The following is a 72,089-nucleotide window of genomic DNA, read 5'->3' on the forward strand; positions in this document are numbered from 1 at the left end:
TTAAAAGTTTGGGGTCTACATAATCATTTTCTCAAACTTTAAGAGTGTAGGTGTCCTTTTCCAAATTTGTAATATTATAATCCATTGTATGTTATTTTTTTCTTGTAATAAAAAATTTCATTAAAGGGTAAAATTGATATTTTGTTATTAGGGATGGCAATGGGGAGGGGAGAGGAGGAGACCGACCTCCCTGTACCCATCCCTGATATTCTACATATGTCTTCATCTACTCCCCGTTTTCGACAAAATTGCTTGAGGGAATCCCTATCCCTTCCCCCAATAATAATAGGGGATCCTCGAGGGTCCCCGATCCCCGAATAGCTAATATGTTTTTAGTTTTTGATTTAATTTAATTATATTAAAATAAAAATAAAGTTTGACGATATATCTTACATTAACATTAATCCATTACAAAAGTCACATTACAAAATACAAATCACCATGACAATTATTTTTGTCAATCTTCATAATCCTACAATAAAAAAAGAAAGAAATTACTTTTATATCAACATTGAGATAAATGAAAAGGATATATAGATACTTAATCAACATTTCTAATAAAAGTATTTACCTCTTGTGCCTCCTACTTCTCTTGTTCTTCCTCGAATAATGTGTCAAATTGAGAGATAGCCTCATGTTTTAAATCTAAAATAATAAAAATAGTATAAGTAACGTAACTTCTAAGTGAAAATATTAATAATTATATAATATAATTATAATGTAAAATAAACTCATACTACCATTGTAAGCTCATATTTAACTTTGACAACACATTAAAGCCTCCAATATGTTTGGATGAAGCCTGTTATGGTACTTTACTATTGGTACTAAAAGCTAATTCGGAAACAATATTTGTAATTGGAATTGTCAAAATATTTTTAGCAATTCACGCCAATATAGGATACCTATGAGCATTTGTTTTCCACGAACTCAAAATATTAAAATATTTCATATGTGGCATAAGTTTCTTATCCAAATATTAATCTAGTCAATTAGGCACAAAAGTTTAATAATAATTATTTTGATATTTGTTATTTATACTAATATTTAATATTTTATAATTTACCTTTTATTATTTATTTACTAATAATATTTTTAAAAATTAAATTAAATTAAATTAAAATGGGGAAATAAAGAGGGGATGGGGATTCCGCCTCATCTCCGTCCCTTCCCCAAATAAGAAACTGGGTAAAATATTGTCCTCTTCCCTTACCCGAATAAGAAATTGGGTAAAAAAATTGTCCCATTTCCTTCCCCAAATAAGAAACTGAGTAAAAAATTATCCATGTACCCTCCTTGAATGGGGAAAATCCCCGAGGGTCTCCATCCCCATGGGGATTTGTGCCATCCCTATTTATTATCAACTAACTGATCGACTAACATTATTAATGACAATATAGTAAACTGTCAGGTTTTATAAAAATATATAGTAAAAGATAGATCACATTAATATTTCTAGCAGTTATTCGATAGTTTACAATTCTTAATACAATGAAACAATATAGCAAAAAACAAATGAAAATGAATAGATTTTGACTTTGAAAAAAGAGATTTTCATTTTCATAAGGATATATTTTTCCTTTCGTACTTGTTTGATGTCGTTACTAGTATTTAAATTTTATCCTATCAATTATGTAGTTAACCAACAAGTGCTTCTGGTTTAGGATCCTAAACTTTTTTTAAAGTTCGGGATCCAAGTCATGGAGCAGGCCATTTTGTTTATATTTTTTTAATTATTTACTACAAATGGTGGCTTTTGGTGCATTTGGTACGCCGCAATAGATTGGATTAGATTTTGTTGGATTGTGATGTATTATATTAAGTTGTATTAATTTAATATAGCACAATGTTCATTGTAGTATGGACTATATTGCATTTTATAATATTTTTATATAAATATTTATATTAAATCGATATTATATTTTTTATATTATTATTTATATTCAAATTATTTGATTTATATAAAAATATCAAAAGCCATCATTGGCCGCCACCAAAAATTAGCAATTTTTATCCGTTCACATCATATTTGTTATCATTGAATTTTTGTCATGAGCTCTACGTAACAGTATAAATATCAATGGAAACTAAGCTTCTTTTTGTCGTAAACTTACAGTCAAGGTTTTAAATTTAAAACTTTGTTTGTAAATATACGATAAACGTTAGCTTGGTTTCCAGTTGTACTTGTACCATTACATAGAGCTGATAACAATTCCAATAGTATCAATATGATGTAAATGGCCACCGAAAAACAGTGAAGGTGGCGGCAAACAGTGGCCAAACATGGTAGCCAGCGGTGGTGAAAGGTGGTTGGTGATATTTTAATATTAATTCAAATAAATTTAAATGTTAAGTTTAATTAATAAATCACTTTTTTTTTTTTTTAAATAAAAGTGAGCAGACCAGCCCAGACCTGAGAGGAGGGCGGGTCTGATTTGGGTGTACTAGGCTGAACAATTGACCAGCCTAATACACCCAAATGATGGTGCCAAACGCTGGTATGACAGTGTAGAATACAGTACAAATTAGCTAATCTATAGTCATGTTATGTTACATTATATGTTACATACAGTAATATTGATCTCTTGTTAAGACATTAATTTCTTTCTTGCTATCTGAGTTTTAGCAATTTCATCTATTTGTAGTTCCTTCACAAAACTATCATATTGTTCTTCAAATTCAGAAGAGGTTTCAGTTAACAGAAGTTCAATTTTTTAAAAATAATTTCTTGATCAAATTTTAATTGGTTTATCTTCTTTTTATTGGACAATGTTTTGCTAGTGTCTAAGTTTTCTGCATTTAAAACAAGTATAATTTTTTGTTGCATTTTTCATAGTATTTTCTTTGGACTTTTTATCTCTTTTGATATATTTGGTTTTCTTGGGTCTGCGGTGAAAATTTGTTTTTTGTAAAATTTTCGTCTTCTAGGATATGATTTCCTAGCACAATTTCCATCACATCTGTGATAATTTTTCTTTTTCTTTCTTGTTAATATAAGTTTACAATACTGAGAATGTAATTGTTCCCTTTTGATTTGTTTTTGTAATTTCATAGCTTTATGAATTTTCATTCCTTCCTTTTGAAAAAATCTATTTAATTCTCCATAAGTAAGTTTTTTGTATGAAATTTCTCTTCCATATATTTTTTTAATTTGTCTCTAACTTTATCAGCTTGAAGTCCAGGTAGTCTAACTATAAATTTTTGTTTCCAAATTGGATGATTATTGTTGGATGATTATTGTTAGATCTTGAAATTGCTCCTACAAGTAATGTGTCTTTATACCACCTAAAATCTTGAAGGGTTTTACATCTTAAATTTGTTAATTGTTCAGCATTTTTGTCTTTAGTTGTAGACGGGATTTCTAAAATTAAATATGATTACTGAGAAAATTAAAGAATTAAGAGCATCTTGAATTTCTTTATTATAGTCACCTTTTGTTGTTGTATCAGTTGAATCTTTCTTAATTGAGTATAAAATTTTATGTTTATCATTTTGAGTTAAGGTATAATCCTACCAACCTTTTAATTAGCCACTAAACCCAACTACTAATAACTGAGTAATGGCATGATTAGATGAACCAAGTTTTGTTTTGAAAACATTGCTAACCATTGTCATTTATTGTAACACATTGAGAATATTCTACATTTCCACTAATAAATTGAATTTGTACCATATTTATTTTAGAAAACTTGAGGCTCTGCTTATATTGTTATATCTAGAGCTGAAGCTCTTGGAAATAAAGTTTTTGCTTCTATTGTTATATCTAGAGCTAAAGCTCTTGGAAATAAAGTTTTTGTGTGGCTTCCAATTTGATGTAGATTGATGGCGTGGAATGAGCAGGGTACTTTCGAGGGATCATAACTTGGACTACAAATGTTCGTTTTAGGTATATAATATATTATTTTGAAGATTGTGACGTAATGAACCAAACCAAGACGCTTGTATTATTTTGTCCCATGATCAAGGTAGAAATTCTATTTCTTTCTTGATCATTTTTCAGTTTTAAGATATTTCTCTAATTTTCCTGTTCCTTTTAGGTGTTTATCTTTTTTTTTTTAAGATATCGAATTTGGGCTCCATTTGTTTTGCTTTTCTTATTTAGATTAGGATAATTTTATTATAAAATAATATTTCATATTTGCCTATTTTGGTAAATTCACTATAATTAGGGTTATTATATAAAGGGGCCAAAACCATAGTTTTGTTAATTCAGACATATTCAAAAAAACTTTATTATTCAGAAACTTGTGTTTCTTCTATCATTCAACTTTAAATGTTTTAGTTTTGGCAGTTGGTATCAGAGCAAGTTCACTTATCATCGTTATACGATCACATAAACAAAGGAGCAAAGCCTAAGCTGAATAAGTGTTTGAAGTGTGGGGAGCCTTGCTATCGATCAATTGATTATTGTCCTAAAAATTTGAATTTAGTAGAGGCTAAAGTTAGTGACACAGAGGTTAATGGTGTTAAGGATGAAGAAGCTTTAGAGTTAGAGGCAGATGAAGGAGAGATGTCAAATTGCATTGTGCAGAAAATTTTATTAGCCTTAAAGAGGATAATCAGAGCAAAAAGATTTTTAGAACACGTGGCACCATCAACAATAAAGTGTATAATATGATAATTGATAGTGGTAGTAGCGAGAATATAATTTTGAAGGCGCTAGTTGGCATGATGGGACTTTCAACAAAAAAACATTTAGCATCTTACAGGATAAGGTAGATAAAGTAAAGGACATAAATATAACAGAAGTATGTTGTGTTCCTTTCTCTATTGGGAAGATTTATGAAAGCGATGTGGTGTGTAGCGTGGTGGATATGGATGCGTGCCATTTGTTGTTGGGCAGACCTTAGCAGTTTGATGTTGATTAGTTCATAGAGGAAAAGACAATGTGTATGAGTTTTGATGGAATAGAAAAAAGGTTCATTTGGTGTCTGTAACAAACAAAAACCAGAATTCTAAGACTAAAGGAAAGAACTTTCTGACTATTGTCAAGGGTCACTTAGAAGATGATTGTGATGGTTGCAAGAAGCTGAATAAGGAAGAAGAATTTGAGGTGAAGACTGTTACTAAAGAAGTGAAGTCATTATTAGCTGAGTTCGCTGATGTTATACCATCAGAGATGCCAAATGGGCTTCCGTCTTTACAAGATATACAACATCATATAGACGTAGTTCTTAGTTTGAGTTTGCCTAACTTGCCCCACTATTATATGAGTCCTCATGAGCATGCGATCGTACAAAGGGCAGGTTAATGAGTTATTGCAGAAAGGTTTCATTCGGAAGAGCATGAGTCCATGTACTATACCAGCTTCGTTGGTGCCAAAAAAGGATAAGAGTTTGCATATATGTGTAGACAGCAAGCGAATTAAATATATTACAGTGAAGTATTGATTTCCCATTCTAACCTTTCAAGATTTGTTAGATCAATTGGATGGTGCTTGGGTTTTCTTGAAGATAGATTTATGCAGTGGCTACCATCAAACTAGAATTAGGCCTGTAGATAAGTGGAAAAAAGTGTTTAACATAAAAGAAAGGTTCCATTAGTAGTTTGTGATGCCATTCGTGTTGTCAAATGCTTTAGTATTTTTATGTACTTAATGGACTAGGTTCTTAAACCATTTTACTACAAATTTATTGTGGTGTATTTTGACAATATCCTGGTTTATTCTATTAATGTGGTGGCCCATTAAAGATTTTGAGAATGGTTATATATAGAGGTGTTGCAGCGAAATAAGCTTAACATTAATGTGAGGAAGTTTAGTTTTCTATATAATAATGTGGAGTTTTGGGATTTACAATTAGTGCAGATGAGATTCAAGCTATTGAGTCAAAGATATAAGCCATTGAAAGAATGGCCTATGCCCAAGGAAGTGGGTAAAGTTAGAAGCTTTCATGGGCTGGCAATATTTTATAGGAGATTCATTTGTGGTTTTAACACTAAGCTGCACCTATTATAGAATGCTTTAAGAAAAGAAAGTTCGAGTAATAAGAAGAGTAAGAAGCGAGTTTTGCTTTACTAAAGTAAAAGTTGTGTACTGCTCTTATATTGGTCTTACCAAACTTCAACAAGTTATTTGAGGTCAAGTATAATGTTTTAGCAAAGGAATTGGGGCTATTTTTTTTCTCAAGAAGGACAATCAACTGAATATATAAGTGAGAAGTTAACTGAAGCATAATAGAAGTGATCTACTTACGACTAATAGTTTTATGCTATTCTTAGGACTTTGAAGTCATAGGAGCATTGCTTGATTATGAAAGAGTTCATGTTTTACATTGACTATCAAGCCTTGAAGTACTTTAACAGATAGCATAATATGAGCAAGATGTATGCTAGATGGGTGAGTTATAAGTAGAAGTTCACTTTCGCTGTGAAACAAAAATCTGGGCATCAGAATAAAGTAGCAGATGCACTTAGCAGACGAGCAACTTTTCTTGTAACTCTAGTTAATGAAGTTACTAGTTTTGAATGCTTGAAAGAGTTGTACACTAAGGATGAAGACTTTGAGAATATTTAGAATTGATGCGTTAATCATTAAAACGCAAAAGATTTTCTCGTTCAAGATGGATATATATATTCTAGGCTAATCAAATATTTTTGCCTTAAAATTACTTAGGAGCAAATTATCTGCGAGTTGTATAAGGAGAATTGGGCGGCTATATTGGTCGAGATAAAACCACGGCGCTTGTGGATGAGCGATATCTATTGGTTGATTTATATAATCAATTATTAGCAATGCCAATGTGCAAGTATACACAACAAGTAATAAAGTGATGAGTGTTCAAGAACGTTTTCATAGGGATTGATGTTTACTCAAAAATGCTAAAACAATCACAATAATGCACGTCAACTAAAGACTGAAACAAACAATTGCCAAATAATTCTATCGTAACTAATAATTGCGAGAGATGGAAATAAAACAATATCGTACTAAAATAAACTTAATTAAATGTGTCTAAGGTTCAATTGAGAATATAGTAGTTGAATGATCAAACTCTCCTAATGGGGTGACTGTTGATTACCGAATTAGCACCAATTGTTATAATAAGTGCTGCAGCACTGGGTAGAACAAATCTGCATCTGCAGCTATCGCATGTTGGAAATCTCATACCTTTAAATCTACTAACAATGACCAGTTGCTCATAAATTTAATGTATGCCTTTATGATCTTTAATCTCTCTACCCTACAAGATGAATGCATATGTCTAGGATATCACAAATCTTAATTTCAAGTATTGCCCTTATGGGATTTAAGATAACCTAATCCAGAAAACTCAACTTAAGAATAAGTAATACTCCAATAATGTCCGCTAAGACATGCCCTTTTGTTGCTCTATCTTAACTGAAACTATTAAATAGATGGTCAACCGAAATAACAATTATGTTCATAAAAACTATTAGAGTATAATGCTATAGCATTATCATAACAACATATAAGAACAATCAAGAACCTATTGGATTATTTATCACTCAACTACAAGTAAATTCAGTTCATATTCTGAATGAGAAAAATAAACATAAATATACTGGTCACAGAATACATCCAAACAATTTCAAGGAAGAAAGATAATATGAGTTGAGCACGATGAAAGACTAGCGAATCTCTCGGTTCTTTTTCTTCTTACCTTTTTAATTCCTTGGATGGTAATCTCTCTGCCGCCCTTTATGTGGTGCATGCCTCCTTTATATATTACAATTTAGGTTAAAACCAACACCCATGAGCGTGCATGTGTTTAAATTAGGAATCATGGAGATCGTAATTTTATTGTTGACCTGCGCCTAAGTTTTCTCCCGCATTGCTTCCAAATTGCTGCAACACTGCTTGCTCTAACATCCGAAACAGCACTTGTATTATTTCCAATTGTGCTTTTCTTCTTTTGTGACCATCTTCTTTCCTCATTTTTTTCATCTAATGTCTCCGCATCCTTTCATGAATTTAAAACCTACAAATTAACACCTGTTTTTAACACAAATTACTATGATTCAAGCAAAATTTGTCAAGACTCAACTAAAATGAATGTTTATGCAAAAGGTCACCAAAATGTAATCAAAACACATTATTTGCTTTCTAAATGGCATTTATTCAAGTCTAGAATAGATGTAATAACTCTCATTTCCTAGAGTTATCAATATCATTGGCCAAAATTAAATAGAATGTCCACAATATTGTGCAGATATGTCGAATTTGCCAAAAAGGCAAAGGACATGCGTAGAACATGGGGTTATACATGGATTTCGTGTTGGGCTTGCCTCATATAAAGACTGTTTAAGATTCTATACTAGTTGTGATCAATATATTTTCGGAGATGGCTCATTTTATTGCTTGTGAAAAGACTGAAGATGCCACCCTAGTCACATTTGTTCTTTTGGGAGGTAGTATATTTGCATGGTGTTCTAAAAACTATAACTTCTGTCAAGGATGTGAAGCTCATTAACAAGATTTGGCATCATCTCTAGGATAAGTTTGGCAGACAGTTGAAGTTTAGTAGTGTTTTTTTTTATCCATAGATAGATGGACAAATAGAGGTGATTAATCACATTTTGGACAACATGTTGCACTATATTTATGGTGACACGCAATGGAACTGGGAAGCTTATACAAAGACTAAAGATGCTGCCTTAGTTGCATTTGTTCTTTTGGGAGGTAGTATGTTTGCATGGTGTTTTAAAAACTATAACTTCTGACAGGGATTTGAAGCTCGTTACCAAGTTTTGGCAGCATCTCTAGGATAAGTTTAGCATACAATTGTAGTTTAGTAGTGTTTTTTTATCCATAGACAAATGGACAAATAGATATGATTAATGGCACTTTAGGCAACATGTTGCACTGTGTTTGTGGTGACAAGCAATGAAACTGGGAAGCTACAATGCCTCAGGTTGAATTTGCTTACAACAGTATGGTGAATCGATCCATTGCAAGACCCTTTTGAGATTGTCTACACTTGCCCTCCACGCCATGTTTGTGATTTAGTATTTATCCCACCAATAGTTGGGGAAGGAAGTAAAGCAATAGATAATGTGGCAAAAAAGGAGTTGTAGATTCATGCTAAGGAGTGAGCTCACTTGGGGGCTATCAATGCTAGGTATAAAGTTGATGCAAACAAGCACCAATAGAAGAAAGTATTTCAGGAAGGTCATTTGGTGATGGCTCAACAGTGGTGAAGTCATCTTTTTGGTATTTGAGGAAAGGTAGAGAAGCAAAAATATGGCCCTTTTTTTATTGTCAAGGAAGATTAATGATAATGTTTACGTACTTCAGCTGCCAGAAAACTAGAACATCTCTCACACTTTCAGTGTAGCTAGTCTATTTGAATATTATCCAGATGATGAGGAGTTGTATGAACCAAACTCGAGGAGAAGTCTTTCTCCAAGTGAGGGAGATTGATGTAGGTTGGATGCGTGGAACGGTGGGTTTACTTCCAAAGGTCATAACTTGGGCTACAAGTGTCCGTTTTGGGCATTATATTGTTTCAAAACTTGTGACGAGAGAAACCAGACCCATAATTGTTTATGCTTTTCTGCCCATGGTCAAGTTGGAAATTTCACTTCTTTCCTAGTCGTTTTTTAATTTTAAGATATTTTCTTATTTTTCCTGTTTCTTTTAAGATTTTTTTAGATATTGAATTTGAATGCAGTTTGTTTTGCTTTTCTTATTTAGATGAGGAAAATTTTATTATAAAATAATATTCCACATTTGTCTATTTTGATAAATTTGTAATATTTAGAGTTACTATATAAAAGGGACAAAACTCTAATTTAGTTAATCCAAACTTATTCAACAAACTTCATTATTTAAAAACCTATGTTTCTTCTATCATTCAACTTTAAACCTTTCCATTTCATCACAACTGATCTTATTAAGTATAAATTTTAAAATTTCAGAATCATTGTCACTATAACTTTTAGATTGGCTATCACTTGAATGGTTTAAAGCATTGACTTCTTTTGATGTAGAAAGTCTTTTTGATGTAGAAGTAATATTGGTGTATCAGGTTTGAGTTGTGATTTTAGAATGCAAGTGTTTTATCGATTTCTTCTATAAATTCTTTTTTAGCTAATTCGTTTTTTAATACTTCTTGGAATTTCATGGGGTTTGAATAAGGATTTCACATATGCTCTTTCCAAGTTTTTATTTAAAATTTGTGGAGTGAGTTTTTATGGTTTCCAAATATTGACTATATATTTGTTTTTGGTCAAGAATTTTTTTTATATCTTTATCGTTCTTTTTTGTCGTTTTTTATTTGAAAGGTGAGGCTACAATTTAAGTGTCTTTATACTAAATTTTAAGGTCTCTAAGTGGTGGATGTGTTGATTCAGTAGTATCCCCAGTAGAAGTTTGCCAAATTTTTACCTCCTTGCCATATTTATTGTTCGGGAAATAGATAATTATTATTGTAAATATTTGCATAATATCCAAAGCATTGGAAAAATATTACTTGAGCTTTATTCTTGTTCATGAATTCATAATATTGTTTTTGAATTTCTAGCTTTTCTTTTCCTTGTCAAGAAACAAATTTTATCTTTTTTCATTTGTTTTTGATTAAAAATCTTTTCTCAAAAATTCTTTATTGATTTCATTTTTTTTTTCTAAAGCATCTAATTCATTATGATCGGTTATGGATGAATATGTAGTGACATTCCTGGGGACTCAGTTTCTGTACTTTTATTTTGGACAGGTTCAGGTTCGTTGATAGAATAATATGGTTTTGATCTGTTTGAAGAATTATCTACTCATCGGAGATTGTTTAAAATGAAGTAAAGCTTTGTTTGGTTACTAAGAAAATGAACCAGAAAATGAGGGAAGAGATAGAAAATCAAATCAGCTCTTATTCATTAACTGAAAACTTACAAAAATGATTCTAACCACTGATATTTATATACACGATAACATACATGAATCTGTTACTAAATCCATCTAGAAACTTCACTCACACACACGCACTTTACACATCTATTTGTAACTAGCTTGCCAAGTCAGCATAACGCATTTACTAAGCTGCTGACTGAACCACCGACCTTATCATGCTCTACATCATCATCATCATCATCACTAGATATTAAGCTACACTAAGCTGATGACTGAACCACCGAGCTTATCATGCTCTGCATCATCATCATCACTAGATATTTTAACAGAGATCTGATCTTTTTGGAGGTCTAGAAATTGAAGAAAAATAGGCTCTAGCTGGCTCTCTTGAGGATGATCCAATTTGAGATCAGAGGATCCTAAGCTCAAGTTTTCAAATTGTAATGCTCTTTGCCTAGCAAATGATATTAATACACTTCTATCAACATTTGTTTCTATTTCTTTTAGTTTTGTGTTTTGTACTTTTTAAAATTGTGTAACTTTTCCATTGTCCATTCTCACAAATTGTAATTTGATCCCATTTAATAAAGTTTCTCCTTTTTGTTGTGTTTTGAAGCTTTTGTGCTAAAAGCAGAGAACATTGGTTTCTAAAGAATTTTATGCATTAAAGCTACAGGAAGTGTTCCCGGTTTGATCTTGTAATTGTATGTTTTTATTATTCAAAGTTAAGACATCCAATATTTTTGTCATTTTAATAAAACTGTAATGTAAAAGTTGGATAACAACCAAAATAAATTGGTCCGTTGCAAAGAGTTGTTTCAATTGTTCCTAAGAGTGAATCTGTAAAATCTAGAAACCTACAATCTCTTAGACATGCAAATAAAGGAGTATCTAAGCCTTCACAACTCAATGGTTTAAATCCAACTTGGACCAATTCAATATGAAGGTAATTAATCTTTTTTGTATTTTTTAATTGTTTCAAAATAAAGAATTTTTCCTGTTTGAAATTCACTTTTTTATTCCAACAGTTCTTTCTTTAGTTTTGATAATATTATCAGGTTTTAAGAAATTTAATCTACAATCTTTGTCAATTTTGTTTGTTGAAATTTTTAGAATTCACCATGTACCCCAATTGCTTAAAGCCAAAGTACTGTCACAATTTTTGTCATTTTCTACTTAGAAGTTAATTTCTCCTTCGTTCTTGATTCCATCTCTAGTACAAGAATTGAAGGTAGACACTGATATAAATAAAGAGTTCATTATTAGAATACCTTTTTTTAAAAAAAAAAAATTTCCTTCTTACTCGGTTACTGACCAACGGTCTCACCCGCCATAATCGGTTTAATATGCCGGGATCATAACCGGAATGACGCGTAGATAAAATTAAATATTTTTCAAATAAACTCAGATAATTTGACCTGCCTCCCCCCCTTTTTCTGATACCAAAGAGACATGGATGCAAAAGAAAGAGATGTCATGGTTAATAACTGATGGAAAAATAAGGCTTTAAGAGAGACGAAGGATATATTTAGTTGTAATAACAATGAACAGAAAAGGATAATGCTATAAGTTTTAAAATAATTACTGCAAGTTATGCTGTATAAATAAACAACTATGAAAAAAATTAGTTAAATGTTTGGTAAAATTTATTTTTAAAAGAAAACAAATCCGGTGCTCAGCAATGGTCAGCAATTGCTCTATGTAAGCTCTAAGAGATTGTTGACCGTTGATCCAATACTCAACACAAGCTCAGCCGAGCACCGGATCCTGGTCCTTTTTGAAAATGCTACGAGTTCTAAAAGCAATCATTTATATTTAATAATTTTTATTACTAAATTATTATAACAATATAAATAACTAAATTAGAAATAATGTTGAGTAAATTTTTTTTACACATTTATAAACACGTATATAAAATATTTTTAGTTGTGTATATATAATAATTGATAACTAGAATAAATATATTATATTATTAATTTTATTTTGTTTGATGATAATAATCTCTTAAAGTAAATGATTTTATTTCCTAAATAATAAAGATAATTTTATATTTTTAGTATATATATGAGGATATACATGAAATCATACTAAGTGTAAAAGTGATCTTAAAATTAAATTTTAAAAAGTAAAGTTACTTCTTCCTTATTTTTCAAAATCTACTGTAAGATGCAATAATTTTAACAAATGTGATTTTTAAAAAACTTAATCAAATACTAAAATTAATTTTTAAATTTTTAAAATTACTTTTAAAACTCTCAAAATTCAAAAGCAATCCAAGTGCGCTTGTGCATTGATTTTCATTTGTTCTAAGTATCTCATAGATGTGGAAGTGTAGAATAGAGAGTTTCAAGCTTGGGTAGCTATGACCAAAATATAAATAAATTAATAAATTAAAGATTGAGTTGGTATTTGGTAAGAAATAAATTTCTTGTTAGTTCATCAGCCTCTCACTGTGTTAATTCCAAGTACATCATAACGATTATTGTTATGTATAATCAAATATATTATAAGCACTTGTATTGTAATGAATTTATCGAGGAACGATGGATTTTCTTTTCATATAAATAAAGATTAAGGCATATGGCTAAACATGCACCTAGACAAAGGTCTCCAAATGATTTTATTCAGTATTTTTCTAATGTCTAAAAAATTTAATATAAACAACTTTCTGTTCATATATGTCACTTGAGATCTAGTTGACTTAAAGTTTCACTAATTTTTTATAATTTTTTTTATATTTTTAAAACATAGGGGAAGAGATTAAAGCTTTAAAATACTTTTTAACCCCTTATCCCACCTAAGATTCAAACTCAAGTGGCCAGCTAAATAAAATTGCTTGAATCCATTTGATTAGCCCTTGGTTTGCTAAATTTTATAGTTAAAATATTGTAATAATGATTACTACTTAAATCAGCATAATGATGAAGGAGCATTGGTTCTAAATATACATTAAATTTTGTTAATTATTACTCCTTTATTTTATGATTCAATCTTCTATGAACATCTTCTCTTTCTAGAGAAACTTGTAATTTAGTGATTATCATTGATTTTTATTTCCTGATGAACGTCAATATATGCACGTGTCTTCTCATCGGAGCAAAGTAAGGATTTTGATACAGGTTAAGAATTTCATTTCTAATATTCGCTTTCTTTGACTCAATTTGGAGACGATTTCCTCAAAAAATTGCAAAATGTTTATTTATGGATGAGGAGAAAAAAAAATCACAAAGTGATGAGCTAAAACATGATATGGGTACCGTCGCCTGATATTAAAACAAAAAAAAAAATTGTTTAAAAAAAATTCCTATTTCCTAGGGGGCTCAACGATGCCGTCGCTCCAAATTTTGGCACGGAAATACCCACCAAAAAAAATTCACTCCACCTAGGGATTTTTGTTATTTTTTCCAAGGAAAATGCTACTGTAGGTAATCACATGTGCATTTTTCTCTAATTACCGACGGAACCTTAAAATCCCTCGGAAACAGGCTATTCACCTATGGATTTTGAGGTCCCTCGGAAATAAATGGTCGGCAATATACATTTTTTTTTTATTATTTATCATCATCATCATCATCATTTTAAAATTTAAAAAGGTGACAGGATAATATATCAATGTTTCTGCGCTGCTGATGTTTGTTTACGGCTTTCAATCTTCAATATGGTGGAACGTTGAACATGCAAAGATATGAAATGTATCTTTTATTTTGCTATATATTTTCAACTGACATCAAAATGAAGATTAAATGTAATGTACGTACGTGATGAAGCATATATATATATAAAATCAAAAGCCTCAAATCAAATTAATAATTAAACATAAAATATAGTATATATCAATCCATATATGAATACAACAGTAGTACAGTACTCCTACGGAGCCCAGCTCATCACGAGTCGTATCCCAGACTTAAAAGTAATAATGAAAAATCCTCAAATTAAAAGGAAACCAGACAAATAGGAAGGTCTCAAAAGAAGAACCCACAAATATAAGTTATTAATATACTTCTACAGAGAGCCAGATGAAGCTCATGAAAGCATTTGAAGACGTGAAATTTATGGATTGGAGGTTGAGTGAGTTGGGATCTCCTTGGGAAGACTCGGGATGGCGGGAGATGTGGGCTTAGGAAGCTCAGGTAGATGAGGGAAAGAAGGCAATTCAGGCACTTCAAGTCCTTTTGGCACCTCAAGTTTCGGAATCTCCGGCAATTCAGGATTTTTTGGTAGCTCGGGCATTAAAATCTCAGGTACTTTAGGTTTTTTTGGTAGCTCAGGCAATTCAGGCTTTGGAATTTGTGGTAGTTCAAGTTTTGGTAACGGTGGTAGTTCAAACTTAGGCAATCCAGGCTTGGGTATTTCTGGAACTGCTGCCTCCAAAAGATGGCGAGCATCGACCAAATCGATGTTATAGCTCATTGACGATAAAGTGATTAGCAAAAGTGGTAGCATAACGGATGGGAGAGAGAAAGACGCCATGGTTGAACTATTGGCGAATAAGGCTTTAAGAGATGAAAGATATATTGTGTTGTAATAATAAGAATCAAAAGAAAAGGGATCAAGTGTGTTTGTGCATTGATTTTCATGTGTTACGAGGCTTTTATAGGTGTGGGGAAGTGTTGAATAAAGGGTTTAAATATTGGGTAGGTATGACTAAAATAGTATAACATAAATAAATTATGCTTGGGTTAGTACTCGGTAAGAAATTTATGTCTTCTTAGTTCATCAACCTCTCACTTCTGCTAACTCCACATACATCATCATGTACGATTATATATCATTGTATAATATGTTATGTAAGCAATTATATTGTAGTGAAATCGTTATATGGAGGAATGATTCTTTATCTTTTTATGTATTCAAAAAAAGGGCAAATGGCTAAAACAATAATCTCTAAATAATTTTTTTGTTCAATACTTTTCCCAAAAAAAAAATATTACTATTAATAAAGTTCATGTGGTAAGGAGTAGTCTTTCTAAAGCTTAAATCTTGGGTTCAAACTTTCAAGTGTGCGTGAATCTATAACAAGAAAAGAAAAAAAATTAATATTAATAAATAACTTTCTGGCCATATGTCAAAAGATATCTAATTGACATAAGTTTCACTAAATTAGATCTTGTTAATTAATATAGGGAAATATATATCTCTATTTTAATTTAACAGTCAATCTTTTAGCATTTGTAGCTTCCCTTTCCAAAAACAGACTTATACGTAATTGACTTCCATTTCTTTGTGGATGTTAGTGCTTGTTTGGTATGATTTATTTAAGAGCTATAAGTGCTTATTTAATCGTATAAGCACTTTTTAAAATTTTTTATGGTGTTTGGTTATTTTTTTAGTAGAGTTTTTTTAACTTAAATAAGCTAATTTACCTCTACTAGTAAAAGCCCAAAATTTGAGCTTTTGGGAGTAGAGGTTAGAAAACTTTTCTAAAAATATATAATATAAAAATTATCACAGTTTAATGGTTCAAAAGTGTTTTTTTTATTGACAACCAAACACCTAATGACTTTTTGTCCAAAAGCTCTATTGGTATAAACTCTACTGCTATAAGCTCTACTGTTATAAGCTCTATTTAATAAGCTGTACCAAACGGAGCCAAATGTCATCTCTCTTACTCCCATCTTTTCCTGTCCAATTAATTTATCAGATTGTCTTCTCATTGTATTTGAATTCTACAGGAAAGAAGATTGCACGCTTCATGATAAAGATTTTGTGCCTGATTAATTAGCTTTTGTGGTTGGATGCAGAACTTGTATATTCCATTCATACAGACAATCTATTGTTGTATGCGAACGGTAACTACCTTTTTAATTTTTTTTTTCAATTATCATTATTTCTCCCGGATATAAAGATAATAAAAGTCTGATTTTCTTAGTAAAATCAAATGATTAGTCAGATTAATACTCGGTCTCCACGCTTTTTGATGGTTTTGTCAAAGAAAGCTCAAGAATATCCATGCGGAACAAGGATGTATGTTTGGGAAGGAGAAAACAGAGATAATCATCTCATTAATTAAGCATCCAAAGTACCATGCTAATTGATCATTTTTCTAAACATAATTATTTGAAAGCCATTTTCTTGAAATTGGTCATTTTACTAAAGGGAGTACGAACTTTGATCTGGGTCAGAAAATCAACCAGACCCACCTTTATGGGCCAAACATTTCTCTGCTTTTTCCGCGCTGGGCTTGGGTTGAGTGACCTCGTGGCATTGCTGTTTGGTGTTTGCAAAAGTTTAGCTGAACGGAACGTGAATATGTGATGAACGAGGAAGTATATATAGCAACAAATATTTTTGTACAAACAGCATATATTTATATGTGTGTGTGTGTATGTTTCAAGGGTTTGCAAGAAAATAATAAATCTGACACATTAAACATAAATCAATGCTCGTTAATTTTTTTTTTAATTTAGGTAACAATAGGCTCAAAGTGCATTCACGACCAATTGAGTTATGCTCTAGAATTTTTGTTGTACAAATTTAAGTGAAATATTATAATTATTTGAATTTAAAAATATAATATGGTCTACAAAATTATTTGCACAAGTGTTTATGGATCTACAATTATTATTAAGTAATATCGTATACACTTAATATACTAATTGAACTGCAGAAGGTATAGTTTAGCGATGAAAGTGTGATTCATTGATTCAATTAATGGTTAAGAGATTCTTAAGTTGAATAATGAGGGGAAATAAAAAAAACTTTATTTCTTGTCATTATGAATTATAATTAATATGATGATATTATGGAGAAAATTGTGGGCATAAAACGCGAACCAACCCCTTCATTAACAAGGACGCGAGACATGTTTCCATCATTAGTCAATCTTCTACACCAACTACTTAATGTTGTGCATGGAATGCAGAATTAAGCGCACCAAATAATTACAAAAAAATAAAGGACATAAGAATTACGTGGTTCAACAATATGCCTACGTCCACGGGAGCAAGAGAAAAATAATTGTATTATTAACAATTATTTGAGTAAAGAAACATCACTTTGCCAGAACCCAAATACACCCAGTACTCTCACACACACTTTCCAATTGCTCACACTCTTCCAAACTCGCAAAAGTTTAGAAACTTATAAGCTTAACAAATTTAGGGATGATTTCGATTGAACAAATGACTTCAATTTATAGGCTTCAAGCTTGCACTATTCCACTTAATCCCTCTGCAATTTGTCAATCTTCATCTCTGTCAATTTGACAAGTTTTGCTAACTTTTTCATTTTTCTTCATTTGGTGCAGGATTGTCAAATGCCAAATATTCTGTTGAGTAATGAAAAGTACCAGTTCAGTCATGCCCTCATCTCTCACCCTGAGGCGAATCTCCTCAGCTGAATGGCACGAGAAGAATCCTGGTAAAACATCTTATACAGGCATGTGCCAACTAGAGACGAGCACCGACCAGAGATATATACCGACCAGAGATATATACCGGCCAGATACTCATCACCCAAAGAAAGAGCACACGATCTCACGAAATCGCGACAGTTTCGCTATATCTCAAACCGTTGTGAAGAACATGGCATCCCACATTTACCCACGATTCAGTGGTTGGAGACCCATGAGGGTCTGCCATCACCCGAAAATGGGGGGCATGAAGAATACGCAGAAAACATGGGACAATGGCTATAAGAAGCCAGGAGACCGATGGAGAAAGGGACAGAAAAATTGAGAGTAAAGGGGAAACTTTGCCAAATTATTATCAGAGATTCTTATATTCAAATTTGTGAGATATTTCGTATTAAAAATATTGCAACTAGTCTATACAACACAAATCATACAAGTTTTCCTGTAAACACCTTGTGCTAACTTAAGCATCGGAGAATTTACGCCGACAAAACTACCGGCATCTCTGATCGGTTTCTGTGAACGCAGGATTAGAGAGAAGAAAAATGGTGATTCCAACCCCAAGAGCTTGAACAATTGCTAAAGAAGGCAAAGGGCAGCATCCTCTCCATAGCTTATACAAGTGTTAGTGGAACGATCTGGTCGGGCAAAGGGCGATCAGATTTCAGCATCAACATTTTGGCGCCGTCTGTGGGGAGCTGGATAAAAAGCTACCACCAAGTTAGTAGTCAGCAGAGGAGCAGCGAACGATTGGTTATGGATGTGACAAGGAAGGATGCCCTAGGGGGCGACAACTCTCCGAGAGATTGCAAATGAGGCTAGAGAGAGGATGATGCAAGATCGAATGGAACGGATGGAGAAGCAAATGGCGACTCTCACATCTATATTACATGAGCTGAGGGATGAGCGGAGAAGGGATTGTGAGACCACCGCGGTGAGAGACGAAGCCGTTGCAGAACCCAGCCTATGGAGGCGTAGAAACGAGGAGATCCCTCCGCTGGTGGACCAACCCTATGGGGTGCATCCCCATAGAAGTGCAGGTCAGATCCCAGGAGAGCGTGTGGATGAAGGGAGAGACCAATCTCGCTCTGGACGAGTTCTGGAAATTGATGGCCGAGCAGCGAATATTGATGAAGGTGAGCTCAGACAGCGGCTACATAATGCCGAGCAGGAGCGAGATCAAGTAGCTGCGCACGATCCTGACCGTGCTTTAGAATTGGAGGGTGAGGTACGCAGGTTGGCGTAGGTGATGGATGAGATCTAGGGCAAGAGAAAGCCTCCGAACTGGAGGATAATACTGGATGAAGAATCTCCGCTGTCAGCCGAGATTATGGGCACTGCAATCCCAAGAGATTTTCGCTTTCCCGACCTCAAATACTCCGGGAGAAGCGACCCGCTGTTGCATATTGAGCGTTTCAATGACATGACAGGTGTACAGGGGCTAACACCAGCTTAGAGGTGCAGGGCGTTCCCATTGACACTAGAGGGACGAGCCCGAAAGTGGTACCGTAAGCTGCCACGTGGAAGTATAAGGAGATATGAGTAGATGTGCCAAGAGTTGGCTGAGCAGTTCCGCGGAGCGGCAGCCCCAGAGGACGATATGATGGAATTAATGAGGATGAAGCAGGAGGAACATGAATCCCTTCGCGAATTTGTGAAGAGATACCATCGAGTCGTACTGGATCTGGGGGCTTTCAATCACCCGCACGTGTTGAAAGGATTAAAAGAAGGTGTGAGGATAGGCCGATTGTGGTACAACCTGAGAAATCCTATCATTCAAAGCTACTCAGCGGGGTATGAACAGGCGAGGAGGGACATAGAAATTGAAGAAGAAAAAACGGCGAGGATAAAGAGCGAGCAGTTAGAGGAGCTGAGGTGAAAGGAAAAAAGAACACTAAGTGGGAGCGGGTCGGGAAAGCAAACTGGGGAATCGTCTGTAATGGGGGGAATATCAACTCGGTCTCGCCCTTATCCCATAACTTAAAGACCACAACAGTTCCAACACAGCCGACCTCAGCCTCAACGCCCCCCATTCCTAGAGCAGCAATGAGAATTCCGGCAGATAGATGCCCATCCTTATCATAACGCTCCCAGGGCACTGAATAACTCCAAGGCTGGTAGACCAAACCAGCTGCCTATAATACCAGCCCGAGACGATATCCATGATAGCCAAGCAGTCCAACTGATTGATCAGAGCTTGGCGTATAAACAATATACCCCATTGAAAGTCTCTATGGAGGAGTTGTATGAGAGGATCGAGGGACGAGGCCTGCTGTACCCTCCTGCCCCTACAACCAAACCCACTCACAAATGGGATAAAAGCAGATTCTGCAAATTCCACGACACTCATGGTCACACTATCAACCAGTGTCGTGACTTGAAGACTCAGGTGGAGGATTTGGTGAAAAATCGATACTTGGATGAGTATGTAGATGGAGCATTCCCTATCATTGAATCACCATATACGCTGGGGGATGGAGTCGAGAAGAGTCTGGAGCGTGAGCAGCCAATTATCCGGGTGATAGTAGGAGGGCCAACATTGGCTGGAGATTCGAACAGGGCGCGAAAGAATTATGGGAGATATGCTCTGACTAGCAAAGAGGTGCTCTTCAATTTGCCAACAGCCAAGAGGGCGAAAGTAAGACAAGTTCCCATTATGTGGACAGATGATGATGAAGAGGGTGTTTTATACCCTCATGAGGATGCACTGGTGATTAAGACGATGGTGGCGGGCAAGGAATTCCAGCGAATACTGGTGGATACGGGCAGCTCAGTCGACATACTATTTAAGTCGGCTCTAGACGATATGGGAATTGCGGACCTGAAATTGGAGCGGACGAACACATCCTTGAAAGGATTTTGAGGAGGACGATTGACCCCCATAGGGATCGTCGAGCTGTCAATTACCGTAGGAGCGAAACCATTTGAAAAGACAGTGATGCTGGACTTTGTAGTGGTGGAAGAGAAAAGCCCCTACCAGATGATACTGAGGCGACCTTTCATGAAGGTAAGCTAATGCGTGATATCCACACATTATCTGGCGTTGACATACAGAGTGAACGGGGTTGTGGGCGTAGTAAAAGGTGACCAGAGAATGATGAGGAGTTGTTACGCTACAGCCGCAAAGGAAACATTACAAGTTACCACTCTGGATAACCGAGGAGACTCTAAAAAGGGTTGCCAGGAGCTAGCTGAGAAATTGGAAGAGGTTTTGGTGAGCAGGAATGACTCGAGCAGAGTGGTAAGGATCGGGTCGGGAATGGACGAGGTAATAAAAGGCGAGCTGGTAAAGTGCCTACAATCCCATGCAGATATATTTGCCTGGTCGCATGAGGACATGCCAGGAATTGATCCCGAGGTAGCTTGCCACAAGTTGGCGATTCGGAAAGGCACAAAACCGGTGAGGCAGAAAAGGAGGTGCTTTAACCAGGAAAGGTACGAGGCCATAAACGCTGAAGTGGAGAAGCTGTTGCGAGCAGGATTCATAAAGGAGGCTAAATACCCGGACTGAATTTCTAATGTAGTATTGGTAAAGAAAGCCAATGGGAAATGGAGAATGTGTGTGGATTTCACAGACCTTAACAAGGCATACCTGAAGGATGGCTTTCCCCTACCTAAGATAGATCAATTGGTTGACTCAACGGCGGGTCACAGTCTGCTTAGCTTCATGGATGCCTTTTCGGGATACAACCAAATACCCATGGACGAGCAGGATGAGGAGAGTACCACATTTATAACTAACATGGATTTTTTTTGTTACAGGGTGATGCCATTCGGCCTGAAAAATGCAGGGGCTACCTATCAAAGGTTGATGAATAAAATTTTTAAGCCATTGATTGGTCACACTATGGAAGTATACGTGGACGATATGATCACGAAGTCTAGAGAGCTAATAGACCACGTGAAGCTCTTGGAAGAGACCTTTGAACTGCTGAGGAAGTACCGAATGAAGTTGAATCCAGAGAAGTGTGCATTTGGAGTTAGCTCAGGCAAATTTTTAGGGTTCCTGGTAAGCCACCGAGGGATAGAGGCCAACCCAGAAATAATACAGTCAGTAATAGAAATGAAGTCCCCCCCGAACAGTTAAGGAGGTACAGAGCTTTACAGGGAAGTTGGTAGCATTGAACCGGTTCATCTCACGGGCCACGGATAAATGTCACCCTTTCTTCCAAACCATAAAGAAATGAAGGAAAATGGAGTGGACAGCAGAATGTGAGGAGACATTTGGGTAGCTGAAGGAATATCTTACCAGTGCCCCATTACTATCGACTCCGAGAGAGGGTGACAAATTGTATTTGTACTTAGCTGTCTCCAAATGGGCTACCAGCTCGGTATTAGTCAGAGAAAATGAGGGAAAGCAACACCCCATGCACTACACTAGCAAAGCCCTGGTGGACGCAGAAACTAGATATCCACAAATGGAGAAATGGGCGCTGGCTTTAATAACGGCAGCACGCAAGCTCAGACCATATTTTCAGGCCCGTCGGATAATAATGATGACCAATCAACCTCTTAGGCAAACGCTCCCAAAACCATATGCATCTGGTCAGTTAGTAAAATGGTCTGTAGAGCTGAGTGAATTCGACTTATCTTACAGATCTCGAGGAGCAATTAAGGCCCAAGCCTTGGTCGATTTTATGGTTGATTGTACGGAACTAGGGGAAGGAGTTCATGAGGAACAATCGGTCGAACCAGAGAAACCAGAAGGGATGTGGCTGGTAATGGCTAATGGGTCACGTAGTGAACAAGGGTCCGGAGCAGGAGTAGTAATATGGAGCGCAGAAGGGGCTGAGATGTCCTATGCAGTGAAGTTCGAATTCCAGCTCACGAATAATCAAGCAGAATATGAAGTCTTCATCACCGAGCTCAGGCTAGCACACACATTACGAGCAGAAAGGGTAGAAATCCGAGCAGACTCCCAGTTAGTCTGTAATCAGCTCAACGAACAATTCCAAGCGAGGGAAGAGAAGATGGAGCTTTATTTGAAGGAGGCAAAGCAGATGATTAGGCTCTTCCAAGAGGTAGAAATAAAGCAGATATCCCGGACAGAGAATTACCGAGCAGATATGTTGGCCAAAATGGCCGCAATTGTGGATCCAAAGTTATCTAAGTCGGTTCCATTGGAAGTAAGGACCTCGCCAAGTATAGGGGAGGAGGTAGAAGTAATGCAGGTGAACACTGAAAAATCCTGGATGGACCTGATTCTCTCATACATCCGCGACGATATTTTACCAGAGGATAGGAAGCAAGCAAGAAAGTTGAAATGTCGGGAGGCAAGATATACGCTACTCGATGGAGTACTTTACCACTGATGATTCACTTTACCCCTCTTGAGATGTTTGGATGACGAGGAAGCAAACTATGTGCTGAGGGAGATGCATGAAGGAATATGCGGCAACCACTCGAGGGCAAGGACTTTGGCTTTCAAGGCACTTCGGCAAGGATACTTTTGGCCGACTATGCACTAGGATGCGAAGGGAATGGCAAAACACTGTAAAATCTGCCAAAGCTTCTCGGAGGTTTCTGCTCAACCCCCAGAAAGGCTAACCACTATGTCATCCCCATGGCCTTTTGCCCAGTGGGGAATTGACCTGATTGGCCCATTACCCAAGGGCCGAGAAGCCGCAACACATGCAATTGTGGCTATAGATTACTTCACTAAATGGGTAGAAGTGGGAGTCCTCAGATACAAGATCCCTTATGCCATCATAACAGACAATGGGAAGTAGTTTGACAACCACAATTTCAGAGAATTTTGCCAAAACTTGGGTGTAGATTTGAAGTTTTGTACCCCGACACACCCCCAGGCAAACGGGCAGGTAGAAGCAACCAACAAAGTAATAAAGAAACTCCTGAAAACCAAGCTGGGAGAAAAGAATGGAGCTTGGATCGACGAGCTACCAGGAGTGTTATGGGCCTACCGGACAACCCATAAAATTGCCGCGAGAGAAACCCTGTTTGCCTTGGCTTTCGGTCATGAGGCAGTAATCCCAGCAGAAATTGGGGTGGGAACACATCGAACAGAGTATTTCAACAAGGAATAAAATGACGGGCAGATCTGCATGAGCCTGGACCTGTTGGAGGAGAAAAGAGAATGGGCCTTGCAGAAAGTGGCCCAATGCCAACAAAGAATCATGCGCTACTACAACAAGAATGTACGCATGAGGCAGTTCCGAGCAGGAGATTGGATACTTAGAAAAGTGACCTAAAACACAAGAGATCCTAACCATGGCGTTCTTGGCCCGAAATGGGAGGGCCCGTACAGGGTAGTATGAATAACTGGCTCAGGAGCTTACAAGCTGGCTTACCCAGACGAACGAGAGGTAAAGAGGTTGTGGAACGCTGAGCACTTGAAGAAATACCTCCAGTAAGCAAAACGCCTTACCAAGTTTTTATTCCAATAAGTTATTTCTGCTAAATGTATGATGAATTATGGCACATGCATGTATTTCGCCTTTTGTAATCCATGCAAAGTTCAATAAAGATGAATTCAACATAAAACTCCCTTGTTAGACAAAATTTTACTAAGATAAACAAGTGCCTATTTCTGCCCGGTCGCCTAAAGGACCAGCAGAAAAATTCTATAAAATTTTACTAAGGCAAATGAGTGTTTATTCCTACTCGGTCACCTAAAAGACCAGCAGGCAAATCCTACAAAATTTTACTAAGGTAAACAAGTGCCTATTCCTGCTCGATCACCTAAAGTACTAGCAGGCAAATTCTATAAAATTTACTAAGGTAAAAGAGTGCCTATTCCTGCTCGGTCGCCTAAAGGACTAGTAGGCAAATTCTATAAATTTAGTCCTGCTCGGTCGCCTAAAGGACCAACATGAAAATTCCTTAAAATTATTCATGCTCGGTCGCCTAAAGGACCAACAGGCAAATTCTACAAAATTTTACTAAGAGGAACATGTGCCAATTCCTGCTCGATCGTCCAAAGGACTAGTAAGCAAAAGTCTATGAAATCGTTAAGGCAAGAGATCGCCTATTTCTTCTCGATCACTCAAAGACAAGCAGACATATCTTTCAAGGTAATTTGCATAAACAACTCATAAACATAATCATGGTAAAAAAGCAGCTGGAAAGCATCAAAAGTTTATAAACGGTCAAACGTTTGCAAATAAACAAAAATTCAAAATTTACATAGAAAGCAAGTTTAGGGATTGTGGGGTTCAGCAGCCTCCGTAGAAGAAGGATCAGCAATCTCGGAATGAGAAGGATCAACAACTTCTGGAGGAACAGATGTTGACCCCTGTCCTGCTCCCAAAGCATGATCCCCTGCTTCCTTCTCCTGTCCCCCACCTGAAGGAGCCTCAACCTGATCCTGGTCCCCCTGGTCCTTATCCCCCTGATCTGACTCAACCATATACTTATGCACTCTCGCCTCCAGCTTGCTCATGTTGAGCTCTGGATATTCTTCTTTGAGCACAAACATGATGCACTTATAGCTAAAGGCGAGCCCAGAATTATCTTCTGCATCCAGCCGGTCGTCCACCTCAGCAGATTTGCCCTTCAGCTCGACAACCTGCTCATCTAAGGACTTGATTTGTTCCTCGTAGGTCGTTTTCAAAGTATCTCGCTCACTTTGTGTAGCCTGGAGATCAGACTTCAAGTCAGCAATGGCCACCTTCTCCTCCAGGTCTATGATCTGCTTATGCAAATTGAGCAGCTTCTCCTTCGAACGATTAGCGGACTCAACCTTTTTTTTTAAGTCCTAGTTGTCCGCTTGAAGCCTCCTCTCCTGGCGCGTGGACCTGTTCTTGTAGCAAGAAACCAAAGTAGCCAGCTTAAAAGAGACCCTCTGAATAGAACCAGCCAATTCGCTAAGATTCATGTTCTCAATATTATTGACCATTTTGGGTCCCATTGACTTGCTATAGTCCCTCTAGTAGGGGGTCAAACAGTCACCTTGGTCCCGAGGCAGAAGAGGAGATGATCGATCTCTAGATTGAGCGCTGACCTCAGGACTCTTGTTGTAAACCTTCTCCCCGTCATTCTTTCAAGGTGGAGGAGGGGGCAGAGCAGGAGTAGGAGCCTTAGAAGAACTAACGTTGGCTCTCTTCAAGGGAGGAGGGGGATTGCTGGAGCTACCTGACCCCTGAGCACGTTTCTTCGACATAGCACTAAGGATCTTGTTATCTATCTCGGTAGCTACGTCCACTAAGCAAGACCCAACAAGATTTGTTGACGACAGGAGATCGTAGCAGGTAGATGCGTTCACCAGAGCAGTTTCTACCTTGAGTAGCGGATCGTCGTCGAGTCTCTTGATCAGGCCTCACGAATCTGAAAGAACAAACAAGGTTATAGAGCCAAATAAGTGACAACCAGAGACGTAAAGTGTATAGAATAATAAACAACATGGGGGTGACAAAACGCGTTGGAAGGTGAATATCACCACCAAGCGAATGGCTCGCTGGACACCAATTTCCCCCAGCAAAGAAAAATTTATTCTTCTAGTTTTTACACGATGAGGGAAAGCCGGTGATAGGTTTCCTCTTCGCAGAGCTTGACATGAAGTAGTACCAGCCTGCTTCCTTTGGGCTGCTCCTCAGCTAGTACAAATGTTTTACCTCCTTGAGGGAAGGCTCCTCGAGCCCACACCTTTCCCATAGCACAAACAAGGCCGAAAGAACCCTCCACCCGTTCGGCTGAAGCTAACCTAGAGCTAGATGCATGCCACCCAATATCCTGGCGAAATAAAGTTGAAGGGGTAATCGAGCCCCTAACTTGAAGCTCTCTAGATGCAGCGTTACATACCCCTTAGGAGGCCGACTGTGAACATCACATTTCCTAGGGATAGCAAGGATGGCGTCCTCAGGGATGTTATAAAGGTTCCTAAGCTTTAATAGGTTAGTGTAGGTAGTGGCACAAGTAATATAGTCAATGACGTAATCATCTGCCTCTATCATATGACTGAGGTTTCTCCTTTCAGAGGGTCTGCTCAGCTCGAAACTGCTCTCCTCACCATCACCCTCTTCCTCAGGGTCCCCAGCCCCCTCAGGACTATGGTTTTCACCAGAACCTGATGCTTGACCCCTATGGTTTCCCATAGGCTCAAAATCAGGGGAAGGCAAAATGACCTTAGGACGAGGGTACTCAAGGGTATCCATATTATAGGAGGGGCCTACACTACTAGAAGTGTATGGAGGACCAGTGGGTCTTAAAAGGTTGGGGTACGAATTCTCTACCTCTTCATCACTCTTGTCTACAATTAATTTTCCTCTTCGGTTTGACATAGTGAAATCTTAAAAGGAAAAGCACAATAAATCCAAGTATATTGGTACAAAAGGGACAATACAGAATCCAAGTAACAACAACCAGAGAAGAATTTAAAGGCGATACCTAGAATAGATCGACACTGGTGGCGTGGCTGTGACGGAGAAAGAGCCCAGCAAAAGGAAGCCTCCGGTGCGGAAAGTACGATTAAAGGCCAAAGAAGGAGTTGGCTTACGGTGGAACGACAGATAACGAAACGCAATGGCAGTTCCAATTTAGGGATTTAAGACGAAAAAGGGGAACAGAGGCGTTTAAGTTACGTAAATGTTAGCTCAATCACCACATATCGAGGGTAGATAAGCCGCCATTTCAAATTTAAAAAACAACAGGCCAAAAAGCTACACGTCACTGGCCATTAAAAGGGCATGGAGAGATGTCAGCCCAGCAGCGTATTGGACTCGTTCACGAAGGCCCATATTTGGGCCGAGAACTCTTTAAACAAGAGACATCACCTCGGGTCCATTACAATAAACAAGGACCAGAGGAATGTGGCCCGAGGTTTGCCAGATCCAATTTTTAATTTCTAGTCTCAACTCATTTCACTCGCAAGACCAGAAACTGGGGGACTGGTGTTGAGTAATGAAAAGTACCAGCTCGGCCATGCCCTTATCTCTCACCCTGAGGCGAATCTCCTCAGCTGAATGGCACAAGAAGAGTCCTGGTAAAACATCTTATACATGCATGTGCCAACTAGAGACGAGCACCGACCAGAGATATATACCGGTCAGATACTCATCACCCAAAGAAAGAGCACATGATCTCACGAAATCGCTACAGTTTCGCTATGCCTCAAACCGTTGGGAAAAACATGGCATCCCACGCTTACCCACGATTCGGTGGTTGGAGACCCATGAGGGTCTGCCATCACTCGAAAATGGGGGGCATGAAGAATACGCAGAAAACGTGGGACAATGGCTATAAGAAGCCAGGAGACCGATGGAGAAAGGGACAGAAAAATTGAGAGTAAAGGGAAAACTCTGTCAAACTATTATCAGAGATTCTTATATTCAAATTTGTGAGATATTTCGTATTAAAAATATTGCAACTAATCTATACAACACAAATCATATAAGTTTTCCCGTAAACACCTTGTGCTAACTTAAGCATCGAAGGATTTACGCCGACAAAACTGTTGTGCAAATTTTATTGAACTCGCAAGTGCACGAATCTATTGTAGAATAGATCAATAGTGACGAGTGTCGATCCCACGAGGAGGTGGATTTTAATTGTGTGTAGAATTAATTTTTCTAAATGGGTGGTTGGATTTGTGGTGAAAGTTACTTAGATTATCCTAAAATTGGAATTAAAATGACAAGAATAAATTAAAGCGAAATCTATTGAAATGACGTACTTGGGTATTTAGATCCGTATCAACATGCACCTTGGGCTAAATATTCCTTATTAATGTCAATTAAATCATGAGGGGGGAATCCACACCTCATGAACCACGCTCTAATCAATATGGTGCTAAGGGCTTATCGTGCCAAATAATAATAACCTTGTACTAGGGAGCTAGTGAAACCAGGGCGGTATCTAGACAAGATTATTATTATTTGTCGACGAGAAGTCAAAACATCCATAAAAACTAGAGGGAAAGAGAAAATAAATTTACCAAATAAATCCCATGACACATGTTGAGACTTCACCTTCAACTCAAGCTTGAAAGAAAATTAGCTACTCATAATTGAACTAGGGGCAAAATGGAAATTTATTAAAATACATAGAAAATATAAGATGGAGAAGGAATTACAGAAAATGGAGTCCAAAAATAGATTCAGAGATGCCAAATTAGGGGGGAGATGTCCCCTTTTTATAGATACATTGAGTAAATCATGGCCATCGGATTAAAAACAGCTTGGACGCTCAGGATTGCGCCACGTCATTAGTCAACAATACGCGGTTTGAACAGTGACACAATTTGACTCGGCTTGAACAGTAACGCGGTTTGGTTGAAAATAATCCTGTGTATATGCATGTACCGTACGCGCAATTTTTTGTCCACTAACATGATGCCACGTCACCAATCAACAGTGCATAAGAATTTTAGTCCAACAGGATGGTGACACCTCATCAGTCAATGCCACATCATCGATCAATGTCACGTCATCGATCCGTCTATGTGAACAGTGTCGTGAACAGTAACGTAGGTAGTACCGTACATGTGAACAGTGCCATTTTTTCTTTTATACTCCTCCTAAGGTTTTCGACCGTCCTGAGTTCAAAAGTGATGTCCGTTTTGCCGTCTGATCTCTTGTTCATTGTGAAATGACTATGATGCCCCTAAAATACATAAAATACTTAATTATAATACAACACACATAATTAAATGACAAGAAGCTTAAATACATAAAAGTAAGGGTGTTAGTAAAACTTGAAGTGTAAAATGACGATTTTCTCCTTTATAAATATATATTTTCTAACACTCAACACACCTCCCAACCAGCTTATTGGTAGTCCCTAGCAAATAAAGCAAAAACAAAATTCAAATCCAAAATGTTTTTTTTTTAACAATCATGTTTATTCAATCAGACTAATGATAGTAATCAAATAAAAGTATAAGCATTATCTCCAGTCTAAAGAAACATCACACCCACATCAACCATCCACATGAATCAGTCCAGTAGACTTTGTCATAGCTACTTTCAAGAATGACATGTCAAACCCCAAAATCTCAATGGAAGTAGTGACACTCTCACAAAGAAATTAAACCCAATAAAAATAGTTATTCCAATGAATGGTAATTGAGAGAAAATAATAAAGAAGTGATATCACATGCTCTCACCAAGATGAAAGAAATATGCCATCAGTTTAGAAATAATACGATATCAAGTCAAATAAAAATGCTAGTCAACCCAATTTATTTTTTTTTTCTTTTTTCTTCTTTTTATTTATATGTATCACTACAACCTTTTAGCCCATATAACTAGCTTCTACTTCAGATTATAGTTCCCTAAAATTAAGAAGGACTTTTATTAGGACATAACGTAGGCTAGGAACATGGCTAACAAAGGAGGGGAAATAAGAAAAACAAAGTGTATGTTTGAGAAAAATACAGAGAAATTTTTATTTATTTATTTATTTATTTTTGGAAGTTGCAAGGTGGATTTCACCTATTATTGTTATTTTTTTTCTTCTTTTTTTTTGAAACAACAAATTTTTTTTTTTTGGCACAACTTCATTGAACAAAATAATTATTTATATTTTTCTCAAACATAAATAGGTGATGAAACGTGTAAGATATTGGATAATACTCCAAATCTAAGTGGGTCAAGATGATAAGTTTGACAAAGAAAATGTTTTTTTTTTTTTACAGCTCAAAAGGGTTAACTATGGATATTTCATAAAATCGATGGCTAGAAAGGCTTAAACGGATCAAAGATGACCTTTCCATCGTCTTTTAGGGCTCTAAATAATCTTCCATATTTACTAATTAGATCGACCTCCAAATGTAGCAACACACATTTTTTTTCTCTTTTTTTTAATTTTACAAATTTTTTAAGGGTTAACTCAAAAGAAATCTAGAGATCGTGTATAAAATAATAAACTGCTAAGCTGTATAATAATAATAATATTATTATTATTAAATTTTATTAACTTTATTATTTTAGTTATTATTAATTATTGTTAATATTATTTTTAATAATAATAATAATAATAATAATAATAATAATAATAATAATAATAACAACAACAATAATGATAATTTTGTTAATAATAATAAATTAATTATTTTTATTAATTATTAATACTATGAGTATTTTGGTAAATTGATTCTCATTCCCATTCTTTATTCCCATTTATTTTACCAATTAAACACATCAATTGCATTCCAGCACATTCTCATTCCCATTTATTTTTGCCAAGTAAACATTGAAATCTCATTCTTATTCTAGCCCATTCCCATTCTCAGCCCATTCTCATTCCATCCCATTCCCATTCCTTGAAGTAAACGCACCATAAAGGTTTTATAGATACTTATACACGTATTTTATGCTAGTAAAAGATACGGTTAATTTATGCAAATTATATTAATCGAATTGATTTTCTAATTTTCTACTTTTCCTCTCAAGATAGTGGGATTATTTGTGGCTAGTCCAGTCTTTATGTATTTTCACATACAAAACATTAATTTTATATTATTATGTTGTTTTAAAATATTTATACTATAGCTAGTTTATATAATTCATTTTTATCTTTGTTGGTCAACTAGTGTCATATTAAAAAGGGAATTGATACCTACCCTCATAAGGTTTGGGGAAATGATCATTTAAACTCCTAAGTTTTCAATAAGGAAAATCAAGACCCTTTTTTTACTATAATACTCTTTGTAGATAGTAACTAAAAAATTAACTTTAATTTTTAAAAATGAAAATATAATTTAAATTATTTAATTTATCTATAGACTAATAGTATTAGAATATTTCTAATATATAATTTTTAAAATGCAAATTATTATATTTATTTCAATAATATATTTATATTTATTAATAAAAAATTTAAATAAGTCTACGGGTTAAATAGATTTTACAATGAATAAAATATATCTCATGTATTAATAATATTAAAATTATTTTACATAATATTGAAGATAATTTATATTTTTGTATATTTATTTTAATATTATGTTTCTATTTATTAAAAAATTTAGTTTAATATAATATAATATTGTAAAGTATTAAAATATTTTATTAAATATTGAAGTTATTTTTTTATATACTAATATATTATAATTAAAGCTCTACTAATATTTACAATTAGAAATCAATCGGGACTCTCTTTAATAATTCTATTTTGGAAGAGTCCGAAGGTCAACCCTTACTTAATATTGGACGGAGATTTATTCTTTCCCAAAATTGGAGAGACAAGTAAACTCCTATTAGAAGGGAAGTTGAGTCCTAATCATTGTTGGAACTCAAACCCATGCGCTCAAGAACGGTTGATAATGGGTTACGAACCCATTTGCTAAATATCGAAGTTATTTAAAATGTATATATTGTTACATCTATTTTACTATTATATTTCTAATATTATAAAACATTGGAGTTAATAGACCAAAAGTTATTATAGCCAAAAGAGGATTTTAGTATCCCTTGTTAAAAATTTAGGACTCTTCATAACAGTTTTACCAAATCATACGGTGTGAGTCATTTTTACCATTAAATATTATTAACAGCTTCAGTCCAAAAATCAAGTAACATTTTTATTTTGGGCACGTGGCTCCTCGCGGTTTGTTGTCGAACAAAATTATAACCGATTGCGCGGTCAAAGCAAACAAATAAATAAGATTTTTTTTGCCCCCTTTATGATTAGACAAACGGTCGTTCTAGTCTAATAAATTATAAACATTTGTATTGTAATGAATTATCAAGGAATGATGAATTATGTTTTCGCATAATTAAAAGTTAAGGCGAGTGGCTAAATAGCACCTCAAACAAAGGTCTCCAAATGATTTTATTCAGTATTTTTTGAATGTTTAAAAAATTTAATATAAACAATTTTCTGTTCACATATGTCATATGAGGTCTAGTTGACTTAAAGTTTCACTAATATTTGTTTTATATCTTTTTTACTTTGTTGTACTTTTAGAAGGTAGTGAAAGGGGATTACAGTTTAAAAATAACATTTTACCTCGCCTAAGATTCTCGAACTCAAGTGGTTATCTAAATAAAATTGTTTGAAAATCATTTGACTAGACTCCTTGGAAATCATTTGTTAAATTTTATAATTAAAATATTGGAATAATGAATATTACTTAAATCAGCATAATGATGAAGAAGCATTATTTCGTTAATTTTACTCTTTTGTTTTAAGATTCAATCTTCTATCAAAATCGTTCCTTTTCTAGAAAAACTTGTAATTTTAGTTATAGTAATTGATTTTTATTTCTTAATGAATGACAATATATGCAAGTGTGCTTCTCTACTTATCCCCCTTCGGAATAGTTTGAGATTGTAGTCTCTAAATCTATTTTTGTCGCGGTGATGAAAGAATAAGTCAGAGAAAAAAATACTAAGTATTTAGTAAATAATGCTATTCAACTAGAATGTTACATGAATTTCAAAGGTAGTTGTTTGGGAAATAAAATAAGGTTATCATGATCTTCTCGAGATAAAAAATAAGCAAATGGTTGATAGGCTACTAGGAGAAAATTTTGGTGACCTTGAGCAGACCATCTCAACCAAGTGGTAATTTTGATGACCAAGTGTAGACCACCTCGACCAGGTGGTAATCTTGATGACCATGAATAGAACACCTCAACCAGGTGGTAATCCTTGAGGCTATGAGCATCAAGTGGTAATTTTTTAGGCTATGAGCAGATACCTCAACCAGAATACCATGAGTAGACTAGAACCAGGTTGATTATTCCAAAAACCTCAACCAACTAGGGGTGGGCATTTTCGGGTTCGGGTCGAGTTCGGATCAACCCGATCGGATTTCGGGTTGATCGGGTTAGAAAAGAATTCATCCGAACTCAACCCGAAGTTGTAACCCGATCCGACCTGATCCGAACATATTCAGATCGGATCGGATCGAGTCAAATAATCGAGTTAAATTCAGGTTAATTCGGATCGGGTGAAACACTGCACAGATCAAATGCAAAATATTTAATTTTAATGCTTAATCTGCTTAATCTATTCATTAAAAAAAACAAAAGAAATCAATTCATACTTATTATTTAAGCTTCCACAGACTTAATAAATTAAACTCCAAAATTTTCCATACAAGAATTTCCCTCATTTTATTATTAACATTTAACAATACATATACTTAGCAATTAACAGATAATATATAATATATTATTATATCCCATCAAAACATCAAAAAAGAAAAGAATTTGGGTTGCCGTTTCGCGCCTTCGCGGTGGAACTCGGAGATGGTGGAGGCTGCAGTAGCAGATCCGATAGCAGCGCAACGGATCTAGCAGTAGCAGATCCTGTAGATATCCGGCAACAGCAGATCTGGTAGCTACGGATGTCGCGGAGCAGTAGATCCAGTCACGGGTTAGGTGGCTGCATGCGCTGGCTGTGCTTCCTCCGTTCTCTTCTCTGTGTTGGCTGCTAGCTGCCGCTTTGCTTTTGGCTTTTGCAATATTTGTGTGTGTGTGTGAAGTCGTGAGTGTAAGGATGAGGGTTGTGGGGATGAGGGCTGTGAAGGCAGCGAAGATATGTTTCAATGTTTGTGTGTGGTTGTGGCCTGTGTGCGTGGGTTATAATTATATTTTGTTTTTTATTTGTCAATTTTTTTTTAGCCACTTGTTTTTGTGACTTTTTGAGTTGTAACTTTGTGTGGCCGTGTGTGTGGTGTCTGGTGTGTGCATGTGTGATGTGTTTATAGGTTTAGTGAATTTTTTTTTTGTGTGACCCGATCGGGTATTCGGATCGGATCGGGTTTTACCCGACCCGATCACAACCCGATCGGGTTTGCAATTTTTCACCCGTTCGGGTTCCAATAACAACCCGAACCCGAATTTTTTCGGGTCAGATCGCGTCAGGTATTTTGCCCACCCCTACAACCAACCACAAATTGTCAAGCTCCTCCCATAAATTCAACTATAATGTCTACGCACATCCAGCTGCTATAATTGCAGCTTAATAACTACTCTGTAACGGGCACATTAACTCATAATTAAAGGGGCACATTATACTCAGCAACGGCAACGCATTGAAGATGGTATGATAATCCCGAATACTTATAAAAGTGCTGAAAAGTTCAGAGAATGGTGGACTCTCCTGAACAATTTTGATTTGTTTATTATATTTATCTGAATTATTTCTTTATTAAAAAATATTAGAATTTATTTATTTTTTCTAAAAAATATTCAATTACTGACTTAAGCGTCAGAGGGTTCACGCCGGAAAAACTTCCAGCCCCTCTTACCGTTCTTTGTGATTTCAGGTGTTTGTGAGTTATCTGCTAGTGATTGTAAGCTGCTTCCCCAACAAATAAATTTAATGCTGGTGCAGATGTCTGTGTTAAGTCGCTAACTGACTCAACTGAATTTCGGCATCAACAGTAGTTTTCAAAAGTGTGGTGAGTTATAAGTGTAGTTTATTACAATTGGTAATTGTTTTTGTTAGCATGTTGTAATAATTATGACTAAACGGAGCATAATAATGAGGAAATATCGTTTTCAAATATATGACTGTGTTATATAACCTCTGAAAATTACTACTGACCATTCTAATAGCATTCCCAAGTTGGCCTTTCAATCATAGGAAACTATTAAAATAGACTGCATGGTTTAGCTAAAATCAGTGGATTAGATTTTCTTTATTTATTATTTATCGTCACCATAATCATTTTAAAACTTTAGACAAGTTGACAGGGTTATAGTTCATTTTATACATATTGACAGGGTTATAGTTCATTTTATGCATACATGTCAATGTCGCTGCGGCGCTGATGTTTGTTTAGGGCTTTCTATCTTCAACATGGTGGAACGTTGAACCATGCAGAGCTATGGAATGCCTCTTTTTATTTTGCTATGTATTTTCAACTGTCATGAAACTGAAGATTAACTGTAATATATGTGATAAAGCAAACTATGTATAAGCCACATATAAAATCAACAACCTCAAATCAAATTACGAAACATAAAATGTAATATATTAAACTCCATATGTTACATAAAACTGATCATAGCAGTACTCCTACAGAGCCACGCTCATCACGAGTCGTATCCTAAAGTTAAAAATAATAATAATAAAAAATCCTCCAATGGGAAAAACACAGATAGCTTCAAAACAAGAACCCACGAATATAATTTATTAATATACTTCTACAGAGAACCAGATGAAGCTCCTGAAAGCATTTGATGACGATGAAATTTAAGGATTGGTGGTTGAGTGAGTTGGGATCTCCTTTGGAATATTCGGGATGGCGGGAAATGTGGGCTTAGGAAGCTCAGGTAGATGAGGGAAAGAAGGCAATTCAGGCACCTTGGGCAATTCAGGCACTTTGGGCAACTCAGGCTTTGGAAGTTCAGGTACTTCGGGCTCTTTTGGCATCTCAGGCACTTTGGGCAACTCAGGCTTTGGAAGTTCAGGTACTTCGGGCTCTTTTGGCATCTCAGGCACTTTGGGCAACTCAGGCTTTGGAAGTTCAGGTACTTCAGGCTCTTTTGGCACCTCAGGTGTCGGAATCTCTGGCAATTCAGGTTCTTTTGGCAACTCAGGCTTTGGAATCTCAGGTAATTCAGGTTTCTTCGGTAGTTCTGGCTTTGGAATCTCTGGTAATTCAGGTTTTTTAGGTAGCTCAGGCTTTGGAATCTCAGGTAATTCAGGCTTTGGAATTTGTGGTAGTCCAGGTTTTGGTAACGGTGGCAATTCAACCTTAGGCAATTCAGGCTTGGGTATTTCTGGAACTGTTGCCTCTAGAAGATGGCGAGCAGCGATCAAATCAATGTTAAAGCTCATTGACGATAAAGCGGTTAGCAAAAGTGGTAGCATAACGGATGAGAAAGAGAAGGACGCCATGGTTGAACTATTGCCGAATAAGGCTATAAGAGATGAAACATATATTGTGTTGCGGTAATAACAATCAAAAGAGAAGGGATCAAATGTGTTTATGCATTGATTTCATGTGTTATGAGGCTTTTATAGGTGTGGCGAAGCGTAGAATAGAGGGTTTCAAGATTGGGTAGGTATGACTAAAATAGTAAAATATAAATAAATTAAGCTTGGGTTGGTACTTGGTAAGAAATTTATGTCTTGTTAGTTCATCAACCTCTCACTTCTGCTAATTCCACGTACGTCATAACGATTATATATCATTGTATAATATGTTATATAAGTAATTATATTGCAATTAATTGTTATATTAAGGGATTATTCATTATCTTTTCATATATCCCCTGTGAAAAAAAAAAGGTAAATGGTTAAAATAACAACCTCTGAATGATTATTTTATTCAATACTTTTCTGTAAATTATTTAAGATTATTGAAGCCAGTTCCTATGGTAAGGAACCAATTACTTTGTGGACAATAATAATAATAATAATAATAATAATAATAATAATAATAGTTTTGAAAATAATATTTTTTATTTTGCCACATGTCAACTTGTAATTCGTTGTTAATAATAATAATTTTACTTGACCACGTGTCAACATATAGTTTGTTGTTTTATTAAATTACAATGTGAACAACTACACTATATAATTTTTCAAAGTATAAAATGAAAATAAGAAACCCTAAATCTAACATAATCAAACACACCACTTCTTAAGTTGCTGCCACTGCTCCCCTGCTCCTTGACTTTCACTGCTGCTGGCCGCTGCTCCTCGACTTTCACTGTTGTCGGCTGTCGTTCCTTGACGTCACTGCCGCCTTTGCTCTGCTGTTGTCAAGCTTCAGCCACCGACAACTAGCTAGCCACCTTTTAGTACGTCGCTGCTACCGCTTTTATGCCGTCACATCAACTTCAGCCCAGCCAGCCACCGTTCCTTTACCGCCGAGATCAAGAACCATTTCTTTCTCTTCTCTCTTTTGGCACAGGTATGAAAATACTGCAGAGGAGTTAATCTGTTAATTACGTTTTTGTATGTCGCTGCTGTCATTCGTGTACGCCGCTGCTGATGCTCGTCTTGGTCACTGCTGCCGCTCCTCTGCCGCCACGACAAGCTTCAGCCTTTTTGACAAAACATTTCACTTGGAATTATAAGCAAACCCTTTTGAGACCATAAAAAACTAAGCCAATTTCTTTGGTTTCAAGGCCTTGTTTTTTCACTTTGAAATCGGATCATATAATGACAAGCCAATTGAAAACTTCTGTTCAAGATTTCATTGTTAAATTCAGCTTTATTTTTATTATTTGTGTTCCTTTCATTTTCTTTCCCTTTCTTTGATTTTTAATTCAATTTGGGATTTGACAAATATATTTTTTAATTTTTATAAAAATTTATCTTATTTGCAGGATGCTAAGGGACAGGATGTTGATCTTAGCATCTACAAGGGAAAGGTTCTTTTGATTGTCAATCTTGCATCACAATGGTGTGCCTCAGCTCCTTTCATTTTTAATTTTTTTTCCATAATGATTTATTGATTATTGTTGATGCTTCCATTTAATTAATGCTAATACGTGTTATCTATGTATCGGGAGTCTAAATTTTATAGAATTATATCATACTCGGAAGTATGCATGCTCCCAATACAAATAAATGTTTATAAGAGAGGATTTCACCCAAAATCTTTAATTCTTGCAAAATGCTAGTGGCTCCGTTTGCACAAGTTTATTTTCATCCATGTTCGTTCCTTTACCATAGCAGTTCCTTTACCACCGAGGTCAGACACCATTTCTTTCTCTTCTCTGTTTTGGCACAGGTATGAAAATACTACAGAGAAGTTTCTCTATTAATTACCTTTTATGAAAATAATATATATATATATATTATTCACATGTTTAATTGAGAACATCTAATAATATAGTAATAATATAGTGGGCAAACTATAGGAAGGTTGTTAGTAGACAATTCTAATTTTAGCTTTACTTTGCAAATAAAGATTAGAAATAGTCCATCGAACCCATTTTACTATATTGGAGGTTTGGGCTAATCTTGTATAGATTTTTGCTCAGAAGAAGGATGGTTCTCCAAGGGCCGTGGGTTGGTTTTTCTATAGACTATTCCCCCATTTTCCCATTTTGCTTTTCTTTGAGGAAACCTGGTCGATTTTTTTTTTTTGTGTTTTCTTTCTTCAATCAAATATGTATTTCTCAATCTCCTCTCAAAAAATACCTATCTCATTTTACTATATGTTTATGAATTACTAATTGTATTTTGTTAGTATTCCATGTTCGAAGAAGAATATTAGATTGAAGAAAGAAAAAGTTGTTCCTTTGCTAATCGTTTGAAACCCAGGTTTGCACTGAATCTGGTTTTTATCTTTTACTTTTTTACTTGACCCATACTTGAATCTAATTTTTGCTCCACTTTCCTTTCTTTCGTCAATTTAATTATCAATCCACTTCAAACCTAAAAAGATTTAGTAATTGGGAAACCCTTTTTTTTTTTTTTAAAGAATTGCAAAGTACTGTAATTGGAAACTGGGTTCATGTCTTAAAAAGCAACCTGATTTGTAATGTTTGGCTTATAGTGGCCTTCTATTTCTGTTTTTCATCTCTGCTTGGTTAATTTCTTCACTAGTCGTTTAAATTTTGTTAATTTTTATTTTTCATCTTTAAGGTCATTAAATATCTTTTTTTTTTTCAATTTATGGCTTTCGTTGAATGTGGGCACTATAAATGTTATAGTGCTTGTTAACTTAATGTATTTGATCATATATTATAGTATTGTTTACTTTCAATTTAGACAATGAAATAGATTACAAAAAAAATAACTTATGCTCGTCAAGTTGTAGACACCATCGCTCATGTCATCATTACTGAATATTGATGTACTTATTAAGTGTTCTCTTTATACTTTTGGTGAAGCAATTTTGGTATCATTATTGCAGGCTGTAATTAACTTGGGAACGTATACATTCTACAATTTCTTTTTCTGATTCCTTAACATGCTTCTTTTAATCCTACTCTTCCATATTGAAGTAATTTATGAGTATTTTTGCTTCAAAATAACTAAGATTTATTTTTCACAGTATACTAATTGATTTTATGCATTTGTAGGTGGGAAAAAAATGAAGCCGTGGATGGATATTGAGTGACCTTGTGTTTTATTTATTTATTTTATTTTAGGTTGGAAACTTAATTGAGTAGTAGTTAGCACTTGTTGTTTAGAGATTGTTGAAAATTTAATTTGATACATATGTTAAGTCTTTTACATATAGTGATGTAGTTGAATTGTGTGAATTTATGTGATCTATTTGAGATGTTTATTATATGAATTGTGTTGCAAGATATTTAATAATAAATATATTTCGAGTTTTCTTTTGGTTGTACAACAAACACGAAAAATATAATTAAAATAAAAATATACTATTAACCAAAAGCAGCATAACATTACTAAATACTAACACTACCTATTTAAAATAATAATAAGAATTTTTTATATTATCGAGTCAGTTTCTGATACTATAGTCACATAAATTACTGACGTGTAAATAATATCATTAAATACCAACATCATCGTATCATTATTTTAGTGATACTATAGTGAAACAAATTACTGACACAAAAATCACTGACACCAAAAATTAGTGTCAGTGTGTTCTGGCTTGAGCAACACTGACACAATTAACAAGTGTCAATAAAAGTAATTACTGACGCTAAATTAGTGTCAGTAAAACTCATTTTTCTAGTAGTGAAGCATATGTTATCCATTATGCATTGAATATTTTCAAACGTTGTGGTTGGTCAAATGTGTTTCATCAATATTAATCATAAACAAGTCAAAAGGATATTTACGTATGAATTCTTTTGTTTAGTTATGTGATATTGTGTTAAAAAAATGGAGATCAACGTCGTGTCATTTGATGATATTTTATATAAGATCTCAGTTTGTTGGCCACAATTTTGAATGAAGCTTGACCAAACGACATCCTTTAGTATATAGCTAAACTGCAATCAACTGTACAATTAAATATTAGGACTTGGGACATCGTCTTTTCGTCAATAATCTTAACGAATTATGTAAAAGTCAATTACCAATTTATATTTACTCAGGTAAAAGTGTTGAACATGTGCATGTGGTTAGCATGTAACTTTTGACTCTTCTCATAAAATTATTGAGTAAGAGGGAGACATAAGTAAGTGAGAGAAATATAACTTTTGACTTTGGCACCAAAGTAAAAGGTTGAGAGAAATTTTATATTATTTTAATGCCCACATTTTTAGGCATTGCTTGGCCTATAAATAGAGGCATCATTTTCCCTCTTGAATTATCTCATTTTCTCTAGTGAGAGTGAGAGTGCCAAGAGGTATAAGTTGAGAGTGTTGAGAACTTTGTGCTCTAGTTTTAGTGTTTTTGAGAGTTTGAGTGTACGAGGGTTTTGGGTTATGAGACAAAAATACTATCATACTTGTAACTCATTTTTACTAGTAAAATATTTCCTTCTGTCTTCGCATGTGGACGTAGGCTAAAAGCCGAACTATGTAAATTCTGGTGTTCCTGTATGATCATTATTTTTTAATTCCACTTTAGTTACGTGTCTGCTTCACCTACTGAATTTTCCCAACAAGTGGTATCAGAGCCATTGGTTGTATTTTTTTGGAGTCAGGTACTGTTCACGCATACAATATTATTCACGTATACGGCACTATTCACACGAAACGATGGGAGCGATCTAAGAATTCTATGGTGCAAGGCAGGGAATAATGATGTGAATGAAAGTAATTGTGTGGTCTTGTACATATCTAGGAAAGTTCTGTCATAACGGTAATACGAGTTTAAGGAGTTTGGATTTTAAGTGAGATCGTTGCAACCCCTCTAGTCTTTCCTAGGAACTTTCTTGATGTGCATTTTCACATGTGTGATTACTCATAACTATTCAAGGAGGTACACTAACTTGTGTGCGGTATTACCAAAATGACAACAAAGTTTGAAATTAAAAAGTTCAACAAGAGCAATTTCTCGTTATGGAAAATGAAGATGCGGGCAATCTTCATTTTCCACAATTGCTTAAAAGCAATTATTTTGAGGCCTGAAAAAATCACTGGTGACAAGTGGAATGAATGGACAGCAATGCAATTGTTGATTTACACCTGGCACTCAGATGGGGTGTTATATACTGTAGCAGAGGAAAAGACAGTGAAAAGTATTTGGGATACTTTCACAAAACTGTACGAGACCAAGTCGCTACACAATAAAATCTTCTTGAAGAGAAGACTCTATACTCTTCGAATGGGGGAAACCACAACGGCGACCGATCATATCAGCACTCTTAAAACTCTATTTTCACAACTTACAATGTTTGGCATAAAATAAAAGAAATTGAACATGCAGAGCTTCTACTTCAAAGTTTACCTGACTCGTATAATCAACTTGACGAACAATATCCTTACGGAGTACCTAGTCTTGAGGAAAAATAATTGCCTAAAAGTAGTTTGGGGAAAGACTTGCAAAAATCACTGGTGAGAAATGGAATGAATTGACAGCAATGCAATTGTTGATCTACTCTTGGGACTCAGATGGGGTGTTATCTAGTGTGGCGGAGGAAAAAACAGTGAAGGGTATTTGGGATACTCTAACAAAACTGTACGAGACCAAGTCACTACACAACAATATCTTCTTGAAGAGGAGACTCTATACTTTTCGAATAGCGGGAACCACAACAATGACCGACCATATCAACACTCTTAAAACTCTATTTTCACAACTTACGACGTTGGACATAAAATAGAGGAAATTGAACGTGCAGAGCTTATACTTCAAAGTTTACCTAACTCGTATGATCAACTCATCATCAACTTTATGAGCAATATCTTTATGGAGTGTTTAGTTTTTGATGATGTTGCAGCCTCTCCATTTGAATAAGAGAGTAGGTGTAAGAACTAGGACGACAGGTAAGCAAGTTCGCTGCAAGCAGAAGCACTAACGATGGTGACATGGAGATTAGTGGAACATGGTCCTTGTAGGAGTCACAATCATTGTAGATCAAAGTCAAGAAGTAAGAAGAAAATCAGATGCAACAAATGTGGCAAAATAGGACATGTCAAGAAAGAGTGTTGGAGTTAACAGAAAAGAAGAGAGTGTAAAGATCCTGAGTCATCAAATACTTAGGGGTGTATAGTAAGTACCTCAGATGATGGTGACATTTTATACAACGAGGCAGTTATGGTTGCAGAAAGCAGAAAATAATTATTTGACGTCTGGCTTATAGACTCAAGAGCTACTGGCACATGACCTCTCGAAGAGAATAGTTCCACAAATATAATCCTATCTTAGGAGGATCTGTATGTATGGGTGATGATCATACCTTGGAGACTGCTAGCGTTGGTTCTATCAAAATAAAAATGTTTAATGGTATAGTTTGCACTATTCAGGAGGTATGTCATATCAAAGGCATGAAAAAAAAATCTATTGTCTTTAGGACAAATAGACAGTCTTGGTTGTAAAACTTAGGTGGAAAATGGGATCACGAAGATTGTCGGAAGTGCGTTTGTATTGCTGAAGGTGGAAAAGATCAGTGCTAATTTATTCATGCTTAAAGGGGAAACACTGCAAGAAGTTAATGCTTGTGTTGCGTCAAAGAGAGAATAGTTGGCGATGATGTAGCATCTTAAACTTGGCTACATGTCGAAACAAGGTTTGAAGATTCTCTTTGGGCAGAAGTTACTTTCAGGGCTTAAATAGGCAAACTTATCGTTTTATGAGCATTGTGTTACAAGTAGGCAACATAGATTAAAGCTCAACAGATCTGACACCATAACTAAATGCATTCTAGATTTGGTTCATTTTGATGTTTGGGAATTGCCGGATAAGTCCTTGGGAGGTTCAAAGTACGTGGTGACTTTCATTGATGAATAGTCCAGACGATGTTAGGAGTATCCAATCAAGAAAAAGTCAGATGCATTTCCAGTGTTGAAAGAATACAAAGCACAAGTCGAACCAAAGTGGAAGTTGAGAGAAATTTTCTATTATTAGCATTGTTGATTTTTGGGCATTACCTGACCTATAAATAGTGGCTTCATTTACCCTCCAATCATCCCATTTTCTCCAATTCAAGTGAGAGTGCCAAGAGGCGCAAGTTGAGAGTGTTGAGAGCTTTGAGCTCTAGTTCTATTGTTTTTGAGAGTTCGGGTATATTGGGGTTTTGGGTTATGAGACAAAACACTACAACACTTGTAACTTCTTTTCACTAGTAAAATATTTCCTTCAGCCCTTGCCCATAAACGTAGGCTAAAAGCTGAACCACGTAAATTCTGGTATCCCTGTATGATCATTATTTTTCAATTTCATTTTAATTGCGTGTCTATTTCACCCACACGATTTTTCCCAACAAAAAGCTCAAATCAGGATAATCAAATGCACATGTGTGTACTTAAAAAAATCAGACACAAAAATCACGTGTCAAGTGCTAGAACTTGAGCCTAAAATAATTAATTTCATTTTATTATTACTTTGTTTTTTAATATTAATACTAGCTAGTTTTATATAATTCACGTTTGCTCCTTTTTTCATGTTCCTTGTTAGAATTGATCAATTGAGTTACTAACTTCTGTCCTTATCTGGTATCAATGTAAGCTCTTTCTATAATTTATTTTTTTTTTTTTGTAACTCTCTCTGCAATTTAATCATTTTTTTTTATGGACCTTGTGTAATGGAGATATTTCGTCTCAAATGAGAATATTTATTCTGCAAAAAACCATTTACAAAAGTTGTAAATGTAGTTCAGGATGGATTAATTTCATATTAAACATTAGTGACAGCTGTAGTCTAAAAGTCACGTAAACATTCCTGTTTTGGGCACGTAGCTCTTCACGGTTTGTTGTTGGACAAAATCATAACCGACTATGTGGTCAAAGGGAGCAAATAAATCTGATTTTTCTCCCCTTAATGATCAGATAAAGGGTCGTCCTAGTTTATTTTACTAAAATATCACTGTCGCTGCGATGCTGAAGTTTGTTTAGGTCTTTCTAGCTTCGAATGCTGAAACGTTCGGCAATACACAAAACAAAAAGATGTCTCTTTAACTTATTTTGCTGTACATTTTAAACTCACAAAAAATTAAATACCAATTTAATCGATGTGACACAGCAATCATCATCATTTTAAACCTTAGACAAGGAGACAGTGCAGTAGTTCATTTTACGTATATATATATATATATATATATCAATGCTGCTGCGATGCTGATGTTTGTTTAGTGAACGTAGAGCTTGAACCCTGCAGAGATATGAAATGTCTCTTTTATTTTGCTATACGTTTTCGACTAAAGTCAAAATGAAGATAAAATGTAATATATGTCATAGAGCACATAAAATCAGAAACCTCAAATCAGACTGCTAAACCAAAAAGTACAATAAATATCACTCAATAGATCATGTAAAAATGAATACAACAGTACTCCTGTGGAGATGGAGCCGAGCTCATCGCGAGTCGTATCCCAGACTTAAAAGCAATAACAAAAAACTCCTCAAAAGTGAAAACACACAAATTTGGAAAGTCTCAAAACAAGAACCAACAAATATAATTTATTAGTATACATCCAGATGAAGCTCGAGAAAGCATTTGGAGAAGATGAAATTTAAGGATTGGTGGTCGAGTGAGTTGGGATCTCCTTGGGAAGACTCGGGATGGCGGGAAATGTGGGCTTAGGAAGCTCAGGTAGATGAGGCAAAGAAGGCAATTCGGGCTCTTTCGGCACCTCAGGCACTTTGGGCAACTCAGGCTTTGGAAGTTCAGGTACTTCGGGCTCCTTTGGCACCTCAGGCACTTTGGGCAACTCAGGCTTCGGATGTTCAGGTACTTCGGGCTCTTTTGGCACCTCAGGCACTTTGGGCAACTCAGGCTTTGGAAGTTCAGGTACTTCAGGCTCTTTTGGCACCTCAGGTTTCGGAATCTCTGGCAATTCAGGTTCTTTTGGCAATTCAGGCTTTGGAATCTCAGGTAATTCAGGTTTCTTCGGTAGTTCTGGCTTTGGAATTTGTGGTAGTTCAGGTTTTGGTAACGGTGGCAATTCAACCTCAGGCAATTCAGGCTTGGGTATTTCTGGAACTGTTGCCTCTAGAAGATGGCGAGCAGCGATCAAATCAATGTTAAAGCTCATTGACGATAAAGCGGTTAGCAAAAGTGGTAGCATAACGGATGAGAAAGAGAAGGACGCCATGGTTGAACTATTGCCGAATAAGACTATAAGAGATGAAACATATATTGTGTTGCGGTAATAACAATCAAAAGAGAAGGGATCAAATGTGTTTATGCATTGATTTCATGTGTTATGAGGCTTTTATAGGTGTGGCGAAGCGTAGAATAGAGGGTTTCAAGATTGGGTAGGTATGACTAAAATAGTAAAATATACATAAATTAAGCTTGGGTTGGTACTTGGTAAGAAATTTATGTCTTGTTAGTTCATCAACCTCTCACTTCTGCTAATTCCACGTACGTCATAACGATTATATATCATTGTATAATATGTTATATAAGCAATTATATTGCAATTAATTGTTATATTAAGGGATTATTCATTATCTTTTCATATATCCCCTGTGAAAAAAAAAAGGTAAATGGTTAAAATAACAACCTCTGAATGATTATTTTATTCAATACTTTTCTGTAAATTATTTAAGATTATTGAAGCCAGTTCCTATGGGAAGGAACGGCCTTTCTAAGGCTCAAACCTTGAGTTCGAATTTTAATGTATGCCTGAGTTAATAATAATAATAAAATTAACATTATTTTATAACTTTCTGGTCATATATATGTCATAAAACACCAAATGACATAAGCTTCGCTAAATTAAATCTTATTAATTAATTTATTTTTATTTTTATTTAAGAGTCAACCTTTTAGCATTTGTAGCTTTCCTTCTCGAAAACAAACTAATACGTAATTGAATTCATTTCCTAATGGATGTTAACAGCCACATGTCGTTTCTCTTATTCCCATCTTTTCCTCTTCAATTAATTTATCAGATTGTCTTCTCCTTGTATTTGAATGCTACAAGAAAGAAGATTGAACGCTCTATGATTGAGATTTTAAGCCAGATTAACTATTTGTTGTGGTTGGAAGCACATGTTATCCATTATGCATTGGTTATTTTCAAACATTGTCGTGGTTGGTCAAATGTGTCTCATCAATATTAATCATGAACAAATCAAAAGCATATTTACGTACGAATCAACGTCGTGTCATTTGATCATATTTTATGTAAGATCTCCTGTTTGTTGGCCACAATTTTGATATGTAGTACTTGGGGCACCGTTTTTTCGCCAAGAATCTTAACGAATTATGTAAAAGTCAATTACCAATTTATATTTACTCAGGTAAAAGTGTTGAACATATGTATGCATGTGGCAAAAATTGCATGTGGTTAGCATGCAACTTTTGACTCTCGTCATAAAATTATTGAGTAAGTGGGAGACATGAGTAAGTGAGAGGAATATAGCTTTTGACTCTAGCACCAAAGTAGAAGGTTCAGAGAAAATTTACATTATTTTAATGCCCACCATCCTTGATTTTTAGACATTACCTGGCCTATAAATAAAGGCTTCATTTGCCCTCTTAAATCATCTCATTTTCTTTGGTGAGAGTGAGAGTGCCAAGAGGTGTAAGTTGAGAGTGTTGAAAGCTTTGTGCTCTAGTTCTAGTGTTTTTCAGAGTTTCGGTGTACTGGAGTTTTGGGCTGTGAGACAAAAATACTATAATACTTATAACTCATTTTTACTAGTAAAATATTTTCTTCTGTCTTCGCATGTGGACGTAGGCTAAAAACTGAACTACGTAAATTCTGGTGTTGTTGTATGATAATTATTTTTCAATTTCACTTTAGTTGTGTGTCTACTTCACCCGCTGAATTTTCCTAACAAGTGGTATCAGAGCCATTGGTTGCAAATCTTTGGAGTTAGGTATTGTTCACATATATGATACTATTCACATATACAATACTATTCACGTATACGGCATTATTCACATGAAACGATGGGAGCGATCCAAGAATTCTGCAGTACAAAGTAGGGAATAGTGATGTGAGTGAAAGTAATTGTGTGGTCTTGTACATATCTAGGAAAATTTTGTCATAAAGGCAATAAGAGTTTAAGAAGTTTGGATTTTAAGTGGGATCGTTGTGACCCCTCCAGTCTTTCTTGGGAACTTTTGTAGTGTGCATATTCACACGTGTGATCACTCATAACTATTCAAGGAGGTACACTAACTTGTGTGCGGTATTAACAAAATGACAGCAACGTTTGAAATTAAGAAGTTCAATGGGAACAATTTCTCATTATGGAAAATAAAGATGCGGGCAATTTTGAGGAAAAATAATTGCTTAAAAGTGATTGGGGAAAGACCTGCAAAAATCAGTGGTAACAAGTGGAATGAATGGACAACAATGTAATTGTTGATCTACACCTGACACTCAGATGGGGTGTTATCTAGTGTGGCAGAGGAAAAGATAATGAAAGGTATTTGGAATACTCTCACAAAACTATACGAGATCAAGTCACTACACAACAAAATCTTCTTAAAGAGGAGAGTCTATACTCTTCGAATGGGGGAAACCAAAACGGTGACCGACCATACCAACACTCTTAAAACTTTATTTTCACAACTTACGATGTTTGGCATAAAGTAGAGGAAATTAAATGTGCAGAGCTTCTACTTCAAAGTTTACCTGACTCGTATAATCAACTTGATGAACAGTATCCTTACGGAGTACCTAGTCTTGAGGAAAAATAATTGCTCAAAAATAATTGGGGAAATGCCTGCAAAAATCACTGGTGACAAGTGGAATGAATTGACAGCAATGCAATTGTTGATCTACACCTGGCACTCAGATGGGGTGTTATCTAGTGTGGCGGAGGAAAAGACAATGAAATGTATTTGGGATACTCTCACAAAATTGTATGAGGCCAAGTCACTACACAACAATATCTTTTTGAAGAGGAGACTCTATACTTTTCGAATTGCGGAAACCATAACGATGACCGACCATATCAACACTCTTAAAACTCTATTTTCACAACTTACGACGTTGGGTATAAAATAAAGGAAATTGAACGTGCAGACCTTCTACTTTAAAGTTTACCTGACTCATATGATCAACTCATCATCAACTTGATGAACAATATCCTTATGGAGTACTTAGTCTTCGATGATGTTACAGCCTCTGTATTAGAATAAGAGAGTAGGCGCAAAAACTAGGAAGACAGTTAAGCAAGTTTGCTGCAAGTGGAAGCGCATGATGATGAGAGGGAGGTCAGTGAAACGTAGTCCTAGTAGGAGTCACAATCATGGTAGATCAAATTTAAGAAGTAAGAAGAAAATCAGATGCTACAAATGTGGAAAAATATGGCATGTCAAGAAAGAGTGTTGGAGTTACCAGTAGAAAGGAGAGGGTAAAGATCCTAAGTCATCAAATGCTTAGGGGTGTGTAGTAAGTACCTCATATGATGATGACGTTTTATACAACGAGGCAGTTATGGTTGCAGAAGGCAAAAAAAAAACTATCTGACGTCTGGTTTATAGACTCAATAGCTACTGGCACAGGACCTCTCGGAGAGAATAGTCCCACAAATATGAACCTAGCTTAGGAGAATCGGTATATATGGGTGATAATCATACCTTGGAGACTGCTAGTGTTGGTTCTATCAAAATAAAAATATTTGATGGTATATTTGCACTATTTAGGAGGTACTGCATGTCAAAGGTATGAAAAAAAATCTATTGTCTTTAGGACAAATAGATAGTCTTGGCTGTAAAACACAGGTGGAAAATGGGATCATGAATATTGTCAGAAGTGCGCTTGTATTGATGGAGGCGGAAAATATATGTGCCAATTTATTCATGCTTAAAGGGGAAACATTGCAAGAAGCTACTACTTGTTTTGCGTCAAATGGAGAAGAATCGACAATGATGTGCATCTCAAACTTGGCCACATGTGGAAACAAGGTTTGGAGATTCTCTCTGGGCAAAAGTTGCTTCCAGGGCTCAAATAGGTGAACTTATCATTTTGCGAGCACTGTGCTACAAGTAAACAGCATAGATTAAAGTTTAGCATATTTGACAGCATAAGTAAATGCATTCTAGCATATCTGACAATATATGGACGTAGGCTAAAAGTCAAACCACATAAATTCTGGTGTCCCTGTATGATCATTATTTTTTTATTTCATTTAAATTGCGTGTCTACTTCACCCACCCGATTTTTCCCAACAAAAAGCTCAAATTAGGATAATCAAATGCACACGTGTGTACTTCAAAAAAATCAGACCAAAAAATATCACGTGTCAAGTGCTAGAACTTGAGCCTAAAATAATTAATTTCATTTTATTACTTTGTTTTTGAATATTAATACTAGCTAGTTTTATATAATTCACTTTTGCTCCTTGTTTCTTGTTCCTTGTTAGAATTGATCAATTGAGTTACTAACTTCTGTCCTTATCTGGTATTAATGTAAGCTCTCTCTATAATTTAATAATTTGTTTTTGTAACTCTCTCTGCAAATTAATCATTTTTTTTATGGACCTTGTGTAATGGGGATATTTCGTCTCAAGTGAGAATATTTATTCTGCAAAAAAACATTTACAAAAGTTGTAAATCTAGTTCAGGATGGATTAGTTTCATATTAAACATTAGTGACAGCTCTAGTCTAAAAGTCACGTAAACATTCCTATTTTGGGCGCGTAGCTCATCACGGTTTGCTGTTCGACAAAATCATAACCGACTGTGTGGTCAAAGGGAGCAAATAAATCTGATTTTTCTCCCCTTGATGATCAGATAAAGGGTCGTCCTAGTTTATTTTTCTAAAATATCACTATCGCTGCGGTGCTGAAGTTTGTTTAGGTCTTTCTAGCTTCGAATGCTGAAACGTTCGGCAATACACAAAACAAAAAGTTGTCTCTTTAATTTATTTTTCTGTATATTTTAAAATCACAAAAAATTAAATACCAATTTAATCGATGTGACACAGCAATCATCATTATTTTAAATTTCCTATACATTTTCGACTGACGTCAAAATGAAGATAAAATGCAATTACGTGATAGAGCACATATAAAATCAGAAACCTCAAATCAGACTGCTAAACATAAAAATACAATATATATCACTCAATTTATTATGTAAAAATGAATACAACAGTAGTCCTGCGTAGCCGAACTCATCACGAGTCGTATCCCAGACTTAAAAACAATAACAAAAAGAATCCTCAAAAGGGAAAACACACAAATTTGGAAAGTCTCAAAACAAGAAACAACAAATATAATTTATTGATATACATCTGCAGAGAACCAGATGAAGCTCGGGAAAGCATTTGAAGAAAATGGAATTTAAGGATTGGTGGTTGAGTGAGTTGGCATCTCCTTGGGAAGACTCGGGATGGGGGGAAATGTCGGCTTAGGAAGCTCAGGTAGATGGGGGAAAGAAGGCAATTCAGGCACCTTGGGCAACTCAGGCTTTGGAAGTTCAGGTACTTCGGGCTCTTTTGGCACCTCAGGCACTTTGGGCAACTCAGGCTTTGGAAGTTCAGGTACTTCGGGCTCCTTTGGCACCTCAGGCACTTTGGGCAACTCAGGCTTGGGATGTTCAGGTACTTCGGGCTCTTTTGGCACCTTAGGCACTTTGGGCAACTCAGGCTTTGGAAGTTCAGGTACTTCGGGCTCCTTTGGCACCTCAGGCACTTTGGGCAACTCAGGCTTCGGATGTTCAGGTACTTCGGGCTCTTTTGGCACCTCAGGCACTTTGGGCAACTCAGGCTTTGGAATTTCAGGTACTTCGAGCTCTTTTGACACCTCAGGCACTTTGGGCAACTCAGGCTTCGGATGTTCAGGTACTTCAGGCTCTTTTGGCACCTCAGCTTTCGAAATCTCTGGCAATTCTGGTTCTTTTGGCAACTCAGGCTTTGGAATCTCAGGTAATTCAGGTTTCTTCGGTAGTTCTGGCTTTGGAATCTCTGGTAATTGAGGTTTTTTAGGAAGCTCAGGCTTTGGAATCTCAGGTAATTCAGGCTTTGGAATTTGTGGTATTTCAGGTTTTGGTAACGGTGGCAATTCAACCTTAGGCAATTTAGGCTTGGGGATTTCTGGAACCGTTGCCTCTAGAAGATGGCGAGCAGCGATCAAATCAATGTTAAAGCTCATTGACGATAAAGCGATTAGCAAAAGTGGTAGCATAACGGATGAGAAAGAGAAGGATGCCATTGTTGATATGTATATAACTAGTGGCGAATAATGCTTTAAGAGATGAAAGATATATATATTTGGTTGTTACAATCAGTAGATATGGGTGCAAGTTTGTTTGTGCATTAATTTTGATGCGTTTTGAGGTTTTTATAGATGTGGGAAGTGTGGAATAGAGGGTTTCAAGCTTGGGTTGGTATGACCAAAATGTTAATAAAAAATAAATAAATGCTTGGTTTTGTAATTTCATTGTTAGTTGAACCTATTACTTCTACTAATTCCACGTAGACCATTACGTTTTTCTGAAGTTAACATTATTTATTTTCTTTTGGCGTTAGCAGCTTCCAAAATCGACTTAGTATCAGGATTTGATCAAGTTGAATTTTATTTCCTAATGAATGTCAAATTTAATGGCATTAATTTATTCTCTTTTTCCAATTTCGTCTTGAATTCATTCATCATACTTTTCTCTACTTTGAATTGCAATCTTACCAGCGTGAGCATTGCGGCAATATATGGTTTGATGCAAAAATTCAACATATTAAAACATGGTCATTATACAATCAACCAACAACTTGTGCTAATTAAGATCCAGTGTATGGTTATATATTATAGATTCAGTTGGATGTCGTTTCAGAATTTTTGGGAGTTAGTTAAACGATTAATTTATTTTATCAGTAAATTCTCTATATTATGGTTAGATTATTTCAATTAAAATTTTTTACACAAATTTTGAGTTATTAATCTCATGTGATCTAATGGTGGATGCAGTGGTGAAGCTAGCAACATCTTTTAGGTGGGTGATATATTTTTTTTTTACCCTAGTTCAATGTTTTTCTATTTACGAGAGAATTTTATTAAATGAACCTTTATTGACATACAGTATCTAAAAAAGAAAAAAAAATAGAAAAATGAAAGTGCAATGTGATAAAAAAGAAACATTATCGAAGTTGTATCCTAGGATTTCTTTAGAAAGAAAAATCGTCATCTATGTTGATATTTTCAGCAATTTCTCTTTTAATATGGATAATCATGAACTCTAAAATTTGACGATAATCAAAGAGGGGGGATAACTGAAAAATACAAAATTCTATATCAGTTCAATAAGGCCATTTTTGTAATGAAATAATTTTTTTTTTTTGTTGGGGAGGGTTAGAATAGGCTCCATTAGTTTTGCCTACATCATTAATGTCACTATTAGATTGCATGAAATCAATGGTTCAAAATTTATGTTAAGATTTTAAGTTAAATATTTAAGTTGAAATAACCTCTCCGTACGGACAAAAATAAATTGTACTTAGTTATATGTTAGTGAAAATGGATCTTTCTATTCATCGGGTGCAGTTAGTATATTATTAATTTTTTTTTAGTACATAGGGATCCCTTAGAGAGGGGTAAGACAACTAATCGGGGATAAGTAACCCCATATATATCATGCATGACCATGTGATTGATAGAAGCCGGCAGGGAGATAAAAACATAGAGACCCAAGGACAGCGAGTGTGCATAATTAGAAGGAGCGTCTGCAGGGAAATTAATTAATTAATCACGTATAATTTAAATCTATTTTTAATTATTATTTTTTAATCAATTACCAATTAGATTTATGTATTTGTTAAGGTGAAAAGTGAAAGTTAAGGTGAGTTAAGGATCAGGTGATATGCGTGATAACTAAAGTTCATGTATTGATCATAAAATTTCTGGAAAACGTGTGATCTACAAGACATTAATTTAAAATGAAATTCGTTAAGAACATTCTGGTTATTTTAACGGTTGGATAATTTTACTTCACTGGGTACGTTTCTTTATTATGTAACCAAATTAATTTGTCAAACTAATTAGTTGAGTATTGTGACCTAACAAACTTGAGAGATACTAAAATAATGTATATATTTATACATCCGTAAGATTACTTCTTACTTATTGCGGAAAATAAGCAGAAATTAAATTAATAAAATACAGAATATGATTCTGATTTCAGCAACCTACTAGAAGAAATATTTTTAATTTAAAACATATGGTTTCTGGCCAAATGGATGTCAAAATAAGTTTGTAATAAGTAACAGCCTAATTTTGTTGACTTTAATGTTGATTGTTAAGCTAATCTGTGGATATCACCAAACACAACTACATTTGACATTTTTTTTTCCAATTGCTTGGAAGAGTAAGATGGTGAACTAACAAAAGTAGCAAGATCAAATTCCAAACAATATTTTGAAATTTTTTTTAATTTTTTTTATTTCCCCGCAATACACGATGAACAAATCATCAGCCGGATTGACCCGGAAGCGAAGGCCGGTTTCTGGCTATAAAAACCCAAGTCTTGTACTTCGGTTAATTCCATAACTCAAACATTAAAAATTTATCAAACACCTCTAATTAACAACAACATCATAAAATGGCCTCTAGCAATTGTTTCGTCTTAGCTTTGTTTGTGGCTTTGGCATTTGCTTCAGTCGATGAAGGGCTGGCAGCTCGTCATCTAATGCAATTGCCAACGTTGCCACCTTTGCCTTCAATTCCAGGGATACCACAGCAGCCAACGTTGCCGCCGATCCCAAGCGTCCCTCCAATTCCAAGTATCCCTAAAATTCCAACTCCTCCTCCACTTCCAAGCATCCCTTCATTCCCTAATATACCAACTACGATTCCTTCTATCCCTTTCTTCTCTCCGCCTCCTTCTACGAAAAGCCCTTGAATTCATCTCCATGCTGCTAGCTTGTTTGTGCCCCCGTTTTGCAGCATGCATGTCAAGAAGGGCCTTGAATTTATTTGTTACTGGGGAATATTACAATTGACCCGCGGATTTAGGTTGTTTGCGTTCTCTACTTCTATGAATAAATTTTATCATTGTTCGAGGATTGTTCTTTTATAATTATTACTAAGATTATCATTTTTGGCTGGTTTTGCCACGCTGTTTGCTTATACGGGGACATGGCTATGATACGGGGACTCAAAGTCCCTGTATCATAGAGGGGGTCAATTTATTGACCCCTTTGTTGTTTGGCTGCCATCTGGCAGCCAAACAACTTTTTTGACTGGCAGCAACCGGTATTACAGCCGGTTGCTGCCATTAATATGTTTTTTTTTTATTTAAATAAATTAAAATAAAAAATATTTAAAATGAATAATATTTAAAAAATAATAATAATAACAAGTAAAAAATGACAAGTAAAGTAAAAATGAAAAAAAATATTTTGTATTATAAATATTTTTAAAAATAAAATAAAATGTGTGTTAACAAAAAGATAAAAATTTTATTCATTTTCTATGAAATTTATCTCATGTTTAACATTTTAAGTTTCATATTTTATGTTTTATGTTTCATGTACTGATTTTTCAAATACCCCAAAAAATTTTTTTTTGCACCCGTTTCATGTTTACGTTCTATGTTTCATGTTTGATGTTCTATGTTTCATGTTTTATGTTTCATGTTCACTGTTACGGAGGGACTCATATTTTATGTTCGTTGTTGCATATTTTAAGTGATATGTTTTATGTTGGTTGTGCAATGTTTCTTGTACTGATTTTTCAAAATACCCCGGAATTTTTTTTTTTGCACCTGTTTCATGTTTACGTTCTTTGTTTCATGTTTAATGTTCTATGTTTCATGTTTTATGTTTCATGTTCACTGTTACGGAGGGACTCATATTTTATGTTCGCTGTTGCATATTTTAAGTGATATGTTTCATGTTGGTTGTGCAATGTTTCATGTACTGATTTTTCAAAATACCCCGAATTTTTTTTTTTTGCACCCGTTTCATGTTTACGTTCTATGTTTCATGTTTTATGTTTCATGTTCACTGTTACGGAGGGACTCATATTTTATGTTCGTTGTTGCATATTTTAAGTGATATGTTTCATGTTGGTTGTGCAATGTTTCATGTACTGATTTTTCAAAATACCCCAGAATTTTTTTTTTTGCACCCATTTCATGTTTACGTTCTATGTTTCATGTTTGATGTTCTAAGTTTCATGTTTTATGTTTCATGTTCACTGTTACGGAGGGACTCATATTTTATGTTCGCTGTTGCATATTTTAAGTAAGATGTTTCATATTTGTTGTTTAATGTTTCGTGTAATAATTTTTCAAATACCCCAAATTTTTTCTTTTTTGCCCCCGCTTCATATTTACGTTACACGTTTCATGTTTGTTGTTCTACGTTTCATGTTTACTGTTCTACGTTTCATGTTTGACGTTGTATGTTCACTGTTATGGAGGCACTCATATTTTATGTTCGTTGTTGCATATTTTAAGTAAGATGTTTCATATTTGTTGTTTAATGTTTCATGTAATAATTTTTCAAATACCCCAATTTTTTTCTTTTTTGCCCCCGTTTCATGTTTACGTTCCATGTTTCATGTTTACTGTTCTACGTTTCATGTTTGACGTTGTATGTTCACTGTTACCGAGGTACTCATATTTTATGTTCGCTGTTGCATATTTTAAGTAAGATGTTTCATATTTGTTGTTTAATGTTTCATGTAATAATTGTTCAAATACCCCAAATTTTTTCTTTTTTGCCCACGTTTCATGTTTACGTTCTGTGTTTCATGTTTGTTGTTCTATGTTTCATGTTTTATGTTTTATGTTTTATGTTCACTGTTACGGAGGTACTCATATTTTATGTTCGTTGTTGTATATTTTACGTAATGTGTTTCATATTTATTGTTCAATGTTTTATGTAATAATTTTTAAATACCTTAAAATTTTTCTATTTTGCTCCTGTTTCATGTTTATGATTCCTGTTTTATGTTTCAAGTTCGAAGTTTCATATTTGATGTTTATGTTCATTGTTACGGAGGTACTCATTGTTACATATATGTGTTTTAAATTTACTATTCAATGTTTTAGATAATTATTTTCCAAACACCCGAAAATTTTTAATCCACCATTTTGTAAAGTGACTTTAACATAAGCATTAGAAGAATATTAAGGGATTTAACAACACTCATTGTATGAATACTATTTATTTAGTCTTAAATCTAACCGTTTCACTTGAATTTAGTGCACTGATTTTAATCTTTCAATGGTTATACCTTAGACTACAAGTGTTCGTTTTAGACATTCAATAATATTATTTTGTTAACATTTTTCTTCTAATTTTTTATAAATATAATCACTTTTGAAGTATTTGTATTATGAATAAAGGAACCAACAAAATAATAATATTCTAATCTGAATTTGCTTTTAAATTCAGAAGAGCTCTTATAAATAACCTTACAATCATTTTTAATTCTATTAATTCCCATACAAATTTATAGGCTTATTTCTCCATTCCGCTAAATCAATTTAATCAATTTATTTTTATTTTATTTTAACTAATTATAGGAAACACAATTTAACGAAAATAAATCAAATTAACTATTCCTATGTCAAACATAATATTTTTTACATATCATCCTAAAAATCCACCAAAATCTAGTACATTACACCAAGTGCATCATCCAACCTTATTACAAGTACCATCTCCGAAAAAAAAGTGGATTGATATATTGCATAAATTTACGGCAAATAAAAAAAAAAGGAAGAAAGGTAAGTAGTTTTAAAGTAAAAGCTTAGCACAACTTATTAACAACGTATTTATTTTTTAGCAATATACCATTTTTTTTTACATTTTTCAAATAAGTATCTTGTGAAATAAACATCCATGCAAATGAAATAAACTATGCTTTATTAAAATAAATAACAGGATAAATAAATAATTAAAACATATGGTTTCATTCAAAAGTCATCAATTGTGATCACCATACCAATTGCAATCATTTTACCATTGAGGGGTAATAACACAACAATTTTCCAGTATCCTGCCTCATGGTCAATACTTATAATTGTTGTATAAAATTGAATGTGTTCTATCACTTGCTCAGCAACTACAACGAAACCCAGCAATGTAAATGAAAAAGAAAAATTTTTTACATAAGCCGTATAAAAGATGCCTTGCAAATATCAACCTATATTTACTGAAGCCAAGCCTAAAATTCTGCAGCAAACAAAATTGCAACAAAGCTACAGCAAAGTTCATCATCCAACAGATCCTGCCCCCTCCAAATAATTTCTAGGTATGACAAGGGTAACTTGATTGGTCTATTCTTCCAGGAAGCAATGACAATCTATTGTTTGGCATTGACATCATCTGAAAATTCATTCCAAAGCTATATTCATCAAAACAACATATTGTTCAAAATGAACTTAATATTACTTTCATACCTACACAAATGCTCAAACTTTCACTAAAATAACTAATTATTACTTAAATCCAGCAAGTCAGTTTCAGAGTTAAATACAGAAAATTCCAATCAAAATAATATAACTACAGATATACATACAAGAAACTTACCACCACAGCATTAATATAGTAAATGAGTTTTCAAAGCAATAAAGTGTTCATACTAGTAGGCAAGCAACCAAGCAAAATATGGGTAAAATCACTGCCCATGATAATATATTGTTGATCTGCTCATTTTAGGAAAAAATTAAACTTTACAACTAGTCAATTGAAATCGTTGTTCATTTCACTATTTCACTCCAAGGAAAGCCCTTTATTCAGGTGAGAACCCAACACTTAATATTTACAGAGCTACAGGATTCAACTCAAACAATTAAAAAAAGAAGATTTAAGTCACCATTAAAACCTAAAATGTACTAAATGAGAAAAAATTGTGACTATAAAATCAAATATAATTGGCCGAAAATGGTCAACCAAGTGTAAAAAAAAAAAGTTTCGTGTTGCGAAAAAACCAAGAAATAGAACACAATATCATACACATTAACTGATAAACCAGATTGAAAGTGACTAAATATGCGTAAAAGCACGAATTAGGAATAAGAGAGAATTTGCCAGTGAGACAATAGCAATGGAAGTGAGGAATACACCGAGTATAGCAGATAAATCGCCAGGTTGAGGCTAAGGCCGAAGCCGAGGCTGTGCCTGTGTAGCCCCTGCTCTTTGTTGCTGTCGATCCATGCACTGTTGCCCAACAGCTTGAGAAGGGAAAGACATAAACCAACACTATAAATCAATAAAAATTTTAATTCATACCCAAATCAACAATTAAAATCAAACCCAAATCAATCATTCAAATCTAACCTTGATACAGTTCAAATCAAACCCTAATTATAAATTAATTCAGAAAATCTAATCTAATACTAACGTTTTGCTTGATGATTCTGGCGGTAAAGAGAATGTGGGGCGAGGAACGGGGCTGTGCTTGTGCCGCCACTGATCATTGTCAACGAAGAACATCAGCCCATCCTTCTGCCTTCGTTGATCGTTGCCTAGGAACTCCTTCAGCCGCCGCCGTTGATGGCCGTGGTGAGGCGTGTGTGAGGTGAGGAGTGGTGAGGTGTTTGACGTGTGTGAGGTGAGGGAGTGGTGACGGTGAGGTGAGTGAGTGGTGGGTTTTTTTTTTGTTTATTTCAGTTTTACAGGTTTGTTCTTTCAAATTTTTTTAATTATTGAATAATAAAACAAATCTCAGCCATTGGATCCACTCTATTCAATCCAACGGTAATTTTTTACGTACTGTAACTACCCCGTTTGAACCGGTTGCCATATTTTTTTCTGCTTTTATTCATTTTTTTCTTTTTTTTTTCAAACTAAAACCCCAACCATTGGATTCAAATAAGCTGAATCCAACGGCTTAAGGGCAGCCCCTGTACCATACAGGGATTTTATGCCCTGCATGGTAGCCGTGTCCCTTATACGGATGTGAAATATCTTATATTTAGAACTTATTGTACATATTGTTGCTAATTAAATAAGAGGATGATTTAATTTGCATGTTCTTTTTCAGATTCCATTCAGTGGTTAGTAGTTACTGTATAAGAAAAAATATATACCTAATTAAATTTTAACCATACATTACTATAAATGTACAAATGGTAGAAGGGACAAAGATTTAGTGGTTTGGTAACAAATTATATTTATATTGAGCACCAAATCAATAGACGTTAGTCAAAAGAAATGAAAAATGAAAAAAATAAATCTCAATCATTGACTCATTGTTTAACAAATCTTTATAATAACATGATCCAAATTTTTCTGAATTCTTTTTTTTATCATTAAGTTAGACCGACACTTGTCTTTGGAATAACAAATAAATTTTATAAAATATTATTATTTTAAATATTAACCACATTATTTTATATTTAAATAAAAATATATGCCAATGAGAGCAGAGGTGAGGTTGGTAAAGGGCAATGATTTTGGACAAATTCCACATCGATATCAATTTTGCAAAGGGTAGAGTTCACTTTACCTTTTAATTAGGACGGCAATCTTTAATTGACCCTAATAAACCCCCATTTATTGTTAAGATGACTGTGAAAGAGATAATTATTTTGTTTGGAGGATGAATTGAAGTTTACCCTTCAGCAAATAGAATGTCCCAGTTGATTCCCCCTCCCAAGTTCAAGTTTTGTGTAGACTTGCTAAGTGTCATGCCAAAATATTTACGTGAATTTACATCAAGTTTTTACATCACCAGAGACAACTTGATCTGTTTGACAAGGTTGATATTATTTTAGGGATGTAATTAGTATCAACTTCAGGGTCCTCATTGTAAAATCCGCTAACATGAACTAAAAGCACAGACTGAAGGGTTTTCTGGGTTAGTGAGTGAGCTATAAACAGAATGATAACAGCTAGCTAGCTGCTGATACAAACAACAGCTTGTTGGATCATTTTTAGAGCGTTAAATTTCATCATTTTGGTTCTTTCCCTGTTTCCTTAGAATTTCTGTAACTTTCTTTTGATCTTTGTAAATTGTAATCTTTACTGGATAAATTGCTGGTCAGATTTGTCTTCATAAATCTGGGTGTCTCAAGTGATTCCAGAATTGTGCGTCAGGGATTGTTCATTGTTTTAATTCGTCTCTTTATCCGGTTTTTTGGTTTCTGATGAGTTGATTAGGATCAGTCAATACCTTACATGAAGGCTAAATGAAATTAGGGAATTTTGTGCTACCTTATTTTCTGTTACTGCCCTGTTATTTATAATCATGATTAATCTGTTTTGCTTCAATCAACTATCTTTAATTCAGATGAAATCAAAGAGATGCAAGCTGTTATTCGAAGTCTAGCAGCTTGGGTTCTATGTGATTTTTTAAATCATATTTAGCAAGATCATCCAAAATAGTGTTAGTTGCAAGAGATGGAGAAACTTCTGTATCGCATAAATTGCCAAGTCTAACTCACATTATAGACCAACATGGCCACATTATATTACTTCAATTAATTAAGAACTAATATTGAATGTAAGGAATTACGGTAACTGTCCAACGTAAATGAAAATACGACCCTCTGCTGCAAAACCATGCTCTAGCAGCGGCATCAAATAAAGATAATAAAATGTATGAATTTGATACAAACTCTATAAAATTGTTTAAATTTTTTATTTTATTTACTTGATTTTATGTTGTTGGTTAATTTTGAATTAGTCAAAAGTGTTGTGTCGCAGAAGCATATCTATTGTGGTTTGACACCACTTGTGTACAAATGCGGAATCAATATGCACCAAATATTTACATAAAAATAAAAGATATAAGAATTTTACGTGGTTCGGTAATAAAGCTTACGTTCTCCGAGGCAAGAAATAATAATTGTTTTACTAACAATTAATATATTACAAATTTGAATAATAAAACCTCACTTCCCAAATATCCAAACATACCTAGTACTCTCACACACTTTTGAAGGAAACAATTTCCCCAGGACACGTTCTCAAACATCTCTACAAATAGTGTAGAACCCAACTGAATACCCATGGAAATGGTCTTCCAAACTTTCTAAGAACTCACTTGTAGATACTCCCTCTCTTTGAACTCTCTCTACACTCCTTAGAGAGCTCACCACTTAAGCTCTCACACACTACATTTTGGGGATGCTAACAAATGAGAATTGCTTCTCTATTTATAGTTGAGCTTCACCATTTAATGCATTTAAAAGTCTAAGAAATTAACGGCAAAAAGTCTTGAAAAATAGCAATTGAATTCTTCATTTTTGACAAATCATGCACGCAGCTATAATAATCCAAATTGTCAGTTTTTGTCAAGAAAGGCATGCGGATTCAGTGCATTCAAAATGAACCAACATGTGAGCCCCCTTTTACTTTTGAATTTTCAACAATTCTGCATCTTGGCGAAGATTTGCACAAATATGAGCCGACTACTAATGAATCATCATCCCCAAAGTAATCATTTATTAAGGATTCAAAATGGTTGTGTCAATTCGACTGCCTATATACCCAGCTACTAGGATCAAGCCAACCGTATTTTAAAATTCCTGAAAGGAAATGCCTTCACAAATTATCTCATACTCATATTAGAGAATCCACATAATTTCAAGCTAGTGAATCTTTCCCAGACCTATAAACCATGCTCACTGCTTGAGATATATTAGACCTTATATACACCATCACATCTATATGACTACCCATAACACAAGTTTACAAAGGATGAGCCATATACTCGTGCTTTACTTAAGGAAAATGACATGAAGAAGAGTTTAGGAGCTAGAAGAGTACAAACTAGCTTAGTCTTTGTCATTTGTACTAAATCTTTCTAGCTTCTTCTTTAAAATAGACCATTAGGTCAACTACATGCTCTCATTCTTCTTGTCCCTACGAAATGTCTAACCCAAGTATTCTCTGTACATTACCCAAGTCTTTCATCTTAAACTCATAAGTTATCTGCTTCTATAATTTCATCTCCATTCTTCGAAGTTACAAGCGTTTTGTCAACATAGAGTAACAAATAGATGAAAACTACATCTTGTAGTCTTTTGAAGTATATACAGTGATCGTGCTCCCTTTTGGTGAATTCTGCCCTTGATCAAATCTCTTGTACCCTTGTCTCTTATCTGCTTTAATTTGTACAAAGATTTTTAACCACCCTACTGTTGGTTGATTTATATAATCAATTATTACCAATGCCAAAGTGCAAGTATACACAACACGTAATAAAGTAATAAGTATTCAAGATCGTCTCCACATGGATTGATGTTAATCAAAGTTCCAAAGTAATCACAATAATGCAACCAACTAAAGATCGAAACAAACACTTGTCAAATTGTTCTTCTGTAACCAATAATTATGAGAGATAGAAATAAACTAATACTTGTACGAAATAAACTAAATTAATTGTATTTAAAATTCAATTGGGAATGTAGTAATTGAATGATCAAACTCTCCTAATGGGGTGACTGTTGATTACCGAATTAGCACCAGTTGTTGTGGTAAGTGCTGCAGCACTGGGTAGAACAAATCTGCTTCCGCAGCTATCGCATGTTGGAAATCTCATACTTTTAAATCTACTAACAATGACTAGTTGTTCATAAATTTAATGGATGACTTTATAACCTTTAATCTCTCTACCCTACAAGGTGAACACCTATATCTAGGATATCACAAATCTTAATTCAAGTATTGCCCTTATGGGATATAAGATAACCTAATCCAGGAAACTCAACTTAAGAACAAGTAATACTCCAATAATGTCTGCTAAGACATGCCCTTTTTATGCTCTATCTTAACTGAAATCATTAAATGGGTGGTCAACCGAAATAACAATTATGATCATAAAAACTATTAGAGTATAATGCTACAACATTATCACAGCAACATATAAGAACAGTCAAGAACCCATTGGATTATTTGTCACTCAACTACACTTAAATTTAGTTCATATTCTGAATGAGAAAAGTAAACATAAATATACTGATAACAGAATACATCCAAGCAATCAAAGGAAGAAAGATAATATGAATTGAGCACGATGAAAATCTAAGGATCCTTCTCGGTTCTTCAACGATGCCGAACAGTACTCCATAATCTTCTTCTTCTTCTCGCCTTTTTAATTGTTTTTGGATGATAATATTTCTCTGCCGTTTGCTATGTGGTGCATGCCTCCTTTATATATTTGAAATTAGGTTAAAAATTGAAACCTATGAGCATGCATGTGTTTAAATTAGGAAACATGCAGATCGTGATTTAATTGCTGACCGCGCCTAGATTCTCTCCCACGTTACTCCCAGATTGTTATAGCACTGGTTGCTCTAACATCCGCAACAACACTTGTATTACTTCTGATTGTGCTTTCTTTCTTTTGTGAACATATTCTTTCCTCCCCTTTCCATCTACTGTCTCTGCATCTTTCATGAATTTAAAACCTACAATTTAAAACCTGTTTTTAGCACAAATTACTATGATTCAAGCAAAACTTGTTAAAACTCAACTAAAATGAACGTTTATGCAAAAGGTCACCAAAATGTAATCAAAACACACTATTTGCTCTCTAAATGACCTTTATTCAAGTCTAGAACAGATGTAATAATTCTCATTTCCTAGAGTTATCACACCCCCAAACTTAAACTATTGCTTGTCCTCAAGTAATGACACATACTAATAGTTCCCGCAAACAAACATGCACACAACTTCAGCTCTTTTATCAAACTTGCAAAGATTCTTCCACCTTCAGATCATATTCCCAATCATACACAAATGCCCATAGTAAATCACTTCTAGACTTAAGCTTCTTTCTGTCCATAGTGTGTGTGTGCTGCCTTGTGATTGAATTTCCGATATGCTGTAACATTACCAAAGGATTGTTGAAATTTCAGCAATCATAGACTTCATTCTTACAAGGGGTAGCATAAATTCCACATATTCAAACTGTAATAGCTTTAACATTGATAATCTGGGGGATAATCAACCTCTTCACTGTAACATTTATTTTTCATGTGAATGTCAATCACTTGTAATGATGACACCTAATTACTCAAACCATGCCCAGATCAGAGTTGCTGCAACAATATCTGTGGTATAGTCTTATCTCAAGATATCTTTGACTAAAGGCTTAACATAGGGCTCATGAACAGACCTGGCTACTCAATGCGTTAGACAGAGGACACACACACACACACACACACACACAAACACACACACACACACACACACATATATATATATTAATATATTTTTTTTATAAGATATATATGCTACAACACTGGTCATAACTCTCGCTGCCTTTTTACACATTTCTGCATATGGGGTGCATACTTAGATCTGGTTACTCAGCAACTTAAACCATTGGAGCAAAGTTTTATTTCATCAATATCACAGTCACTAAACATGCTTCTCCCTTCAAAACTTAAGACTTTTTCTATTCTTTTGGTTTTGCTCTAGCAGTCTCATACAAATCAATCACGGGCTAAGTGTTGGGACAAAATTTCACTTCTATCTATAACTATCTCTACTTGGCATTCTCATAAATACTGAATAACACTCAATTTATCTTCATTAGGTTTTCAAATCCATACACAAATAACAGATAATAGAGCTTCACACAACACAAACATAAACACATACATAAAACACATGCATTCGGAAACAATCCCCCCAAACTTGAGAGGTGTTGTGTCCTCACAAGCAAACAAAAATAAAAAACACACAATTGGACAGACAAATCTCTTTTTTTAAAAAAAAAAAACAAAAAGGCAACTAGCGAGATAAAAGTACTCCCCTGTGGTGGAGACTGCAGCCCATGATGTCGATTCTATCAGCGCTTCTTAGAGGCACTGCGCAACTTATCCTTTGGTGAAGCCTTTGGGGAGGGGGCTGGCAATGGCTTTGTCCTTTTCGCTGCAGGGCTGGTGAGATGAGTTGTGGCTGGGTTTGCTTTAGCAGTATCCGCCAATGTACTGCCTTTTCATTTACTGGGTTGCCTTGGACTGGTGCGGATAGGCTGGTTAGGAGTTTGTTGTGGAGGTTTAGGGGTCAATGCATCAGCTGCCTGGCCCTCAGCTGTGATGGCAGCAATGACCTTAAGTAGTTGCTTGGCTTGTTCAGATGTAGGCATGGCTCTGGTTGCTGCAGCAGCCAGTTTAGCATTGATTTGCTCAATCTCATCGTCAGAGGCTGGAGGTGTTGCCATCTTTTCTTTACCCTTGGCCTTTCCTTTGCCGGAAAGGACTGGAATAGGTGGCTCCATGTCATGGTCTTCCTCCTCCTCTTCTTGAATAATGTGTCGCTTCCTAGTTTTGGATTGGGATGAGATGGGTGGTTCCTCACGTTCTTGCTTTGAATTTTCCTCTACCTTTGAGGGTGAGCTATCAGTCTCAGATTTGTCACCTTCATCCTCAGGTGGGTCAGATGGTTCAGCATTTTCTAAGTCAACTTCTGCTAGAGGTTCAATTGTAGCTTGCTCTGCTGGTTCATCTGAAGCAGTGGCTTCTTCACTGGTCTCACCTGGAGCACCTGTGGTGCTAGTGTCAAACTTGTATTGCTGGAGCAGGGAAACAGGGAAATTCCGATGATTGCGCTTCATGTATTCAGCGAATTGGTGTAGTTGTCCATCCAGGTGCTGTAGATAGCTCCAAAACCTACCATTTTCCCTCTGTTGAGCTTCTACACACTGATAAATACTAGTGCTGAGTGCCTGGATGGCTTGTTCTAAGCCGAGGGTTCGTCGTGCTCTTGTTACAGCTACTGGTTCAATTGTTGTTCCAGCACTCTCGCCAGCAACTCTTTCAATTGTTTGTGCCGTAAAGGCACCATCATTTTTGACATGCTCATCGCTGGCTTCAAGACGAACACCTGAAACTACACAAATACTGGTGACAAGTGAAGGAAATAATAAAGCAGCAATTCGATGAGTTTTGGCTGCACACTCTCGGATTTGTTTTTCAATAATGCTACCCACATCTATGGGCAGCCCTCTAACAAGGACATATAGCAAAACCAATCTTTCTTATGAAACCGTTGTAGTGTGAGTGGTGGGCATAAGCCTAGATTTTAAAAATTTCACCCACACCTTAGCAATAGGTTTCAAATCTATTCTGTTAACCACATGTCCTTCCTCATTAACCCATGATGCCCCTTTGATGGTAAGAGTTGTAAAAATGGTATTCCACTTTTTCGGGGTTAACTTTTCACGCAATTTAGCATACTCACAAGTAATCTCAGCAGGTAAGTTATAAAAAGCATTGATAACACGAGAGTCCAATGGAACAAGAGTATTTCTTACCCAGATGTTGTGCTGATCAGGGCTTACCAAATTGGCATAAAATTCTTTTACCACCGGCAGTACAGGATTGCGAGGATGTTTGCAAAACTCTAGTCATCCTCTCTTTGCTGCAGCGTTATGAATTGTTTTCACAATTCCAGTGAGTTGGTCTGGAAATTTAAATCTTTTTTCTTCTAGAATCCGACGTGGCTCTATGAATTCTTCGTATTTTTCCTCAGCGTAGTAACTCTGGAATCGTGATGGATCTTTGAGGCGATTGGCTGTTGTCTTGCATTTCAGCATTGTTGCAGCAAGAACATATTAAAGCTACTATTTCTGAGAATAAAAAGAGAAGAAAAATGGTTAAGAATTAGGAGAGTTGGACTTGCGAAAGAGATGGGGAATAGTGGCGTGGACACTAAGCACAGTGACTCATTTTTGTAATGGACTGTAATGTGAAGATAACTACGGTAACTTAGAGATAATTGAGGGAATAAAATATTTGAATTAAATGTGCATATCCCAAAATTATTGGTCATTAAAATTAAAGCTGTGATTTCAGAGATTTGTTTCCGCAATTTCTATCCATATCCGAGCGTCCATCTGTCATGATTTCATCTCCAATGGTAAGTGAAGGCTCCAGCCTTTAATTTATTGTAATGGGAAAAATTGTTGCTGCAGCCCCCCTTTGCTCATTCCAATACCGTGCACAGAATCCATACCAAAGCGTCTAACACGTGGTCGCTGTCCCCTGAGTTCTATCACCAGATACTTGCACTTATCAATGCAATCGCCACCTTTATTCCAAACTAAAATTAAGTTTAAAATTATGAAAATAAATAGATTAAATGACATTGAAAATAAGGAATGCAATAATGTAACATGATTAAAATAACAAAACACGATTAACGAAAATAGTAAAGAGGAATGGCTGTTCATAAAATCAAAGGATATCAAATTTGGTTTATAGTGGCTGGTTCCTCAATGGGCTGCCTTCCATGAAGTGCTTGATTTAAGGTCCTTCAGCCTGACCTTCTGTCTTTACTCAATAGCTGGGTTCTTGAAGGAGTAACATCTCCTTTGAACCTTCTGCTGCTAGATGTGTGTAATGCTTAACCCTGTGCCTATTAACCTTGAATTGATGGCCTGTTTGTTCATCCAAAAGATCAAAAGCTCCATGAGGGTGAGATTTTAACAGCTTAAACGGGCCAGACCATCGAGACTTGAGCTTTCCTGGAAACGATCTTAGTCTTGTATTGTGGAGTGACACAACTTAAAAGTAAATTTTAACTCCCAAGTATAAGAGTGTCTTGTTGTATTATAACTCGGTGAGTCCGAGGTCGATCCACAGAGAAAGATTTAATTAGTTTATTTTATTTTATCTAAAAATTGAAATTAAAACTTGAATATAAACAACTTAATTTAAATGAAACTATGGAATTGAACTAGTTAGGGTTATGGATCCACTCTTAGAAATAAATAAAACTTAATAAATTCTTTTTGCCAATTTGTTTTAGATTTATTACCCAAAAGATTAATTATAAAAATTATTATTATTTTCCCTTTAAATTTATGATGGATTAAGTATTTATTGTGCCAAAATTTAATTTGTCTACAATAAGTCAAAATACCATTTCACCATGCCTTATGTTAAGATCTTAAGAATTTATTGTGCCAAATTCATTTGTTTGTCTACAATATATCAAATTTTCAAAATATAAAACATGTATAAAATTAAATAGAAAATAATTTAATTTATAAAATTAAACATAGAATTTGATTAAATCATATTTATTTCTTAAGAGTTTCACCTTCTCGTAACTAATATTATTTAGTTAAGCATAATTAAAATAAAAAGAAGTAGTAAAATTGAATTACTTATAATTAAAAGAAATAAAAACAACTAAAATTGGAAATAAAACTAATTTTATTAATGAAAATAATTATACAAAATATTAAAAACACACCTGGAAATCAAGATTACAAGGAGATAGAGAGAATTTGAGAAGAAGAGAGTTGTAGAGAGATGATTAAAACATAAAAATGAGGCTCTATTTATAGAAAAATAAATTCATAATCCATTGCTTTGCGGTTCATCATAGGCTTCATGCATGTGCTCCTCACAACCCTTAGACCAAGATCCAATGGCTGTCAAACTTCAAAAGTCAACATCACACATGGCATCATTTGACTCGTCCGATTTGCCCAAAGAACGGTTGAGATTTGGCGGGTTAATGGGTGGATCGGGTCGACCCGAATACAAAGATTTGGATCCTCCAACTTGCTTCACCAACCATTGCCACGTGGCACAATCATGGCCATTGAATCATGAACGGTTGAGATTTGGTCAAGATTGCCAGCTATCCCATGCACTCATATCTATTGTAAGCTCATTTCATCATCCAATCAGTGCTCGGTCAACAGGAAAAGTCAATTGTTTTTACACAAGCCCAATTTTAAGTCGATCTTGACTGATCTTAAGGTTTTCGGACCTTCGGAATCCAAATTTGACCTCCGTTTATCTGTTTGGAGCCTCGAAGTACGTGAAATTAATATTTTTCTTAATAAACACATAAAAATACACAAAATTAATATATTTAAAACATAATTAATAATTAATAATATATTACATAAACACAAATATAAATTATAACATAAGCATAAAATAACATATTATCGCTTGATAATTAAACAATTTTTAATACTAATCATGGAGCAACACTAATTGACTAGGGGTGAACTGCCTATGTTGAATATGTTTGTCATGCCAGTGTTTTGTTCTTTCTTTATAAATTCTTGCATTTTCATATGAAAATAACCTTAATTCATCAAGCTCACAAAGTTGAAGCTTCCTTTGTTCTGTTGCAGCATGCATGTCCCAATTTAGTTTCTTTAGTGCCCAGTGTGCTTTATACTCTAGCTCTAGGGGGAAATGACAAGCCTTGCCATAAACAATTCGGTAAGGAGACATGCCGAGTAGGGTTTTGTATGCTGTTCTGTAGGCCTATAAAGAGTCATGCAAATGTAAAGACCAATCCTTTCTTGTTGGGTTCACCACTTTTTCTAAAATCTTTTTAATTTCTATGTTAGACACTTCAGCCTGACCATTGGATTGTGGGTGATATGCTGTTGCTATCTTGTGTCTGACTCCATATTTCATCATTGCTGCAGCAAAGATTTTGTTGCAAAAATGTGCACCTTCATCACTAATAATTGCTCTAGGAGTGCCAAACCTGGAGAAAACATTTTTTTGAAGAAAAGTTACCACGGTTTTAGCATCATTGGTAGGTAATGTTGTAGCTTCCACCCACTTATAGACATAATCTACAACAACAAGGATATATAAGTTCCCAAAGGATGGGGGAAAGGGTCCCATGAAATCTATTCCCCAAACTTAAAAAACTTCCACTTCCAGTATGTTGGTCAATGGCATCTCATGTCTGCTAGTTATGTTCCCTATTCTTTGACACCTGTCACAACATTTAACAAATTCATAAGCATCTTTAAAAATAGTGGGCCACAAATAACCTGATTGCATAATTTTGGCAGCTGTTCTGTGACCCCTAAAATGTCCTCCGTATGCTGCAGTATGACATGACTCTAGTATATGAGGTATTTCTTCTGCTGCAACACATCTTCTTATTACTTGATCTGAGCATAGCTTATATAGATGAGGGTTATCCCACTGGTAGCTTTTAACATCATGAAGGAATTTCTTTTTCTCTTGAAATTTCAGCTAAGGGGGTAGCAACCCACTGACTAGATAATTAGCAAAGTCTGCATACCAAGGAGATTCTGACCGCTGCAGCATCTGTGCTTGCTGTACTACCATCAATTGTTCATCAGAAAAAGTTTTAGTGATGTTCTTCCTTGTCAATGTACTAGTGTCTGCTTCCAACCGTGACAAATGATCTGCCACTTGATTCTCAGTCCCCTTTCTATCTTTAATTTCTAGATCAAATTCTTAAAGCAATAAGATCCATCTGATTAGTCTTGGTTTGGCATCTTTCTTTGAAATTAAATATTTGATGGCTGCATGGTCTGTGTAAACAGTTACTTTAGTACCTATCAGGTAAGCTCTGAATTTTTCAAAAGCAAAAACTACTGCCAACAACTCTTTCTCTGTAGTGGTGTAATTGATCTGTGTTGGAGTGAAAGTTTTGCTTGCATAGTATATGGAATGAAAAACCTTATTCTTCCTTTGCCCTAATACAGCTCCCACAGAATGATCACTAGCATCACACATCAATTCAAATGGTAAATTCCAATATGGAGATATAACTACTGGAGCAGTAATGAGGGCTTTATTTAATTCTCCGAATGCTTGAAGGCATTCTTTGTCAAAGTGAAATGATTTGTTATGCTCCAGCAATGAACATAGAGGCTTGGCTACTTTGGAAAAATCTTTAATGAATCTTCTGTAGAATCCAACATGACCCAGAAAACTCCTAATCCCCTTTACTAAAGTTGGGGGTGGCAGTTTATCGATTACCTCTATCTTGGCTTTGTCTACCTCAATACCCTCCTTGGATATCTTGTGACCTAATACTATTCCTTCTTGCACCATGAAATGGCACTTCTCCCAATTGAGTACCAAGTTGGTCATCTCACATCTTTTAAGAACTTCTTCCAAGTTATGTAAACAATTGTTGTATGTTTCTCCAAAAACTGAGAAATCATCCATGAAAACTTCCAAAGTCTGCTCTACCATATCAGAAAATATAGACATCATGCATCTCTGAAAAGTTGCTGGAGCATTGCATAACCCAAAAGGCATTCTTCTGAAGGCAAATGTTCCATAAGGACAGGTAAATGTAGTCTTCTCTTAATCCTCTAGTGCTATAGCAATCTGGTTGTAGCCTGAATATCCATCTAAGAAACAGTAGTATTGTTTTCCAGCAAGCCTGTCCAGCATCTGATCA

At 35.2% G+C, this 72,089-nt stretch overlaps 6 protein-coding genes and 1 long non-coding RNA gene across 7 annotated transcripts; 2 read left to right on the plus strand and 5 right to left on the minus strand.

The window, feature by feature from the left end:
- Nucleotides 1-14,857: 14,857 nt before the first annotated feature.
- LOC18034992 (protein PELPK1) lies at nucleotides 14,858-15,277 on the minus strand. Its single transcript, XM_006423706.1, has one exon. It carries the CDS (start codon nucleotides 15,275-15,277, stop codon nucleotides 14,858-14,860), a length of 420 nt encoding a protein of 139 aa, XP_006423769.1.
- A 4,427-nt stretch (nucleotides 15,278-19,704) lies between these two features.
- LOC112096351 lies at nucleotides 19,705-21,021 on the plus strand. The gene is made up of 2 exons (XM_024179776.1): nucleotides 19,705-20,033; nucleotides 20,253-21,021. Exons 1-2 carry the CDS (start codon nucleotides 19,705-19,707, stop codon nucleotides 21,019-21,021), a joined length of 1,098 nt encoding a protein of 365 aa, XP_024035544.1.
- Nucleotides 21,022-26,157: 5,136 nt separating this feature from the next.
- Nucleotides 26,158-27,394, minus strand: LOC112096352. The gene is made up of 3 exons (XM_024179777.1): nucleotides 26,916-27,394; nucleotides 26,682-26,823; nucleotides 26,158-26,421 (listed from the first exon to the last, which is right to left on the minus strand). Exons 1-3 carry the CDS (start codon nucleotides 27,392-27,394, stop codon nucleotides 26,158-26,160), a joined length of 885 nt encoding a protein of 294 aa, XP_024035545.1.
- An 8,868-nt stretch (nucleotides 27,395-36,262) lies between these two features.
- LOC18035391 (protein PELPK1) lies at nucleotides 36,263-36,982 on the minus strand. The gene has a single exon (XM_006423707.2). The coding sequence runs from the start codon at nucleotides 36,908-36,910 to the stop codon at nucleotides 36,263-36,265; it is 648 nt and encodes a 215-aa protein (XP_006423770.1). The 5' UTR covers nucleotides 36,911-36,982.
- Nucleotides 36,983-37,647: 665 nt separating this feature from the next.
- On the plus strand, nucleotides 37,648-40,248 carry LOC112095824. Its single transcript, XR_002903978.1, has 3 exons — nucleotides 37,648-37,931; nucleotides 38,350-38,426; nucleotides 40,057-40,248. It is a non-coding gene; the product is annotated as an uncharacterized LOC112095824 (long non-coding RNA).
- Nucleotides 40,249-45,549: 5,301 nt separating this feature from the next.
- Nucleotides 45,550-46,229, minus strand: LOC18035208 (protein PELPK1). Its single transcript, XM_006423708.2, has one exon. It carries the CDS (start codon nucleotides 46,155-46,157, stop codon nucleotides 45,576-45,578), a length of 582 nt encoding a protein of 193 aa, XP_006423771.1. The 5' UTR covers nucleotides 46,158-46,229; the 3' UTR covers nucleotides 45,550-45,575.
- A 4,909-nt stretch (nucleotides 46,230-51,138) lies between these two features.
- Nucleotides 51,139-52,267, minus strand: LOC18035126 (protein PELPK1). The gene has a single exon (XM_006423709.2). The coding sequence runs from the start codon at nucleotides 52,183-52,185 to the stop codon at nucleotides 51,316-51,318; it is 870 nt and encodes a 289-aa protein (XP_006423772.1). The 5' UTR covers nucleotides 52,186-52,267; the 3' UTR covers nucleotides 51,139-51,315.
- Nucleotides 52,268-72,089: the final 19,822 nt, after the last annotated feature.

The sequence above is a fragment of the Citrus clementina genome, unplaced genomic scaffold (genome assembly GCF_000493195.1).
Source record: "Citrus clementina cultivar Clemenules unplaced genomic scaffold, Citrus_clementina_v1.0 scaffold_8, whole genome shotgun sequence".
Classification (NCBI taxonomy): domain Eukaryota; kingdom Viridiplantae; phylum Streptophyta; class Magnoliopsida; order Sapindales; family Rutaceae; genus Citrus; species Citrus x clementina.

Bases quoted from the DNA above. Each gene is read 5' to 3' on its own strand.
- LOC18034992 (XM_006423706.1), bottom strand. From the start codon at position 15,277: ATGGCGTCTTTCTCTCTCCCATCCGTTATGCTACCACTTTTGCTAATC.
- LOC112096351 (XM_024179776.1), top strand. From the start codon at position 19,705: ATGTGCCAAGAGTTGGCTGAGCAGTTCCGCGGAGCGGCAGCCCCAGAG. The intron at 20,034-20,252 runs GTGAAAGGAAAA...TAACGCTCCCAG, and splicing joins GAGCAGTTAGAGGAGCTGAG to GGCACTGAATAACTCCAAGG.
- LOC112096352 (XM_024179777.1), bottom strand. From the start codon at position 27,394: ATGTCAAACCGAAGAGGAAAATTAATTGTAGACAAGAGTGATGAAGAG. The intron at 26,824-26,915 runs GTATGTAACGCT...GCATGCATCTAG, and splicing joins CACAGTCGGCCTCCTAAGGG to CTCTAGGTTAGCTTCAGCCG. The intron at 26,422-26,681 runs GTACTACTTCAT...GGCCTGATCAAG, and splicing joins AGCCCAAAGGAAGCAGGCTG to AGACTCGACGACGATCCGCT.
- LOC18035391 (XM_006423707.2), bottom strand. From the start codon at position 36,910: ATGGCGTCCTTCTCTTTCTCATCCGTTATGCTACCACTTTTGCTAACC.
- LOC18035208 (XM_006423708.2), bottom strand. From the start codon at position 46,157: ATGGCGTCCTTCTCTTTCTCATCCGTTATGCTACCACTTTTGCTAACC.
- LOC18035126 (XM_006423709.2), bottom strand. From the start codon at position 52,185: ATGGCATCCTTCTCTTTCTCATCCGTTATGCTACCACTTTTGCTAATC.